We start from the raw sequence: 72,089 nt of genomic DNA, 5'->3' as shown, positions 1-72,089 counted from the left end.
CGCGCGCGCGACATCTGCCTGATGAAGCTTCCGTGGCAGCGACCCGGTGAAGTGGCGCCGGCGCCCGGTGAAGCAGTGGCTACGTGAGCAAAAATTTGCGGCGGGGTGAGGCTATGCGGACTCTGCAGACCTGAAGTTGCTACGTTCCCCAAACGCACTCCGTTTGTATTGCTGCTTGACCCCGGCTGATCTGAGGCTGCGACACTTCCCCAGCCTTCCAGTCAACCCCCGCCACAGCGAAGCAGCGACCAGCAGAACTGTTAATGGCAGTATAACACAGCCTCTCAGGAGTAATCAGACTAGATAGTTTCTCTGGATAATACCACCTTCTTTCTCTCACCTCTCCAACGATATTCCACACATTAGCTCTTTGAAAAAAGCTTCTTATCCCTTCTGCGTGTTCATTCTATCTCTAATTGTGCCTCATCTCTGCCCTATCATCTCTCTCTCTCTCTATGCTCTTCAATCAGCACTGCATACACCCGGCTATTTCACTGTAGCTGGGAAATCTGGTTATATGCTTTAATCCGATCGTTGCATTCGGTTTTCTTCTTTCTTCCTTTTCTTTTCTTCTTTCTGACTTTTTAATGTATTTTTATTTTCTATCATTCGCCTTCCCTCCTCCGTCTTTTCTCTTAACTTTTTCGTTTTCCCTCTCAGTTGGCGGGATTGTTGGATTTGTCTGTGCGTTTGTGTCCCTCTGTTCCCTGTGTGTTTCTCTGTATGTTTTCTTCTCCAGGGCTACCTCAAGAAACAAGCCAAAGTACACATGGCAGAGAGTCCCAAATACCACTACGAGTATGAATATAAAATAACCAAGGTCTCAACAAGAGAGACCAAGAGATACCATTCAAAGATCACATTCTGAAAGGATAGGCCCTGAACAGTCAAAGAGTCTTCTTGGGTACAGCAGCGCTCACAGGTGCACATAGCATAAAAAGTATTTAAAACTAACAAGAGACAGAAAGTTAACCAAAATGACAAAATGAAAGTGCTCTCTGCCAAAGAAATACCAAGAAATTGACAGCTAATGAACTGCTCAAAACAGATTTAAGCAGCATAACTGAACAAGATTTTAGAACAATAATCGTAAAATTAATTGCTGAGCTTGCAAAAAGCATAGAGGACATCAAAGAAACTATGGCTACAAACAACATAGAGAACAAAAATAGTCATGATGAATTTGAAAATGTGATAAATGAAATACATAATAAACTGGAGGTGTCCAATGCACGGATTGAAGAGGCAGAAAAGAGAATAAGTGATTTAGAAGACACCATTATAGAAAAACAAGAAGCTGACAATAAAAAAAGAGAGAAACTGACCCAGGAACATTAAAGAAGAGTTCGAGAACTCAGCGATACAGTCAAACGCAGCAATATTCGAATCATAGGAATCCTAGAAGAGGAAGAGACAAAGAAAGGTGCTAAAACAGTCCTGGAAGAAATTATAACAGAGAACTTCCCCAAGCTAGGTAAGGAAGTAAACGTTGAAATACAAGAGACACAGAGACCTCCCCTTAGATGTAATTTGAATTGATCTTCTGCACGACATATCATAGTGAAACTGGCAAAATATAAGGACAAAAAGAGAATTTTGAAAGCAGCTAGGGAGAAAAGGGTCCTAACATACAAGTGGAAACCTATCAGAGTGGTGACAGACCTATCTACTGAAACTTGGCAGGCCTGAAAGGAATGGCAGGAGATCTTCAATGTGATGAACAAAAAAACATGCAGCCAAGAATTTTCTAAACACCAAGCCTTTGATTCAAAATAGATGGAGAGATGAAAGTCTTTCCAAATAAACAACAATTGAAAGAAGTTATCACCACTAACCCAGCCATACAAGAAATCCTGGAAGAACTCTCTGAGGGAAGTGTTACAAGGAAAGAAGACACCAGAGACACCAACACAAGCATAAACCCCACAAAGAACACAATGAACATAAACGCACAAATTTCAATAATAACACTGAATGTAAATGAGCTGAATGCTCCAATCAAAAACATAGGGTAGCAGAATGGATAAAAAACAAAATCATCTACTTGCTGTCTACAAGAAACGCATTTTAGACTGAAAGATACCTTCAGATTAAAAGTAAGGGGATAGAGAAATATCGATCATGCTACGGGAAGTCAAAAGAAAGCTGGAGTAGCTATACTTATATCAGACAAACTGGACTTTAAATTAAAGACAGTAAAAAGGTATGAAGATGAAGAAGGGCATTATATAATTATTAAAGGGTCCTTCCATCAGGAAGAACTAACGATTATAAGTGTCTATGCACCGAATATGGGAGCACCTAAATATTTAAAACAATTAATCACAAACAGAAACAAGCTTATAGATAAGAATGTGCTAATAGCAGGGTACTGAAATACTCTGCTTACAGCAATGGATAGATCAACCAAACAGAAAATCACTAAAGAAACAATGGACTTGAATGACACAATGGACCAGATGGCTCTGACAGATATATTTAGAACTCTGAATCCTGAGGCCAAGTAAATCAATTTCTTCTCAAGTGCACATGGCACATTCTCCAAGATAGATCACATACTGGGACATAAAGCAGCCCTCAATAAAGATAAAAGGGGGCACCTGGGTGGCTTAGTCGGTTAACCGTCCGACTTTCACTTAGGTCATGATCTCGCGGTTCATGGGTTCGAGACCCGCGTCGGGCTCTGTGCTGACTGCCAGCTCAGAGCCTGGAGCCTGTTTCAGTCTGTGACTCCCTCACTCTCTGACCCTCCCCTGCTCATGCTGTCTCTCTCTCTCTCCTAGAAACAAATAAATAAATAAATAAAAATTTAAAAAAAAAAGATAAAAGAATTCAGATCATACCATGCACGCTTTCAGATCATAATGCTTTGAAAGTTGAAATCAATCACAGGAAGAAGTCTGGAAAACTTCCAAAAACATGGAGGTTAAAGAACACCCTACTAAAGAATAAATGGGGCAATCAGGCAATTAGAGAAGAAATTTAAAAATATATGGAAACAAATGAAAATGAAAACACAACAATCCAAACTCTATGGATGCGGCAAAGGCAGTCCTAAGAGGAAAGTATATTGCACTCCAGGCCTATTTCAAGAAATTAGAGAAAGCGCAAGTGATAATCTAACAGCTCGCTTAAAGGAACTAGATGCAGAGCAACAAAAGGAGCACCCCAAACCCAGTAGAAGATGAGAAATAGTAAAATCCAGAGCAGAAATAAACAACATAGAGATCAAATAAACAATTGAACAGTTCAATGAAACCAAGAGTTGGTTTTCTGAAAAAATAAACAAAATTGACAAACCTCTAGCTAGGCTTCTCAAGAAGAAAAAAGAGCACCCAAATAGACAAATTCATGAATGAAAATGGATTTATTACAACCAACCCCTCAGAAATACAAGCAATTACCAGGGAATACTATGAAAAATTATATACCAACAAATTGGACAACTTAGAAGAAATGGACAAATTCCTAAACACACACTCACTAACAAAATTCACACAGGAAGAAATAGACATTCTGAACAGACCCATAACGAGTGAAGAAATCGAATCAGTTATCAAAAATCTCCCAACAAATAAAAGCCCTGGACCTGATGGCTTCCCAGGGGAGTTCTACCAGACATTTAAAAGGCAATTAATACCAATTCTTCTCAAGCTATTCCAAGAAACAGAAATTGAAGGAAAACTTCTAGACTCGTTTTATGAAGCCAGCATCACTCTGATTCCCAAGCCAGAAAAGATCCAGCAAAAAAAGAGAACTACAGGCCAATATCCTTGACGAATACGGATGCAAAAATCCTCAATAAGATACTTGCAAATCGAATCCAACAGCACATAAAAAGAATGATCCATCATGATCAAGTAGGATACATTCCTGTGTTACAGGCCAGGTTCAATATTCGCAAATCAATGAATGGGATACAGCACATCAACAAAAGAAAAGATAAAAACAATATGATCATGTCGAGAGATGCAGAAAAAGCATTTGACAAAATATAACATCCTTCTTAATAAAGACCCTGGAGAGAATCGGAATACAAGGAACTTACTTTTTTTTTTTAAAAATAGTTTATTCTCAAGTTGTTTTCCATATAACACCGAGTGCTCATCCCCCCAAGTGCCCTATTCCATGCCCATCTCCCCCATTCCCCGCCCCCTTGAGTCCTCAGTTTGTTCTCAGCATTCAAGAGTCTCTCATGGTTTGCCTCTCTCCCTTTCTTCCACCATTTCTCCCCTTCTTCTTCCCCATGGTGCTCCGTTAAGTTCCTCCCAATCCTACTATACGTGCAAACATATGATATTTGTCCTTTTCTCCCTGAATTATTTCGCAGAGCATAACACCCTCAAGGTCCATCCATGATGACACACATGGCCAAATTTCATTCTTTCTCATTTCCATGTAGTACTCCATTGTATAGATAAACCACATCTTCTTGATCCATTCGTCCGTTGATGGACACTTAGGCTCCTTCCACATTTTATCTCTTGTTGAGAATGCTACTATGAACATTGGGGTACATGTGCTCTTATGCATCACCATTTCTGTATCCCTTGAGTAAATTCCTAGCAGTGTTATTGCTGGGTCATAAGGGAGTTCTACTGTTAATTTTTGAGGAACCTCCACACTGTTTTCCAGAGGAACTTTAGCAGTTTACATTCCCATCAACAGTGTAGGAGGTTGCCCGTTTCTCCACATCTTCACCAGCATCTAGAGTTCTCTGATTTGCTCATTTTAGCCACTCTGACTGGCGTGAGGTGGTATCTCAGTGTGGTTTTGATTTATATTTCCCTGATGATGAGGGATTCCGAGCATCATTTCATGTGTCTGTTGGCCATCTGGATGTCCTCTTTGGAGACAGTTCATATCTTTTGCCCATTTCCTCACTGGGTTGTTTGCTTTTAGGTGAGGAGTTTGTTGAGTTAATTATAGAGTTTGGATATTAACCCTTTATCTGATCTGTCATTTACAACTATCTTTTCCCATTCCGTTGGTTGCCTGTTAGTTTTATGGGTTGTTTGCTTTGCCGTACAGATTGTTTTAAACGTGATGAGGTCCCAATAGTTTATTTTTGCTCTTGATTCCCTTGCTTTTGGGGATGTGTCAAGTAAGACATTGCTGCGGTGGAGTTGAAGGAGGTTGTTTCCTGCTTTCTCCTCTAGGGTGTGGATGGTTTGCTGTCTCACGTTCAGGTCCTTTATGCATTTTGTGTTTATTTCTGTGCATGGTGTGAGAAAATGATCTAGTTTCATTCTTCTGCATGTTGCTGTCCAGTTCTCCCAACATCATCTGTTAAAAAGGCTGTCTTTTTCCATTGGATATTCTTTCCTGTTTTGTGAAAGATTAGTTGACTGTATACCTTTGGGTCCAGCTCTAAGTTTTCAATTCTATTCCATTGGTCTATGTTTCTGGTTTTGTGCCAATACCATACTGTCTTGATGATGACAGCTTTGTAGTAGAGGCTAAAGTCTGGGAATGTGATACCTCCCGTTCTGATTTTATTTTTCAGTATTATTTTGGCTATTCTGAGTCTTTTATGGTTCCATACAAATTGTAGGATAGTTTGTTCTAGTTTTGAGAAGTATGCTGGTGCAATTTTGATTGGAATTACATTGAATGTGTAGATTGCTTTGGGTAGTAATGACATCTTAACTTTATTCATTCTTCCTATCCATGAGCATGGAATGTTTTTCCATTTCTTTGTGTCTTCTTCAATTTCCTTCATAAGTTTTCTATAGTTTTCATCATACAGATACCTTGTATCCTTGGTTAGGTTGGTTTATTCCTAGGTATTTTATGGTTTTTTGTGCAGTTGTGAATGGGATCAGCTTCTTGATTTCTCTTTCTGTTGCTTCATTATTGGTGTATAAAAATGCAACTGATTTCTGAACGTTGATTTTGTACCCTGCAACCTGGCTGAATTCTTGGATCATTTCTAATGGGCTTCTATGGAGGCTGTCAGGTTTCCTATGTAGAGTATCATGTCATCTGCTAAGACTGAAAGTTTGACTTCTTCTTTGCGAATTCTGATGCCTTTCATTTCCCTTTGTTGTGTGATGGCTGATGCTAGGACTTCCAGCACTATGTTAAACAACAGTGGTGATAGTGGACATCCCTGCTGTGTTCCTGATCTCAGGGGGAAAGCTCTCAGTTGTTCCCCGTTGAAGACGATGTTAGCTGAGGCTTCTCGTAGATGGCTTTTATGATGTTTAAGTAGGTTCCTTCTATCCCGACTTTCTCTAGAGTCTTTATTAAAAAGAGATGCTGTATTTTTTGTCAAATGCTTTTTCTACATCTAAAGACAGGATCATATGGTTTTTATCTTTTATTTTGTTGATGTGATGTATCCCATTGATTGATTTGTGAATGTTGAACCAGCCCTGTAACCCAGGAATGAATCCCACTTGATCTTGGTGCATGATTCTTTTTATGTGCTGCTGGGTTCGATTTGCAAGTATCTTGTTGAGGATTTCTGCATCCGTATTCACCAAGGATATTGGCCTGTAGTTCTCTCTTTTTGCTGGATCTCTGTCTGGCTTGGGAATCAGCGTGATGCTGACTTCATAAAATGAGGCCGGGAGTTTTCTTTTACTATTTCTTGAAATAGCTTGAGAAGAATTGAGATTAATTCCATTTTAAATGTCTGGTAGAATTCCTCAGGGAAGCCATCAGGTCCAGGGCTCTTACTTGTTGGTAGATTTTTGATAACTGATTCGATTTCTTCACTTGTTATGGGTTTATCGATTTTCTATCTCTTCCCATGGGGATAGTGGTAGTGAGTGTGTGTTTAGGAATTTGTCTATTTCTTCTAAGGTGTCCAGTTTTTTCGCATATATTTTCATAGTATTCCCTGATAATTGCTTGTATTTCTGAGGGGTTGGTTGTAATAAGTCCATTTTCATTCATAATTTTGTCTATTTGGGTGCTCTCTCTTTTCTTCTTGAGAAGCCTCGCTAGAAATTTGTCGATTTTGTTTATTTTTTCAAAAAGCAGAACTCTTGGTTTCATCGATCTGTTCAATTGTTTCTTTGGTCTCTGTGTTGTTTATTTCTGATCTAATTTTTACTATGTCTCTTCTTCTACTGAGTTTAGGGTGCTCTTGTTGCTCTGCCTCTAGTTCCTTTAGGTGAGCTGTTAGATTTTGGACTTGCACTTTTTCTAATCTCTTGAAACAGGCCTGGAGACCAATGGACTTTCCTCTTAGGACTGCCTTTGCCGCATCCATAGAGTTTGGATTGTTGTGTTTTCATTTTCATTTGTTTCCATTATTTTTTAATTTCATCTCTAATTGCCTGATTGGCCCATTCATTCTTTAGTAGGGTGTTCTTTAACCTCCATGTGTTTGGAAGTTTTCCAGACTTCTTCCTGTAATTGATTTCAAGTTTCAAGGCATTATGATCTGACAGTGTGCATGGTAGGATCTCTATTCTTTTATATTTATTGAGGGCTGCTTTATGTCCCAGTATGTGATCTATCCTGGAGAATGTGCCATGCGCACTTGAGAAGAAAGTAAATTCCCTGGCCTTGGGATGTAAAGTTCTAAATATATATGTCACATCCATCTGGTCCAATGTGTCTTTCAAGTACATTATTTTTTTGGTGATTTTCTGTCTGGTTGACCTATCCATTGCTATAAGCAGAGTATTAAAGTCCCCTACTATGAGCACATTCTTATCTATAAGCTTGTTTCTGTTTGTGATTAATTGTTTTAGATATTTAGGTGCTCCCATATTTGGTGCGTAGACGTTTGTGATTGTTAGTTCTTCCTGATGGAGGGACCCTGTAATTATTATGTAGTGCCCTTCTTCATCTCTTGTGATTGTCTTTAATTTAAAGTCCAGTTTGTCTGATATAAGTATCGCTACTCCGGCTTTCTTTTGATTTCCTGTAGCATGATATATATTTCTCCATCCCCTTACTTTTAATCTGAAGGTATCTTCCCGTCTAAAATGAGTTTCTTGTAGACAGCATATTGATGGATTTTGTTTTTTAATCCATTCTGCTACCCTATGTCTTTTGATTGGAGCATTCAGCCCATTTACATTCAGTGTTATTATTGAAATATGTGGGTTTAGAGTCTTTGTATCTTTTGTAGGGTTCATGTTTGTGGTGGTGTCTCTGGTATCTTTGTTCCTTGCAACCTTTCCTTCAGAGCATCCCCCTCAGGATTTCTTGTAGGGCTGGCTTCGTGGTGACAAATTCTTTCAATTTCTGTTTATTTGGAAAGGTTTTTATCTCTCCTTCTATTTTGAATGACAGGCTTGCTGGATAGAGGATTCTTGGCTGCATATTTTTACTGTTCATCACATTGAAGATTTCCTGCCATTCCTTTCTAGCCTGCCAAGTTTCAGTAGATAGGTCTGTCACCACTCTGATAGGTTTCCCTTTGTATGTTAGGGCCCTTTTCTCCCTAGCTGCTTTCAAAATTCTCTCTTTGTCCTTGTATTTGGCCATTTTCACTATGATATGTCGTGCAGAAGATCGATTCAGGTTACGTCTGAGGGGAGTCCTCTGAGCCTCTTGTACTTCCACATTTACTTCCTTCCCCAGGTCGGGGAAGTTCTCTGCTATAATTTGTTCCAGGACTCCTTCAGCACCTTTCCCTCTCTCTTCCTCTTCTGGGATTCCTATGATACGGATATTGTTGCGTTTGACCGTATCGCTGAGCTCTCGAATTCTTCTTTCCTGTTCCTGGATCAGTTTGTCTCTTTTTTTGTCAGCTTCTTGTTTTTCTATAATGGTGTCTTCTAAATCACTTATTCTCCTTTCTGCCTCTTCAATCCGTGCATTGGAGGCCTCTAATTTATTATGGATCTCATTTATCGCATTTTTTAATTCTTCATGCCTATTTTTATTTTCCATTCTGTCTGTAGCCATAGTTTCTTTGATGTCCCCTATGTTTTTTTCAAGCCCAGCTATTAAATTTACCATTATTATTCTAAAATCTTGTTCAGTTATGCTGCTGATATCTGTTTTGAACAGTTCATTAGCTGTCATTTCTTCTTGGAGTTTCTTTGCAGGAGAGCTCTTTCGTTTCATCATTTTAGTTAGCTTTCCAGCTCTTGTTGTTTTTAACGACCTGTTATGCTCTCTGTATCTATGAGTGCTGCTATATCCAAGAAGACTCTTTGACTTTTCAGGGCCTATCCTTTCAGAGAGTGTTTTTTAAATGGTATCTTTTGGTCTCTCTTGTTGGGACCTTGGTTACTTTATTTTCCTAATCGTAATGATATTTGGGACTCTCCACTTTGTGTACTCTGGCTTGTTTCTTGAGGTAGCCCTGGAAAAGAAAACAGACAGACAAACACACAGGGAGCAGGAGCACACAAACGCACAGGCTAATTCAACCAACATGAAAAGCGAGAAGGAAAACGAAAAAGTTAAGAGAAAAGACGGAGGAGGGAGGGCGAATAATGTAGAGTATAAAATACATAAAAGGGTCAAAAAGGGGAAAAGAAAAGGAAAAAAGAAGGAAACCGATGGACAAAAACGGTTTAAAGCATATACCTGGATTTCCCAGCTCCAGTTAAATAGCCGTGTGTATGCAGTGTTGGTTGAAAAGCATAGAGAAAGAGAGAGAAGGCAGGGAGGGATGAGGCAAAACTGGAAATAGAATGAACAGACAGAAGGGATACAAAGCTATTTTCAAAGAGGTAAAGGGTAGAATATGGTTGGATAGGTGAGAGAAGGGTGCTGGAATTATCCAGAGAAACTATATAGTCTCATTACTCCTGAGAGAAAGAGATGAAAATGTCGGTAGGTGTAGAATTTACATTTACAGAATGGACTCGTTGTGATCGTTTAAGCAAGCTGGCGACCAGAGTTAGTCAGGTCAGTGTTCTGGGGAAAAAAGAGAGAAAAGAGAAAGAAGAAGAAAAAAAGAAAGAGAAAAAAATATGGAAAAAAAAAGGGAGGAGGGCACCTCTCAGGCAGGGATGGGCGTGGCGTGATCCAATGCCTCAGGCGGGAGCTCTGCCTTGGCGGTTGTGGGGATGAGAGTGACGGTGCTCCAGTCCCTTCTTGAACCCCGCGCTGCACCTTGCTTTTTTGGGTGTGTAAACTCTCTGTCCCGGGGGCGCAGAGGAAGTTGGTTGCACTCTTCAACCCAGGCCAGTTCCAATCTCCAAATCCCTGTCCACGCGCCCCGCTGAAATTGCCTTAGACACAACTTCCCAGGCAACACCCTTGGGCAATTCTAGGCACCCTGCGGAGCTCTGAGGGTGGTGTCAGAATCGCTGCTTCCTTCTCTGGGTCGGGCTGGCCCGCATGGGCGGGGGCTTGCCTGCGGGTGCGCGGAGCCCGAGCCCACTGAAGTCAGGAAAACCAGGTCCCTCTATGGCTCGTCACCCGAAACATGAACTCACAGGCAAATTTCCCAGTTTTTAGTTCTTTGCCTTCCCTCTCGAGTTCCAGCCAGCCGGGAGCGCGGACGCCCGGTGTCTGTGCGGCTCTTTCAGGGGCCCCAGCCTCCCGAGAGCCTCAATGGCGGCAGGCGCGCCGCTGCTCTGAAGCCCAGCTGGCCAGGAGCCAGCACAAAGAAGCAGTTTGTGTGCTCAGCCCCCCGGGACCAGTTTGTGCGAGGGGACCTGGTGTGCAGGTATTTGGCAAGTACGGTCTTTCTCTGCCCCGAGCAGAGGTTTCCCCCCCCCCCCCGAACGGAGGTTTTTCTGTTTTGGACACTCTCCTTCTCCCCTCTCACTCCCCGTAGAGGGTAGAGGGGGATCGCCTCCCACCCTGGAGTCTCCGATCCTGGCCCGATTTTATCTTCCCCATTTCACACTCAAGTTAGAAGGCTCTCTCAGTGGATTCTGCGTCCTTTTTCTCCCAATCTCTCAGGTTTTGTAAGTTTTCCAATGGCTTCAGATCTTTTCTGTGTGATGTATGGGCGAGAGTGCAAGTACGGAGCTCCTTACTTCTCCGCCATCTTTCCCCCTCTCCCAGAGAGTGTCTTTTGAATGGTATCCCCTGGTCTCTCTTGTTGGGACCTTGGTTATTTTATTTTCCTATTCGTAGTGATATTTGGGACTCTCCACCTTGTGTACTCTGGCTTGTTTCGTAAGTTAGAAGGCTTTCTCAGTGGATTCTGTGTCCTTTCTCTCCCATTCTCTTGGTTTCTGTAAGGTTTCCTATGGCTTAGATCTTTTCCATGTGACATATGGGGGCGAGTGCAATCCACGGAACTCCTTACTTCTCCGCCATCTTTGGATAACCTAGCAGGAACTTACCTAAACATCCTAAAAGCTATCTATGAGAAGCCCTCAGCTAACATCATCCTCAAAGGGGAAAAACTGAAAGCTTTTCCCCTGAGATCAGGCACATGACAGGCATGTTCACTCTCACCAATATTGTTTAACAAAGTGTTGGAAGTCCTACCATCAGCAATCAGAGAACTAAAGGAAATAAAAGGCATCAGAATCGGCAAAGAAGTCAACCTTTTACTTTTTGCTGACGACATGATACTCTACACAGAAAACCCAACAGACTTCACCAGGAGCCTAGTAGAACTGATGCATGAATTCAGAAAAGTTACAGGATACATAATCAACGTACAGAAATCAGTTGCATTTTAAACACCAACAATGAAGCAACAGAAAGAGAAATCAAGAAACTGATCCCATTCACAATTGCACAAAAAACCATAAAGGGCCTAGGAATAAATCCAACCAAGGATACAAGAGATCTGTATGATGAAAACTATAGAAAACTTATGGAGGAATTTGAAGTAGACTCAAGGAAATGGACAAACATTCCATGCTCATGGATTCAAAAAATAAATATTGTTAAAATGTCATTACTACCCAAAGCAATCTAACCTTCAATGAAATCCCAAGCAAAATTCCACCAGCTTTCTTCTCAAAGGTAGGGCAAACTATACTAAAATTTGTAGGGTACCACAAAAGACCCCAAATAGTCAAAGTAATATTGAAGAATAAAACCAAAACAGGAGGTATCACCATCACAGACTTTAGCCTCTAGTACAAAGCTGTCATCATCAATACAGTATGGTATTGGCACAAAAACAGACACATAGACCAATGGAACCATTTTGAGAAATCAGATGTGGACCCAAAAATGTACAGCCAACTAATCTTTGACAAAGCAGGAAAGAGTATCCAATGGAAAAAAGACAGCCTCTTTAACAGATGGTGCTGGGAGAACTGGACAGCAACATGCAGAAGAATGAAACTAGATCATTTTCTCACACCATGCACAAAAATAAACTCAAAATAGATAAAGGACCTGAATGTGAGACAGGAAACCATCTGAACCCTAGAGGAGAAAGCAGGAAACAACCTTCTTGACCTCCACCAAAGCAATGTCTTACTTGACACATCCGCAAAGGCAAGGGAGCAAAAATGAACTATTGGGACCTCATTAAGATTAAAAACTTCTGCACGATAAAGGAAACAATCCATAAAACTGACAGGCAACCGACGGAATGGGAAAAGATAGTTGCAAATGACATATCAGATAAAGGGTTAATATCCAGAATCTATAAGGAACTCACCAAACTCCACACCCAAAAAACAAACAATCCAGTGAAGAAATTGGCAGAAGATATGAACAGACACTTCTCCAAAGAGGACATCCAGATGGCCAACAGACATGAAACGATGCTCAGCATCCCTCCTCATCAGGGAAATACAATCAAAACACACTGAGATACCACCTCTCGCCAGTCAGAGTGGCTAAAATGAGCAAATCAGAGGACTCTAGATGCTGGCGAGGATGTGGAGAAACGGGCACCCTCCTACACTGTTGGTGGTAATCTAAATTGGTGATGTCCGTCTGGTAAACAGTATGAAAGTTCCACAAAAAAATCACAGTAGAATTCCCCTATGACCCAGCAATAGCACTGCTAGGAATTTACCCAAGGGATACAGGAGTGCTGATGCATAGGGACACATGTACCCCCATGTTTATAGCAGCACTCTGAACAGTAGCCAAAACCTGGAAAGAGCCTAAGTGTCCATCAATGGACAAATGGGTCAAGAAGATATGGTTTATCTGGACAACGGAATACTACATGGCAATGAGAAAGAATGAAATCTGGCCATGTGTAGCAACATGGATGGACCTTGAGGTTGTTATGCTGAGCAAAATAAGTCAGGCAGAGAAGGACAGATACCATATGTTTGCACGTATAGGTGGATTAGGAGAAACTTATCGGAGGACCATGGGGGATAAGAAGGGGAAAAATAGTTGGGGAGAGGGAGGGCTGCAAACCACAAGAGAATCTTGAATGCCGAGAACAAACTGAGGGCTGAGGGGGGTGGGTGGGAGGGGAAGGGGGATGATGGGCATGGAGGATGGCACTTGTAGGGATGAGCACTGGGTGTTATGTGGAAACTAACTTGACAATAAACTAATAAAAAAAAGTTTAAAACATGCAAAGTTTAATAAACCAGGCATAGAAAGACAAATATTATTATTTCATTTATATAAGGCATCTAGAATTGGCAAAATCTTAGAGACAGATAGTAAGAACTATGTTTATAAATGGACCAAGATGAGGGAAAAAATTAGTAGTTCTTACAGTTTTCACATGGGATGATGAAAATTTTGGAAATGGTAGTATTGATTTCACAACTGAAATTACCACTGAATTGTGCTTTTTAATATGGCCAAAATGGCAATATTTATGTTACATTTATTTGTATAATTAAAATATTATAACAAATGGCATTGTTTCTTATATCAAATCTCCAGTGGCATTATGTTTACTAGTTCCTGAGGAATTATGAATATAATTGTGAACAAGTTATAAAAATATTAATTCTTTCATTCTATGAGCACTGAACATCTTTCCATTTTGTTGTGTCATCCTCAATTTCTTTTATCAATATTTTATAGTTTTCAGAGCATAGATCTTTCATTTTCTTTGTTAAATTTATTCTCAGGTATTTTATTCTTTTTGGTATAACTACAAATCATATTTTTCGTCATTTTATTTTGTTACTTTTTTATTAGCATATTGAAATGCAATCGATTTTGCATATTTTTTTATCCTACAACATTAGTGAATTTATTTGTCCTATTAGTATTTTGGTGGAGTCTTTAGGATTTTCTGTGTGTAATATCATATCATCTGCAAATAATGACAGTTAACTTCTTTACCATTTTTGATACATTTTATTTCTTTTGCTTGTCTTATTGCTGTGGTTAGGACGTTCAATACTATATTGAATAAAAGTGATGAGAGTGGATATCCTTGTCCTGTTTCTGATCTTAAGGGAATAGTTCTTAGCTTTTCTTCATTGAGTATGTTAGATATGTATTTATTATATATAGCTTTTGTTATGCTGAGATATAGTTCCTCTAAACCCACTTTGTTGAGTGTTTTTATCATGAATGAATGCTGAATTTTTTCAAATGCTTTTTTCTGCATCCTGATGATCATATGTTTTTTTCTTTCCTTTTGTTAAATGATGTATCACATTAATTGCAGTAAATTGCTAAACAAAAGATTTAGTCTAAAAAGGAGTATTCAGAGTGCACTTATCTCGATAAGCACTGAGAAATATACAAAGTTGTGGAATTATTATATATCATTCCTGAAACTAATATAACACAGTATATTAATAATACTTGAATAAAATAAATGGGGTTTTTTTTGAGAGAAAGAAAATAGTAGAGATGAATTCTTTGCCCATGAGGTGCTTATATACTTACAAAGAGAGAAGCTAGAGACCCGGTATGGCTCAGTCAGTTAAGCATCCACCTCTTGATTTTGGCTCAGGTCTTGATCTAACAGTTCGTGGGTTCGAGCTCCGCATCAGGCTCTGTGCTGACAGCTAGCTTAGAGCCTGGAGCCTGTTTCAGATTCTGTGTGTGTGTCTCTCTCTCTGACCCTCTCTGCTCATGCTGTCTCTCTGTCTCAGAATAAAATAAAAACATTAAAAATTTTTAATATATATAACTGTCATATGATCCAGTAATTCCATTACCCCCAAAAGTGAAAACATTAATTCAAAAATATATACTCACCCCTGTGTGTATTGCAGCATTATTTACAATAACCAAAATATAGACCAATTCAAGCGTCCATCAATAGATGATTGGATAAAGATTTGAGATGTACACACACACACACACACACACACACACACACACACACACTGGAGTACTACCCAGGCATAAAAAAAAAGAATGAAATCTTACTATTTGCAACAATATAGTTGGACCTAGCAGGTCCATGGTGTGTATAATGCTAAGTGAAATAAATCTGTCAGAGAAAGACAAACCATGTGACTTCACTTATATGATTTAAGAAACAAAACAATTTAAAAAAAAAGAGAAAAAAGAGACAAAAATAAAACCCTCTTAAATATAGAGAACACATTGTGGTTGCCAGAGGGGAGGAGAGGTGGGATGAAAAAATAAATAAGCATTGAGAAATGCATATAATTGTTGAATCATTATACTGTACATTTAAGACTAATATGACACTGTATGTTAATTGTACATCATTTTAAAAAATAACTTGATTATCCTAATGAAAACATCAATATATATTTAGTTCTCTGATTATACAGATTGCCCAGGAGGGCCTTGGAACTCTGTGTCAAGTCCCTCAGGTCTTCAGTGGTGCTGATTCCCAGGGGCATGCTCTAATAATGCCCTCCACACCATGATCCTCAATGGGAACTGATTATCTTGAATTTATGCTACCTGCCCAGGGAACATTTCTATGGCTCAGAGATACCCTCCAGGTGTGGGCGAACAGCATGGGCTGGGAGGGAGTGCTCTTACATCTTCTCATGACTTCTCCAAAACACACATAGTTCAGAACAGTTGGGCATGTCCATGGGTCTGCATGCATTATGATTCATCTTCCTGCCTTCATTTTATCAAAGACCAGACAGAAGTGACAGATTCTCTCAGTTCTCTGTAGACACAGCCTGGGCCACCATGGAAAATTCACCTTTCTGGGATTTGGTCCTCCCACCACTAATTCAAAGTCTGGAGAGCAATTTTATACAAATTAAAATGATTATCTGAACTCTCTCCAAAAAGACAGTATGAAATTCAGCTTTCAATTATCCTCAATTCCTTAGGGATGAGATAGAGTAAAAACACCTTTTCTGGAAGATTATAACTAGAGTTAGATCCAGCTAAACAGACTGACATTTTAAATATTATTAATGGTTGAATGACTGAAGATAATAAATTTATGTTATTATATTTACTATTTAATAAGTATTATGGTAATAATGGAAATAAAAGGTCAAAGAATAACCCATCACTCTTTATCTCAAGATTCAAATCGATTCTTTTATGTATAAAATATGTAAATTTTTATCATTGCAATTATAGTTTTATATTCTGCTTTATGGTTTCATTATTTTCATAAGATTCCCTTCACATTGCTATATATTTTAAGTAGATGTCATTTTCAAAGGATTAATGATACTCCATGGGGTGAAGCTAACAAAATTTGTTTACCTATTTCCCCTACAGCTAGGCATTTGTTTTTCCCATTTTGTACTAATATAGGCTAAGCTATATGGAATATATTTATGCACACAGCTTTAGTATCCTTATTAATAATTTATTTACCATAAGTTCCCAGAAATGAAACTAATGGATCAAAGTGTTTTCTGAATGCTGTGTTAATTTACACAGCTACAAGAAAAGTTTGAATGTGTATACAAAATTTATGTATGTACAATGTTGGGTTTGGTATTCAAAAAACAGTACTTGGGAGTTGTTCTATCTGCAGGGTTATCTGAAAGATCAGCACAGTTCCAGCTGCCTACTGTTTTGATGGGTTTGATGGACCTGAACACCCCAGCTCCTAAACTAGTCAGCTGAAGTCAGAATGAAATGATTATTCTTGAAAACTCTCAATTCTTCCCTAATCATTTGAGTAAATGACTTTCACTGGTGGTAGCGATGGTAGTGGTAAAATGTGTGTTTTCTGATTTGGTTTTGGAAACGCAAACCCAGTGACAAATCTCCAAGACATTCTAAAGTCACATAATGGAAAACACACCCCTAACCAAATAAGGCTTTGGGGAGTGACATTCTTTGCTTAAAATCCTGACTCTGCCTCCTGCTAATAGAGCAGCCTTGAGAAAGTTGCTTAAACTTTACAGGCCTCCAAGTGACCCACAGATGTAATAATCCATCCTTCTTTATGGCTGGTGTGAGCATGTAAAAATCATGGCTTAATGACTGACACATAGTAAGTGCACAACAAATGATAGCTGTTGATATCCAGAATAATAATAGAAGTGATTAAAAGGCTTATATGTAGATTTTTAAATATCATGGTGACAAAAATATTTCAATGTATATTAAAAAGCATGAGAATCACTGTATTTTATGTTCAATTACTCACCTGTGAAGAAATCCAGTAGTAATTAATGTAAGAGTGTAGACATAGGTTCAGAAACCTGGCAATACCAAAATGGGATAAAGACAATTGGAACAGGTAAAAGTAATAAAGCAAATAATCAGGGACACATATAGGCTATCATAAGTTAAATTAGCCGAATTATGCAATAGGAAGAATTAAAAACAAAAACATAAACAAAACCTTGAAACACAAATGCCTGGAAGTAACCATTGTTTCTCTCAACATCAAAAATGATTCAGGCACTCTGTTTAATTTAGGCAACTACAACATACAGAGATTATAAAGAAATTAAGGTTTATTGAGGTGAGGGGGAATATGTTGAAAGGCAATGGAAAACAGGCTTGTAAAGACAAGATTTAAAATCTGTGGGTTTTCAATGTCAGAAGACAGAAACCGACTTTGTTACTCCCTCCTAAGCTGAACTGTCTTATTAAGAACTAACCAGGGAATATAAAAATAATGGAGAAAGCAAGACTATGGCTGGATAATTTTCCATTGTATATATAGGCCACATTTTATTCTTTTTTGTTTTTTTTGTTTTTTGGTTTTTTAAAAATAGTTTATTGTCAAGTTGATTTCCATATAACACCCAGTGCTCATCCCCACGAATGCCCTCCTCTATGCCCATCACCCCCCTTCCCCTCCACCCACCCCCCTCAGCCCTCAGTTTGTTCTCATCATTCAAGAGTCTCTCGTGGTTTGCCTCCCTCCCACTCCCCAACGATTTTTCCCCTTCTTCTCCCCCATGGTCCTCCATTAAGTTTCTCCTAATCCTCCTATACATGCAAACATGGTATCTGTCCTTCTCTGCCTGACTTAAAGCTGTAATCATCAAGACAGTACAGTATGGGCACAGAAAGAGACACATAGACCAATGCAATAGAACAGAGAACTCAGAATTGGACCCAAAAATATACAGCCAACTAATCTTTGACAAAGCAGGAAAGAATATCCAATGGAAAAAAAAAAAAAGCCTTTTTAACAGATGGTGTTGGGAGAACTGGACAGCAACATGCAGAAGAATGAAACTAGATAATTTTCTCACACCATACACAAAAATTAACTCGAAATGGATAAAGGATCTGAACGTGAGACAGGGAACCATCAACACCCTAGAGGAGAAAGCAGGAAACAACCTCCTTGACGGCAACAGCAGCAATTTCTTACTTGACACATCCCCAAAGGCAAAAGAATCGAGAGCAAAAATGAACTACTGGGATCTCATCAAGATTAAAAACTTCTGCATGACAAAGGAAACAATCCATAAAACCAATAGGCAACTGATGGAATGGGAAAAGATAGGTGCAAATGACATATAAGATAAAGGGCTAGTATCCGAAATCTATAAGGAACTCCCCAAACTCCACACCTGAAAAACAAATAATCCAGTAAAGAAATGGGCAGAAGACATGAACAGACACTTCTCCAAAGAGGACATCCAGATGGCCAACAGACACATGAAACGATGCTCAGCATCCCTCCTCATCAGGGAAATACAAATCAAAAACACACTGAGATACCACCTCATGCTGATCAGAGTGTCTAAAATGGACAAATCAGAGGACTCTAGATGCTGGTGAGGATGTGGAGAAACGGGCACCCTCCTATACTGTTGGTGGGAATGTAAACTGGTGCAGCCCCTCTGGAAAACAGTATGGAGGTTCCTCAAAAAATTAACAGTAGAACTCCCCTATAACCCAGCAATAGCACTGCTAGGAATTTACTCAAGGGATACAGGAGTGCTGATGCATAGGTTCACATGTACCCCAATGTTCATATCAGCTCTCTCTACAATAGCCAAAACATGGAAAGGGCCTAAGTGTCCATCAACGGACGAATGGATCAAGAAGATGTGGTTTATCTGGACAATGGAATACTACATGGTAATGAGAAAGAATGAAATGTGGCCATGTGTAGCAACATGGATGGACCTTGAGGGTGTTATGCTGAGAAGGACATAGAAGTCACATTTTTAAAAATCCTTTTATGATAGGAAAAAATAGTATTCAATAGACAGAAAGGGAAAGGATAGGACCCGAGGAAAAGGGAAAGGATGAGGTCCCTGGGTGGGGAAAACACATATTTGTAACAATTTTGGGAGTGTCCAACCATAGCAAAATCCCTCAGGGTTAAAGTTCTTCTTAAGAAGGTAACAGATATCACTTACTCTTCCTCAGGTTCCCCTCAGGAGTTTGACAGCCAAAATACCATTTAAAAAGTAAACCATAAAACTTGTGTTAAACAAGAGACAGTTTGACCATCTGACTCCTCACACGATGGAGTTGAGCCAATCAGAAATGGGCCACCGAGAACCTAGAACTCTCCAGGTAGAACCTGAGAAGGAACAAGGGGGATGGGGAGCTGACTAGAACCTTATAAAACAAGGACCTTTCCCTACAGTCTGAAGACATTCATTTTTGAATGCCCTTTCTCTGTAAAGAGAGCTTTCCAACCATTCTTCCTTTCTGATCTTATATTCTAATAAACTTTCGCCTGCTGTTCTTTTTGTGTCCACCTCTTCAGTGTTGAAGCCGTGAGACAATGAACCCCAGGGTTTCTAGGTAAAAATTACTGCAACACTTTCATTCAATGGACACTCAGGTTGTTTCCATGTCTTTGATGTTGTGAAGAATACTGCAATGAACATAGAGTGAAGGTATCTTTTCAAGATTCTAACTTCAATCCCTTTAAATAAATACCTAAAAATGAGATTGCTGGGTCATGGAGGTGGGAGTGGGGGATGGAAAGATGTTGATCAAGGGGCACAAGATTTCAATTATTCATGATTAATAAATTCTGGAGTTCTTTTTTTAAAGTTTTATTTATTTCTGAGACAGAGAGAGAGAGACAGCGTGAACAGGAGAGGGTCAGAGAGAGAGGGAGACACAGAATCTGAAACAGGATCCAGGCTCTGAACTAGCTGTCAGCACAGAGCCCGACATGGGGCTCGAACCCACAAACCGTGAGATCATGACCTGAGCCGAAGTCGGATGCTTAACCGACTGAGCCATCCAAGCGCCCCAGTAAATTCTGGAGTTCTAATGTGTTACATGGTGACTACAGGTCACCATTACCATTACCTGGCTAATTAGATTTATTGTGATAATTATTTATAATGTACACATATATCAAATAATCAAGTTGTGTGCCTTAAATATATATAATACATTTTGAAAATATTGTGGCAGGACATAAGCTCCTTTTTATTGCCATCCAAAGGAGACTCTGGAATGCACCAAAACAGCCCTCCTCCCTTTTAGGTAACTTAAGTTTTTGTGTGCAGAGCACTGAGTCATATGATTTTGTGGTATATTGTCTCATGATTCCTCTCCCACTGCAACAGCTCAAAGATATAGTCTATGACTCTCACAATACAAGCCCAGTCTTGGAAATACTTAATAAGCATTGTTGGGTTAAAAAAAAAAGAGCAAGATCACATATGAAAAGCAGAGATACAATGTGCAAAGAACAAACAGACTTCCCTGATTTAGTTGTAGACTAGCCTTACACACAAATCATGTACAAGTGGGTTATTCAGTGGGATTATTCAGAGCAGCATGCATGAAGCCTATTAATCACTGTTATCTCACTGATAGTTCCTTTGATCCTTCATGATGATGGAGACTGAGGATAGCTGAAGCTGAGGATAGAACCACAATAAAGTAGAAAGAAATATGAGGAAATAGAGAAAGCATACCACAGAAAAACTGACTTCATGATCTTAGCTATAAGGGAAATTTGACAATGAGGCTGACAAAAAGGTCATGCGCTTTTGGAAAATAAACTCATATTATTTCATTTCCCACTCAAGATTCATGGTGACATCAGTGTACCTACATAAAACAGTTTCTGGTTGTAGTCTTTCTGTTAGAACAGTAGAGTGATGGTCAGAAAACCACACAGAAAGTAACCTGACAAGGCATATGCTTGGTGAAGAAAAAAGATCATTCTCCATGGCCCTCAGCTTACACACTCTCCAGGACTATATGAGTACCTGAAACCTTGGGACAGGTAATATCTCAATATATAAATGTTAAAAAAAGAAACACAATAGTTGCTATTAGATCTCATAAGATCAAAAGTAGAACGTTCCATAAGTAACTTCCAGCTTTAGGGGTCAGAAGGCCAATATTGTATCAGGACATGATCAGTGGTAAATAAGTATGTTTTGAATGAGTAAAAGCAATAATGAATGAATAAAAATTCATCAGGAACAAAATAGGTTTAGTTCTTGTTAAAACATAAAGTTGGCAGATTTGGGAACATTTACTGACCCCAAACTCAGTGCTCCTGAGCAAGATGCTTTAATTTTGAAGTCTCAATTTCTACCTCTGGAAAATGGGACAACAGTATTCACCTTACTTTGTTGTATTAATTGAAATAATAAATTCTTAGAGCACAACAGTCTCTTTAATCTGTGCATATTCAACTGACAACAGTAAATATTTGATTCTCTGATACCTAAAGAAAAAATGAAGTAATCATGGAATGAGATATTGGATGTGGACCATATTTTATAATATTTTTATATTACTCAGAGATAGGGTTTTATTTATTGCTTAGAACACAGATATCTGATGAATTTTTTGGAGAAATAGACCAATTTTATTGTTTTCACTCAACTGAATCCATAATATCAATTCATTAGGCTTGTGTAGACATAACCACCAAACATTCATGTTGTGGGGGATCTGTGCATGTTAACATGACCTAAATTCCCACATATCTATCTAGCGCTAGCAGAGTGCACATAGTATGTGCTGGACACATGGTAGACCATGGAGGTCATTCCAGATCATGGGGTGATCACCATGGAGGTGATCTGGGATCACAGCCCAAGATGATCTTGAACATTAAACTGGTTAACCTCCTGAACTTCTATTTTTTAATGTGTAAAATAGTGATCTATTATCTCTTTCATTACATTAGTATAGGGATAAAATGAGATAATGTGTTAAGTGTTTAATAAAAAATGGGAGGTAAAGGGAGATTCCGGCAAGATGGCGGAGAAGTAGGAAGCTCCTTACTTGCACTCGCGCCCATACCTCACACGGAAAAGATCTGAAGCCATCGGAAATCTTATGAAACCCGAGAGATTGGGAGAAAAAGGAAGCAGAATCCACTAAGAAAGGCTTCTAATGTGAGTGCGAACTGGGGAAGATAAAATCGGGCCAGGATCAGAGACTCCAGGGTCGGAGGCAATCCCCCTCTTTGGGGAGTGAGAAGGGATAAAGAGAGAGTCCTAAACAGAAAAAACTCCGCTAGGGGAAAAACCTCCGCTCAGGGCATAGAAAGACTGTGCGCACCAAATACCTGCATGCCAGGTACCCTCGCGCCAGCTGGTACCGGAGGGGATGGGCTCACAGGCTGCTTCTTTGTAGCTGGATGGCTGGACTTCTAGAGAGGCGGCGCGCCTGCCGCCATTGTCCTCCCGGCTGACTTGGGCCCCTGGAAGAGCCGCGCATGGGCACCGGGCGTCCACGCTCTTGGGAGGCTGGAACTCTAGACGGAAGGCAAAGAGCTAAAAACTGGGAGATTTGGCCGAGAGTTTGTGTTTCGGGTGACTAGACATAGACGGACCTGGTTTTCCTCACTCCAGCAGGCTCCTCTCACCCGGCAGGCAAGCCCCTGCACATGCTCTCCAGCTGGATGCAGAGAAGGAGGCAGCAATTCTGACTCCACCCCCAGAGCTAGGGAGGAGGCCTGGAATTGCCCCTAGGGGATTGCCTGGGAAGTTGTGTCTAAGGCAATTTCAGCGGGGCGCGCGGACTGCGATTTGGAGACTGGGACTGGTCTGGGTTGAAGAGTGCAACCAACTTTGGCTGCAACCCCGGTACGGGCACTTTACAAGCCCAAAAAAGCAAGGTGCAGCGTTTGGTTCAAGAAGGGACTGGAGCACCTCCACTCTCCTCCCCACAACCCTCAAGGCAGAAATCCCGCCTGACGCATTGGATCACACGTCGCCTATCCCTCCTTGAGAACTGCCCTCCTCCCATTTTTTTTTCTTCTTTTCTTTCTTTTTTCCGAAGAACACTGACCTGATTAACTCTGGTCACTGGCTTGCTTAAACAATCACATTTAGTCCATTCTGTAGATGTAAATTCTACAACTACCGACATTTTCATCTCTTTCTCTCAGGAGTAATTAGACTATATAGTTTCTCTGGATAACACCAGCATCCTTCTCTCACCTAACCAACCATATTCCACCCTTTACCTCTTTGAAAAAACCTTCTTGTCCCTTCTGCCTGTTCATTCTATTTCCAGTTTTGCCTAATCCCCGCCCTGTCTTCTCTCTCTTTCTCTATACTCTTCAACCAGCACTGCATACACATGGCTATTTAACTGTAGCTGGGAAATCCGATTATATGCTTTAAATCATTCTTTGTCCATCGCTTTTCTTCTTTTTCCTTTTCTTTTCTCCTTTTTGACCCTTTTATGTATTTTATACTCTCTATTATTCGCCCTCCCTCCTCCGTCTTTTCTCTTAACTTTTTCGTTTTCCCTCTTGGTTTGCATGTTAGTTGAATTAGTCTGTGTGTTTGTGTGCCCCTGATCCCTGTGCGTTTGTCTGTCTGTTTTCTTTTCCAGGGCTACCTCAAGAAACAAGCCAGAGTACACAAGGTGGAGAGTCCCAAATATCACTATGAGTAGGAAAATAAAATAACCAAGGTCCCAACAAGAGAGACCAAGAGATACCATTCAAAAAACACTCTCTGAAAGGATAGGTCCTGGACAGTTAAAGAGTCTTCTAGGATACACCAGCACTCATAGATGCAGAGAGCATAACAAGTCTTTAAAACTAACAAGAGCCAGAAATGTAACTAAAATGATGAAACAAAAGAGCTCTCCTCCAAAGAAACTTCAAGAAAAAATGACAGCTAATGAACTGCTCAAAACAGATATCAGCAGCATAACTGAACAAGACTCTAGAGAAAGTCGGGATAGAAGGAACCTACTTACACATCATCAAAGCCATCTATGAGAAGCCGTCAGCTAACATCATCCTCAACGGGGAAAAACTGAGAGCTTTCCCCATGAGATCATGAAAACGACAGGGATGTCCACTCTCACCACTGTTGTTTAACATAGTGCTGGAAGTCCTGGCATCAGCCATCAGACAACAAAAGGAAATAAAGGGCATCAGAATTGGCAAAGAGGAAGTCAAACTTTCACTCTTCACAGATGACATGATACTCTACATCGAAAACCCGACAGACTCCACCAGAAGCCTACTAGAACTGATCCAAGAATTCAGCTAAGTTGCAGCGTACAAAATCAACGTACAGAAATCGGTTGCATTTTTATACACCAATAATGCAGCAACAGAAAGAGAAATCAAGAAACTGATCCCATTCACAATTGCACAAAAAACCATAAAATACCTAGGAATAAACCTAACCAAGGATACAAGATATCTGTACGATGAAAACTATAGAAAACTTATGAAGGAAATTGAAGAAGACACAAAGAAATGGAACAACATTCCATGCTCATGGATAGGAAGAATAAATATAGTTAAGATGTCATTTTACTTAAAGCAATCTACATATTTAATACAATTGAAATCAAAATTTCACCAGCATACTTCTCAAAACTAGACCAAACTATCCTAAAATTGTATGGAACCACAAAAGACCCCGAATAGCCAAAGTAATACTGAAAAATTAAACCAAAACGGGAGGTATCACATTCCCAGACTTTAGCCTCTACTACAAAGCTGTCATCATCAAGACAGTATGGTATGGGCACAAAAACAGACACATAGACCAATGGAACAGAAGTGAGAACTCAGAATTGGACCCAAAAGTATACAGCCAACTGATTTTGACAAAGCAGGAAAGAATATCCAATGGAAAAAAAAAAAAGCCTTTTTAACAGATGGTGTTGGGAGAACTGGACAGCAACATGCAGAAGAATGAAACTAGATCATTTTCTCACCCCATACACAAAAATAGACTCAAAATGGATAAAGGACCTGAACGTGAGACAGGGAACCATCATCACCCTAGAGGAGAAAGCAGGAAACAACCTCCTTGACCTCCACCGCAGTTATTTCTTACTTGACACTTCCCCCAAAGCAAGGAAATCAAGAGCAAAAATAAGCGATTGGGACCTCATCAAGATTAAAAGCTTCTGCAAGCGAAGGAAACAACCCACAAAACTAATAGGCAACCAACGGAATGGGAAAAGATAGTTGCAAATGACATATCAGATAAAGGGTTAATATCCAAAGTCTATAAGGAACTCATCAAACTACACGCCCAAAAAACAAACAACCCAGTGAAGAAATGGGCAGAAGACATGAACAGACACTTCTCCAAAGAGGACATCCAGATGGCCAACAGACACATGAAACGATGCTCAGCATCCCTCCTCATCAGGGAAATACAAATCAATACCACACTTAGATACCACCTCACGCCAGTCAGAGTGGTTAACATGAGCAAATCAGAGAACGCTAGATGCTGGCGAGGATGTGGAGAAACTGGCACCCTCCTACACTGTTGGTGGGAATGTAAACTGGTACAGCCCCTCTGGAAAACAGTGTGGAGGTTCCTCAGAAAAACAATTAGAACTCCCCTATGACCCAGCAATAGCACTGCTAGGAATTTACCCAAGGGATACAGGAGTGATGATGCATAGGGGCAATTGTACCCCAATGTTCATATCAGCCCTCTCAACAATAGCAAAAACATGGAAAGAGCCTAAGTGTCCATCCATGGACGAATGGATCAAGAAGATGTGGTTTATCTATACCATGGAATACTACATGGCAATGAGAAACAATGAAATCTGGCCATGTGTAGCAACATGGATGGACCTTGAGGGTGTTATGCTGAGCGAAATAAGTCAGGCAGAGAAGGACAAATATCATATGTTTGCACGTATAGAAGGATTAGGAGGAACTTAACGGAGGACAATGGAGGAGAAGAAGGGGAGAAATGGTGGGGAAAGGGAGAGAGGCAAACTATGAGAGAATCTTGAATGCTGAGAAACAAACTGAGGACTAGTGGATGTGGGGGGAGAGGATGGAGATTGGCATGGAGGAGGACACTTGTGGAGATGAGCACTGGGTGTTATATGGAAACCAAATTGACAATAAACTATTTGTAAAAAAAAATAAAAAGAAAGAACGAAAGAACGGAAGGAAGGAAGGAAGGAAGGAAGGAAGGAAGGAAGGAAGGAAGGAAGGAAGGAAGGAAGGAAGAAGGAAGGAAGGAAGGAAGGAAGAAGGAAGGAAGGAAGGAAGGAAGGAAGGAAGGAAGGAAGGAAGGAAGGAAGGAAAGAAAGAAAGAAAGAAAGAAAGAAAGAAAGAAAGAAAGAAAGAAAGAAAGAAAGAAAGATTAGAAATCAAAGTTCAGAAAAACTGAATAACTTGTCTGAGGTTGTGTGATCAGTCAGAAAGACATAGTTCTGAGGTTTGCACTTTCCTGCACACATCCCAATCCCTATGGATAAAGAAACCATGGGGATTAAAGAAAGGTGCTCTCTGGTCATCAGCGGATTCCATCATAGTGAATTCAACGGATTTCTATTTTCCTACTATCTGGCTGTCTTTAAAGCTTTTGTAGTTTAATCAAATTTTCAGAGACCCACAAAGAAAAAGGGAGATAAAGAAATATTAGTTTGCTTCCCACTCTGATTACTTTTAGAATTGAGGAATAATTGTGGTGATGAACACTGGGTGTTATATGGAAATCAACTGGACAATAAACTATTTTTTAAAAAATAATAAATAAATAAAAAGAATTGAGGAATCAAAACCCATTAACGCAATACTACACAAAAGAAGTATAACTAAAATCAACCTCAGTAGATATTTTGAAGGAAGAGAAGACAGAAGGGAGGGTGGGAGGGAGGGAGGGAGGGAGGAAGGAAGGAAGGAAGGAAGGAAGGAAGGAAGGAAGGAAGGAAGGAAGGAAGGAAGGAAGGAAAGAAAGAAACTTTTCCACATCATTAACTGCTGACTGGGGAGCAGTTTCCCCCAGACACAGAGATGACGCTATGTTGATCTAACCAACGTTATCTAAGCCCTGTCGCAAATAACCTGTGTATATAAGGCTTTGAAATAATAGTGCAGGGGCCCTGGAGCCCCTGCAGACACTGCATTATGGCTGAGGAAGTACTCATGTGTTTTTCCATAGAAGCCGTCACTTGTCCAGAAACCACAAACTTTATTTCAGACCTTGACACTTGTGCTTATTTGGAATTTTTTCCATCTATATCATGTTTTCTTTTTGAAGCCATTTAATTGTCTTCATAATTTTCTCAGAAATACTTAGGAGCCACCAAGGAGACAATTGCTCGCTCTCAGTGTTGGGAAACATCCTTCCAACTTCAAGGCCTCAGGTGTCTACACAGGTAAGGAGCTTGCTCCCCTATTTGTAAAGAATCTAAATGATGAAGAGCCACAATCCTCATCAACCAGCTGTTTTAGAAAACGAACCTCCTCTTCCAGAACATCCTTCCTGTAACCCATCTCATTTTATATCCATTAATCATAGGGACTTTGTTAAAGTGTTAGTGGGGGAGAACTAAGAAGTTTGGTTAACTGCCCTTCACCTTCTTTTTTCTTGATGGTATATCAGAAGCTTTATTAGATGTTTCCCTCTAGGTTTTATTTGAGTAGAGTCTACAAATTACTTGGTTTGTAGTTAAAGTAGGTCTGACTAGCATTTCTGCAGCTAATTAGTTGAGTTACACTGGCGATTGGTGGCCAGTTTCACAGCACCATTGAAAAGGTGAGATTTCAGAGAACTGTAAGAATGTTGTCAAAACAAAATGGCATTGTGCAACCAGTAATGGCTTCTGGTCAGACTGAATTTGAACCCTTCAGTCTTGTATCTGCTATCTCTGAATCTTGGCTTTTTACTCTGTAAAATGAAGATAATAATGCCTAGAACACATGCATTTAACACTGAACACAGTCCTGGCACATGACTAGTAGTTAGAAATATTAAAGCCATTTGTATATCTACATGAGATCCCAATGCTGTGTTAAGCGGTGGAACAAAGAGATTTTTACCTCCCCCCAACACTCCAACCCCCTGGCCTGGTTCAACAGTTGACAAAACTGCTCACAGGTCAGTCACTCTCATTGTCTCCCTGGCACTGAATTCAGATTTTAGCCATGGACATCAAACAGGTCTGCAGAACTTTGGAAGATTCATCAATAAAACAGGTTAATAGCAAGAGAACGCAGAATGGCAGTTTTTCCTTCATAGATTCTGAGCCACATCCAGGAGACTCCACCACCACCGTTGTGTCATAAAATAAAAGAAACCTGCCAGTGCTTCTGTGCATAGCTCACAAATCTAAACATTTATCAGAAGAATTGGCTGTTTGTGTCAGGCTATCCATTGTTTAGGAAACTCGACCATGTCTGTTTGGCTCCTATAAAACCCAGTCTAAAACTGTTTTAGTGCTCTAAATAAATGTAAAATTTCACTATGTCAAAAGCTCCTCCTTTAGTCAACTGTATGAGCTTTGGTCTTTGTCTTCACTTCTTTTTTTTAATTTATTTTTTTTATTTTTTTAAATGTTTTTTTTTTTTTAATTTCTAGGAGAGAGAGAGAGAGAGACAGCTTGAGCAGGGGAGGGTCAGAGAGAGAGGGAGTCACAGACTGAAACAGGCTCCAGGCTCTGAGCCGGCAGTCAGCACAGAGCCCGACGCGGGGCTCGAACCCACGAACCGCGAGATCATGACCTAAGCGAAAGTCGGAAGCTTAACCGACTAAGCCACCCAGGCGCCCCTCTTTGTCTTCACTTCTATCATGACTTTTGTTCATTCACTTAATCATTCAACAACCTCATGCAGCTGCCATAATATGCACTATTGATCTTACTGCTCCACGGGGTATAGAATAAAAATAGCCTCAGGGAACATAAATATAGGCCATAATTGCCTAGGAACCCAATACAGTTAAGAGCAAGCTTTTCCAGTCTTGACACTATGGACATTTAGAGCTGGTTATTTTTCTGTTTGGGGGCTATCCTGTGCACTTGCAGATGTTTAGCAGCATTTCAGGCTTTTCTCCATTATATGCCTCTTCCTACTTCTGCGTTGCGACAACCAAAAATATCTTCAGCCAATGACAAATATCTCAGTGTAGGAGAGGGGAAGTCACTCTGGTTGAGAACCTCTGTGCTACAGAACAGTGACTCTCAAAGTTTATCAAACACTGGACCAATTGGAGGTCTTGTTAAAACAGAGTTCTGAGTCACCACCCAGAGTTTCTGATTTGGTAGGTCTGTGTGAGACCTGAGAATTTGCATTTTGAAGAAGTGGCTGATGTTGATGATCCATTTTGCTCTAAGGAGATCCAGGTGTTAGCCATTGGCATATCTGTTATTCCTCTGTCTGTGAAAACTCTATTCAATGGTTTCCAGATTTGTCTGCAGATTAGAATCATGTGGAAACCTTTTATTTATTTAAAATTCTTTAAATGTTTTATTTCTGAGAGAGAGACAGACACCATGAGCAGGGGAGGGTCAGAGAGAGAAGGAGATACAGAATCTGAAACAGGCTCCAGGCTCTGAGCTGGAGCCAACGTGGGGCTCACACCCATGAACCGTGAGATCATGACCTAAGCCAAAGTCGGAGGTTTAACCAACTAGCCACCCAGGTGTCCCCATGTGGAAACCTTTTAAACCTTTCAAAGACATAGTCATATGCCAGACCAATTAAATCACCAATTCTGAAGATGGGGCACATACATCAATATGTTTTGAAGTTCTTCAGATAATTCTGATGTGCAGATTTGGGGACCAAATCTAAATGCCATTACCTCATCTATGATTTGAAGTTTGAGGGCTAAACAACTTATGTCATTCCAGCACACATATCCTGTACATCTCAAAAACACAGTTACATCATGGGCACTGATTTACAAAGAACTGCAATATTGGTTTTGTGGGTGAGGAAATGAGGAAAATTCAATCACAAAAGCTTTTCAGTCACAGCATTCTGAACTGGAAGGAGTACTGAGAACAGGCAGCAGCTCACTCTAATTACAGTATCTGTGGTTAAGGCATGCTGTGGAAAATGGGACTCTAGGGAAAAATGGGAAGCTTTTAAGGGTGCCTTGTTGAATAGAAATGGATTTATGGCCTCAGATTTCACAGCCTTCTATGTGTACTCCCCAAGGGACTGTTTCGGTTTCTGAGCCACAAGCTGGAGCCCAGGAAGGACATGAAGAAGGAGAAAAGTCAATAAGAGACCAAGCCATCTAATGGAGACTGCACATTGGGACAATGTGAGGTGAGTGAGAGAAAGATGAGATGTCGAGAGCTAGGGAAGTAATGTAAAACCCTCACTCCCATTCATACACCCCACAATTGACAGTGGGCAATTCAACAACTTGTCTTCTATCAAATATTCCAGCATTTAAAAAAATAAATTTTATGTTTATTTATTTTAGGGAAAGAAAGAGAGCGCAAGTGGGGGAGGGGCAGAGAGAGAGGGAGACACATAAACCAAAGCAGGCTCCAGGCTCTGAGCTAGCTGTCAGCACAGAGCCTGACGTGAGGCTCTAACCCATGAACCATGAGATCATGAACTGAACCGAAGTCCGGCATCTAACCAACTGAGTCACCCAGGCGCCCCCAAATTTTCCAGTATTTAAAATCTCTGACAATCTGAAAGTTGTTTGATTTTTTTTGTTTTTCAACATTATTTTTCTCCATAAATGAGATATCTTAAATTATAAAAGCCATTGTGTGCTTTACTTTAAAAGAAAAAAATAAGGTGGGGCTCCTGGGTGGCTCAGTTGGTTAAGCATCTGACTTTGGCTATGGTCATGATCTCAATTTGTGAGTTTGAGCCCCATGTTGGGCCCTGTGCTAACCTCTCAGACCTTGGAGCCTGCTTTGGAGTCTGTGTCTCCTTCTCTTTGCCTCTCCCCAGCTTGTGTGCTTGCGCGCTCTCTCTCTCTTTCTCTCTCTCTCTCTCTCAAAAATAAACATTTTTTAAAAAAGAAAAAAAAAGTTAAACTGTAGGGGAATAGAAAAAATATATATACCAGTAAGAAAAGTCATAGGAGAGAGAAAGAAGACTATGTCTTCAATGTTGTTTATATGGAAGATTCCTTTTTAGTTCATTCTAGTAGTTTTTCAATGCCTACTGGGTACTAGTTCACATCTAAGCAAGCTAGGGGTGGCAGGAATAGAAAAAAACTATCCTCTTCCTCCTGGGAATAGTCTGAAAGAAAAGGAACCACCCTAAATATTTCTTTTGAGACCCACACGTGCACTTCATACACTGCAATGCAAGTGTGTGTGTGTGTGTGTGTGTGTGTGTGTGTGTGTGTGTGTGTGTTAATACTGAAAAACTGCCATGAAAAGAAGAATCAATAGTATCAGGACAAAGAATAATCTCTAGGAATAGTTGCTTATGCACAGCTCTACAAAGAGGGTGTTAAATTCCGTTGGCCATATCAAAAGACAACCATAGAGATAATAGTGTTTACGTGGGCAACCACGCATCTCATAAGCATTCACCCGGGGCCATATGAGCTGCATTCTGGGGAGAAATATATTCTATGGACAGAGTCCTTAGTCACAAATAATACCCAGCCTAGTTGGGAGATCCAGTGTGCATGGGAGAAGCTCTCCCCATCACAACAAACACAACCCCTTACAAGGTTTCTGAGAACACAATCTGTGGAAAGGAAATTTCCAAGCAAGAGGCAGTAGGAGCTCTTTGCAGATGAGTACAATTATTGATTATATGATTATTTTGCAAAATTAATTTGCTTAAGTGAGGAAGAGAAGTATTCTAACATCTACTGAATACCTATCATGCAAAAGGCACAACCTCAACATTTTTCTTATTCAATACTCACAACACTGAGAAGCAAGTATCATGACCCCATTTTATATAGAGAGATGAGCAGAGGCTCAGGACTATAAAAGTGGTAAGAGTTGTGTTGTTAATAGCAGCTGACAAACACATATTCCTCCTGCCTGACTATACTGCAAGCACTCTACCTGTATTAACCACTAATGCTCCCAACAGATCCAATTAAGAAGGTAAGCTACAGTTTGCAAGAGGAAGGGGCATGCCACATCATACAAAGCCACAGGGGGAAGGAAGCATCAGGGTTGGTAAGAGTGAAGGGAAAACATAAGTAAAATGTTTTACTGTAATTTTTGTGGGAAGGATTGGGTCAGGCATGGCTGAACAGGTTAAGGGTTGGATACTTTGAGTAATTTTGGATGGTTTTCAGCTATAGGGGTGTCTCTAGCAATCTAAAATCTGTCCCTGGGGGGATAACAGCATAGGGATAGTGTCCCTCTATCCCACTGATAGAGAGAAGCAGATGGGGGGTATGCACTCAGTATTTGTCAGTTTTCACAACAAAGACATTAACCCTTGTAAGTTGTTCGCTACGTCTATGAATTAGCAAACCTGGGAGAGGCAGATCCTTCCAGGGTCTGCAAGGCCTCAAGATGTTAGAGCACCATAAATATAGGAAACAGATGCAGTATATTATATCTTCACTAAAGGCTCATCTTGAATGTTTAGGTTTAACAGTGTTAACTTCTTGTGCTCAGATCTGGAGACAAGCTTTGGGATGGGCCTTTCTATACTCTGGAAACACTTTGACTCATTTCTAAGGAATCTGTATATGTGGCATGAGCATCCTGGAAACAGTGATATTTAAGGCCATAGATAATATGGGTCCCTATGCATAGTAAGAAATGCTAGAATGAGCACTGAGGAAAACCTTTTCCTCTCATAGCTCACTGAGATCTACCTGTGTGAGACCCGGGAAAAACCCTGGATCCTAAGCTCCTTTATACTTTCAACCAAAAGTTCTGGGCAGTGGATCTCAACTCAGACCACATATCAGACAAGCCTGGGAGTCTTAAGAACCAAAGATGCTCAGGGCTCACTCCCAAGAATTAGATTCAGGGAAAGAGTAAACACAGATGACCCAAAGATTGTATAGCCCTGCTGTTGATTTTGAAGGACATGCAGATTAGGGCCACAGTCTATCACATCTCTGACATTTTGTACCTCCAAAACACTTTGCTGCTCCTCCAGTCCTGTTCCAGTGACCCAATGGTATCAAGCCAGCCCCAACATTCTCTCATATTCTTAACTCATTATAGAATATTGGGAAGTTCATTTTATTTATCTTCACTGTCTCCATTTAAGTCATTTGCTATCAAGCCCAGAAATATAAGCTAGAATTCAAAACATTCCTTAGTATTTTGAACACTGGAACCAAAGAAAGCAGCAGGCCACAAAGTCTTAGGGAGTTTGTCTGGTGGGCAGTTCTCTGCTGGCTGTCTTACTGCGGAATGTGTGGTCTGAGTTTCTCTCTCATCCACACCTTCTAAAACTGCCTTTGGCTGACTTCTTTCTCATCATAGCTTAATATGATATGCACTGAGATTGACTTTACTTGAAGAAAAGTAAGTTGAGAAAGGAGAACTTTAATGACCCCTGATACTTCCAAGGGAAACTATTGAAACTGGTTTACCTACTTCTATTATGAAGTTCATATATTTATACTTATAATGAGTCCCGTTCTCTATCAAACAAGTTTATAAACTTCTTCAAATGAGGTAACAGTATTAGGGATGAGGACAACGTACTGCCGGAAATTTACTTAGGAGCAATTCCTGCATCTGAGCACAAAGGACATGTTTAGGACTCCTTCGGGTCAAGGTGACAATGGAAAGGTGGCACGGCACAACTTCACTAGCTGATAAAATGCACCTGTCAGCCATAGCAAAAGCTCTCACCTATTTCTAAGAAAAATTCATCACATGGATCCTCATGTAAATAAAAATTTTGAAGCATATAATTCACATATTTGTAGATCTAGTTCTTAGATTAGGTATGAAAGTAAATGTTTTATTTTTAATTTTTCTCCTGTGTGCATACTTACTCATGTGTGTATTATTAGAAATATTGCTAAGTATGTATATTACACAAAACATGGGGTGTTCTAAATTTTTTTCATGTTTACTTTTTATACAGAGCAGGGGATGGGGCATACAGATAGGGGGAGACACACACACACACACACACACACACAGAGAGAGAGAGAGAGAGAGAATCCCAAGCAGGCTCTGCACTGTCAACACAGAGCCCAATTCCGGGCTCTAAACCACCAATCGTGAGATCGTGACCTGAGCTGAGTTGAAGAGTTAGATGCTTAACCAATTGAGCCGCCCAAGTGCCCCAAAACATGGAGGGTTCTAATATCTTGTGGTTCTTTTTCTAGCTTTTTAAGATGGGAACTTTGATCTTTCATTTTTATTTGTTTTAGATGTTTTATTTATTTCTGAGAGACAGAGAAAGACAGCGTGAGCAGGGGAGGTTCAAAGAGAGAGGGAGACACAGAATCTGAAGACGCCCCGGGCTCTGAGCTAGCTGTCAGCACAGAGCCGGACGCGAGGTTCGAACCCACAAATGGTGAGATCATGACCTGAACCAAAGTCGGAGGCTTAACCGACTGTGCCACCCACGCCCCCCTGATCTTTCATTTTTAGCCTTTCCTCTTGTTTAACTCATGCATTTTTCATTGTAAGTTCTTTTTGTGGGGTGCCTGGGTGGATCAGTTCGTTAAGCATCTGACTTTCACTCAGATCATGACCTCACGGTTCATGGGTTCAAGCCCTGCTCAGGCTCTGTGCTGACAGCTCAGAACCTGCAGTGTACTTCTGATTCTGTGTCTCCCCCTCTCTTCCCCTCCCCTGCTTGCACTCTGTCTCCTTCTCAAAAATAAACATTAAAATTTTTGGGAAAAAGTTCTCCTCTGAGCACTGCTTTGGCTTCATGCCATGTCTTTTATAGTACTTTTTCATCACGAAATAATTCTGAACCTACAAAAACTTTGCCCTCTGCTGTTGTCATCCATCACCCACTCTCTGACTCAGACTGGATACTTCAGAGCCCTTGATGAGTTGGTTTACTTCCTCCCCACAGTGAAGCTTGGCAAGAGGCAGGCAGAGGGCCCTGGAACCAGTCCTCCACCAACGGCTTTGTCCTCACAAATCTTTTTAATGAAACCCCAGTGCATCTGTTCCTCTTCAGCATGGTTGTGGTAGTCTACACACTTGCCATGGCTGGCAACACTGCCATGGTCTTCCTGATCTGGGGAGATGCCCGGCTCCACACACCCATGTATTTCTTTCTCAGCCAACTGTCTTTCCTGGACATCTTCTTCACCTCAGTCACTGTCCCCAAGATGATAGGAGGCTTCCTCTTTAGCTGGACTAGCATCTCGTTTGTGGGCTGTGGGGCACAAATGTTTTTCTTCATGTTCCTTGGGGCCACAGAGTGCCTCCTGCTGGCCCTCATGGCCTATGACCGCTATGTGGCCATCTGCAACCCTCTGCGCTACCCATCACTCATGAACCACCAGACCTGTCTGCTCATGGTGGCTTCCTCCTGGCTGGGAGGGTCTCTCAATGCCTCCATCCAGACTACATTGACCCTGCAGTTCCCCTATTGTGGGTCGAGGAAGATTGCACACTTTTTCTGCGAGGTACCTTCACTGCTGAGGCTGGCCTGTGCTGACACAGCCTCCTATGAGCAAGTGCTCTTTGTGACAGGTGTGGTAGTCCTTCTGGTGCCCATTGCTTTTATCACCATGTCCTATGCCTTCATCTTGGCAGCAGTACTTGGGATGCACTCTGTGGAAGGGCGTCGGAAGGCCCTAGCCACCTGTTCCTCCCACTTAACAGTTGTCAACCTCTTCTATGGACCCCTCATCTATACCTATATGTTACCTGCATCCTACCACTCTCCTGGCCAGGATGATGTAGTATCCATCTTCTATACAGTCCTCACACCCATGCTGAACCCTGTCATCTACAGCCTCAGGAACAAGGAAGTGACAGGAGCAATGAAGAATGTCATAGGGAAGTGTGGGGTGGGCAAGACTGCTTAACACTTAGAAGAGTGAGCCTTCTACCCTAGGATGTCCCTGTGGCTCCAGGAGCCTATTTAGGATTTCCTCCTGAGAAGAGAAGTGAAGATTCCCAAATCCACATAAAGGGAAGTGAAAAGGCAACCCTGTATTCCCCTCCATCTGCTGCCCTTCTCTTCAAAGAGTTATCCAGATTGTCAGTGTCCACTTTTCACTCCCTTCCCTCACCTCAAAAAACTCGTCTGTTTTCTGATCCAGCCATCGCTTGTTCAAAGGGCAATCTTTCATCATCTCTGTCACTAAATGTCCAAGAGCATCTCTTCTCCCCAAAGGGCCTCCAAAGCCCTTCTTCTCTGGCAATTTCCCCAAACTTCTCCTTCATCCTTGTTCTCCAGCCACACTGGCTCCCTTATTGATCAGAATTCCAAGCACAATCCCAGCTTGTGTTTCTTCAACACACAGTTTCCTGATGCCTAGGTGCTTTCCTCCACATTTTTGCATATGACTTTTTCCTGCACTACATTTAGGAACTGCTCAAATGTAATTATACCAGAGATGCCTGCATTGGCCACCCTGTTCAAAATAGTATCCCCATCCCAGCCCACCATCTCTTCCTACCTTAATTTGTGTACTCAATGTTTCCTTTTCCCTTTAGAATGTACAGTTCAGGGGAGTTGAGGTTTTAATTTTTAGTGTTGTACCCTCATCTCCCTTAAGAGTGCCTGGCACACAAATTCCATCAATAAATGCTTGTTGAATAAATGGATGAACCCAATGAACATTTCTTACCTAATCCCAAAAGTGTTGGCACTATTGCTAGTTCCTCCTTGAAAATCTTTCTTCCTTTGGTAGCAACACCACATTTCTATTTTGTTTTGTTTTGTTTTGTTTTGTTTTTCCTACTCTGGCCCATGTCTTCCCATTAAGTGATGGGGGACTTAAAACATGGTGGTAGACTTTTCTCTTCTCAGTCCAGAGTCTCTCAAGTCACTCTCATTCATAGCAATGGTTTCAGTTACCAACTAACACCAAAGTCTCTCATATATATTATGGGCCAGCCATATGTCTCCTGCAAGCTCAAAACCCACACTGGATGTTCCAGAAGCATCTCAAATTCATCATACCAACAACAAAAATAATGATATCTCCTCTAGGGCTGATAACTGAGTGAGTGCTCCATAAGGTCAGCAGGACTCTGTCACTGCCCATGCCTAATCCCTCGCCAAATCCTGTCCATTTGACCATCACTGCTTATCTTTTGATGAGATGCAATCCTTGCAGCAACTAACACCACCAGAGTCAAAAGATACAGTAATTCTTTACTTGGATGATGCAGGAATTTCCAAACAGGTCTCCCTGTTCTCTTTCTCACCTCACCCCACATATACAACCACATCTTATTTTCCAAGAGAGCCAAAAGAGTCTCTAAACACAAATCTAATCACATGCTACCAGCTCCACTCCTTAACTTCCCTTTAAATTACTTTAGAAATTATTATTCCTCTTAGATGTATCATCATCTAACATAGAGGGCAGCAGGGAAGCATGGAAAGAGGGAAGAACCATCCTGGATTGCAGTCTTGCACATTCAAGCTAGGCCATACTTTACCATCCCAAGTCTTTATTATATAAAGCAATCATCATAAGAGATGCCAAAATTACTTCTTGCTTTAAGACACTCTTAAAAGTCTTCAGAGACCAAAAGTTATCCTTAAAGTTTAATTTACATCCCTTTTACTGCAGCTGGATTAATGTTTTCTCAATTGACTCTTTATAAAAATCAAGAATAGCACAGAGAATTGGAGTCTCACTTGAACACTTCTGCCACATTTTCTCTCCAAGGAAGAAATTTACTCAGGGGAGAATTATCTCTATCTTAAGGGGTTGTGTTGGCCAAAACTGTATAAATACATACCCACCATCTGATTCCAGAATAAGATTCCTTCACCACCACAGTCCCCCACGTCATGCTCCATACACATGACCTTACACATCCTCTGACTCCTTAGCACTTACCCAAAAAAAGGAGAAAGCCATAATTTGCAATTAGTAATGCATCTGACCTCATGCCCAATAAACAGATGGGAAAATTTTGAAAAATGACATGTAAGAGATAACCTGTCTGCTTATCCCTTCCTGTGATACAGGGAGAAAGTTGTTTTCTAATATCTAGTTTTACTTTCTTTAAAAATAACCCCAATTTTAACTAAGCATGTACTGCCTGAAATAAATATATTTTCCAGTCACCAATGCAGCTAGATATGGCTATGTACAACAATCTGTGGCCAGTAGACTGTAAGTATAAGCGTATGTGCCTTCCAGTAGTGTCCTTAGATATCAGGGTAGGATCACACTCTTCACTTCACCACTCTTTCTTACTGGCTGACATGTCTCATGACAACCAGAGCTTCAGCAGACATATTGTACAAGAGGCAGAAGCAAGCAAATGAGAATGGCAAATTAACAATATAGAGGGAAATTGAGTTAATGAAATCATAGAGTTAATCGACTATTCTGTTTTTTTTTTTTTTTTTTTTTTTGGCACTTGCAGTGAACCTAATCCTAACATCCTTTCACACCACAAAAGTGACAGGGAGAGAGCAGGCTATTTTTGTAGCACAGGAGAAATTAGTGTGTTGGCCTCAGACTGGAATACCAAGAAAAAGCTTGCTGAAAAGTAAGTTCAAGTACACTAGGAAGCATACATCAGAATGCAACATGGGGATATCAGATCAGTAGCTGTGAGAATTTGATCTACACATGGAAAAAACTGGCAAACTTCAGTTAGACCTTTAGCTACTTCAGAATATACACATCTCAGGGGCGCCTGGGTGGCTTAGTCGGTTAAGCGTCCGACTTTCGCTTAGGTCATGATCTTGCGGTTCGTGGGTTCGAGCCCCGCGTCGGGCTCTGTGCTGACTGCCAGCTCAGAGCCTGGAGCCTATTTCAGAGTCTGTATCTCCCTCTCTCTCTGACCCTCCCCTGCTCACGCTGTCTCTCTCTCTCTCTTCTAGAAATAAATAAAAATATTAGAAAAAAATAGTATTTAAGAATACACACATCTCTGAATTTCCTATTTATGATGTAGGCCACTTTTCCTTTATTTTATTAGAACATGAAAATATGAAAATGGAAAGACTTGAAAGCTGAGTTATCAAGGGATATTTTCCAAGTGACATGGTGAAGCTCCCAAAATGAAGGTGGAAAAGCTTGGAGGTAAATTTATGAAACAATAAGGGTAGACCTTGGGCAAATATTTTTGCCTGAGAAGAAAATGGAGGAAGGATAGTGACAACTCAGGAGAAAGTGACAAAAGTACCTAACAATTACCAAATCCTTTCCAAGACAAAGGACATAAAATTTAATATATTACAAACTTGCCCATCATTTAACTCTCTCCTTAGCAAAAGCTTCCATTTGAGCTTCCTGTGTGAGTTCCCTGCCCCTCCCTTGGGAATATACTTCTGAATTTGTGAGTGCCGTTGATGAGACAATGAGACAAATACAAGTTGTCTGCACACATTCTCCTTAAGGCCAAGTTTTCTAAATGCACTTAATAAGGCAACACCTACTTAGGACTGAACTTTTGTCTGTTTTTTCATTGATTAGCCTCAATATTTAGATCATCTTGACTCATAGGAGGTAACAAATAAATAGTTATTGAATAAGTTTAAATTATCTGTGTGACCAGTTTTTGTTATATTTTTAAAGACTAGATTGGAGGAAATACTTTTTTTTTTTTTACAAATAGTTTATTGTCAAGTTGGTTTCCATATAACACCCAGTGCTCATCCCCACAAGTGCCCTCCTCCATGCTCATCTCCCCCCTCACCCCCCCACACTCATCAGTCCTCAGTTTGTTCTCAGTTATCAAGAGTCTTTCATGGTTTGCCTCTCTCCCTCTCCCCCACTATTTCCCCACCTTCTTCTCCCCCTTGAACCTCCGTTAAGTTTAGATTGGAGGAAATTCTTAATTATAAACTCCAAGATACATTTTTTATAAATAAACAGTTTGAAAGCACTTTGCTGTTATTGAAACCAATTTGGTGGTTCCTTAAAAAGGTATACATTCTCAGGTATACATCCAAAGTAACTGAAAAAAACGTGTTCAAACAAACAATTGTATATGAATGCTCAAAGCAATATTATACACAATAGCCAAAAGGTGGAAGCAACCCAAGTGTCTATCAATTGATGAATGGGTAAACAAAATATGATATATTGACACATTGAAATAATCATAAAAAAAGAATGAAGTATTGATACATGCTACAACAGCTTTTAAGGATGAAACTTGAAAACATTATGCTAAATGAGAGAAGCCAGGCACAAAAGATCACATATTGTAGAACACCATTTTATTAAATATCCACAATAAAGATAGATAGGGAAAACTCATAGAGACATAGATCAGTGTTAGAGGTTAGAAAAACAGGAGAATGAAGTGTGACTGCTTAATCAATACAGAGTTTCCTTTTGGGGTGATGAAAAAGTTCTGGAACTAGGTAGTGGTATTGGTTGCACAACAAGGTGTATTCACTAATGCCACCGTGTGTACTTTAAAATGGTTGAAATGGTGAATTTTATGTTATGTGTATTTTACCAAATACAAGTAAAGCACTGCTTCATTTAACCCTCATAAACATGGCTGAAGTCCAGACCTTTAACTCCAAAACCTATAAAACTTCCACCTTGTCCAAATGATGACTTCAACATGGAGCACTAATCACTGGACTAAAACAGAGGGCCACCAAAACCAGGCCACCATTTATCACCTCATTCCTTCTCAGGATCTCATGCAGACTCTGCCACCTAGAGATGACATCTTAGTCTGGTGTTTATAGCCCTCCTCATCTGGCTAGCTTCTCAGCAATGCTCTGGAGCATTTGCCTTCCACTCCAGGTAGAGAGGTCACTGTACCACCTCAAATATCTTTATTATTTCCTGACTATACATTTGTCCCAGTCCCTTTTCTATCTTTGAGAGCCTGTCACTCAATCTATAAGTATCACATAAAAGGGAATGTTCTACCTCCTAGAATACTTCATCAGAATGCCTATACTGTGATATACATACTGTGTGAAAGTATAGATATGCGTATAATCTCATTTTCCTAGTATATTCTTTAATCTCTCCCCTAGGCACATCCAAGTAAATTGTAAAATGGTTAAATCTTATAGCCTGTGCATCTGTCTATATCCATATCAATATCTATGTTTATATCCATATTTATATCTCTATTCCATCACCCCCCTGGAGTGACAGAATAATACAATTTTGAAAAACATGGGGCGCCAGGGTGACTCAGTCAGTTAAACATCTAAATTTGGCTCAGCTTATGACCTCACCATTTGTGGATTCAAGCCCCGTGTAGGGCTCTGTGCTGACAGCTAGCTCGGAGCCTGGAGCCTTCTTGGAATTCTGTAACTCCCTCTCTCTGGCCCTCCCCTGCTCACGCTGTCTCTCTGTCTCTCAGAAATAAATAAAACATTTAAAGAAAAAGAAAATCATACATAATTATATTATTTACGTATTTAAAGCCTACAGTAGTTCAAAGCAAAGAAACTTATCAAAGATAAATAGGGGCATTACATAATGATACAATGGTCAATTTTCCAAGAAGAAATAATTCCTTTTTTTTCTTCAATAGTTTATTGTCAAGCTGGTTTCCATTAACACCCAGTTAACACCCAGTGCTCATCCCCACAAGTGTCCTCCCCCATGCCCATCACTCCCCTTCCCCTCTCTCCCATCCCCATCACCCCTCAGTTTGATCTCAGCATTCAAGAGTCTCTCATGATCTGACTCTCTCCCTCTCCCCCACTATTTCCCCCCTTCTTCTCCCCCACAGTCCTCTGTTAAGTTCCTCCTAATCCACCTATATATACAAACATAAAGTATCTGTCCTTCTCTCCCTGTATTCCGCTCAGCATAACACCCTCTAGTTCCATCCATGTTGCTACACATGGCCAGATTTCATTCCTTCTCATTGCCATGTAGTATTCCATTGTATAAATATACCACATCTTCTTGATCCATTCATCAGTGGATGGACGCTTGGTCTCTTTCCATGTTTTGGCTATTGTTGAGAGTGCTCCTATGAACATTGGGATACATGTACCTGTATGCATCAGCACTCCTGTAACCCTTGGGTAAATTCCTAGCAGTGCTATTCTGGGTCATAAGGGAGTTCTATTGTTAATTTTTTAAAGAACCTCCACACTGTTTTCCAGAGGGGCTGCACCAGTTTACATTCCCACCAACAGTGTAGGAGGATGCCCATTTCTCCACATCCTCGCCAGCATCTAGAGTCTCCTCTCACCGGCGAGAGGTGATATCTCAATGTGGTTTTGATTTGTATTTCCCTGATGAGGAGGGACGCTGAGCATCGTTTCATGTGTCCATTGGTCATCTGGATGTCCTCTTTAGAGAAGTGTCTGTTTATATCTTCTGCCCATTTCTTCACTGGATTGTTTTTCAGGTGTGAGTTCCTTATAGGTTTTGTATACTAGCCCTTTATCTGATATGTCATTTGCAATGATCTTTTCCCATTCCATCAGTTGCTTACTAGTTTTATGGATTGTTTCCTTTGCCGTGCAGAAGCTTTTTATCTTGATGAGTGCCCAGTAGTTCATTTTTGCTCTTGATTCCCTTGCCTTTGAGGATGTGTCAAGTATGTAATTGCTGCGGTTGAGGTCTAGGAGGTTTTTTCCTTCTTTCTCTTCTAGGGTTTTGATGGTTTCCTGTCTCACATTCAGGTCCTTTTTACATTTTGAGTTTAGTTTTGTGTGTGGTGTATCCTAAAATTTGTATGGAACCACAAAAGACCCCAAATAGCCAAAGTAATAGTGAAGAAGAAAACCAAAACGGGAAGCATCACCATCCCAGACTTTAGCCTCTACTACAAAGCTGTAATCATCAAGACAGTATAGTATTGGCAAAAAACAGACACATAGACCAATGGAATAGAATAGAGAACTCAGATTGGACCCACAAACGTACGGCCAACTAATCTTTGACAAAGCAGGAAAGATTATCCAATGGAAAAAAGACAGCCTCTTTAACAGATGGTGCTGGGAGACAGGACCACAACATGCAGAAGAATGAAACTAGATCATTTTCTCACAAGAAGAAATAATTCTTAACATGTATTTGCCAAAGAACAACATTAAACCATATGAAACAATAGTAACTGATAATTTTCCTAAACTATTGTTAGACCCCAAACCGCAGAAACAAGGAGGATCTGAAAACATCAAGTAAGGTAAATGCCATAAACATTATACGTAGATATTTTATTTTTCAAAGTATAGAAAATGACAGGTAAAGAAAAAAATATTAAAAGAAGACAGAGAAGAATGAAGCTGGACTACTTTCTTGAATCAAACACAGAAATAAATTTAAAACGGATGAAAGACCCAAACAAGAGACATCAAACTATCAAAATCCTAAAGGAGAACACAGCAGCAACCTCTTTGACACTGGCCAGAGCAACTTCTTTTTTTTTTTTTTAAACTGACTTTTTTAAAATATTTTTTATTTATTTCTAGGAGAGAGAGAGAGAGAGAGAGAGCATGAGCAGAGGAGGGTCAGAGAGAGAGGGAGTCACTGACTGAAACAGGCTCCAGGCTCTGAGCTGGCAGTCAGCACAGAGCCCGATGCGGGGCTCGAACCCACGAACCACGAGATCATGACCTAAGCGAAAGTCGGACGCTTAACCGACTAAGCCACCCAGGCGCCCCTAGAGCAACTTCTTACTACATACATCACTGAAGGCTAGGGAAACAAAAGCAAACATGAACTACTAGGACTTAATCAAGATAAAAATCTTCTGCACAGTGAAGGAAACAGGGGCAGCCTTGAAGTGGAAGAAGATATTTGCAAATGACATATCGGATAAAGGGTTAGTATCCAAAATCTATAAAGAACTTGTCAAACTCAACATCCCCCCCAAAAAATAATAATAACCCAGTTAAGATATTGGAAAAGAGATATGAATAGGCACTTTTCCAAAGAAGATATCCAGATGGCTAACAGACACATAAAAAGATGCTCAACATCATTCACTACAGGGAAATACAAATCCAAACCATGATGAAATACTACCTCATGCCTGTCATAATGGCTAAAATTTACAACACAAGAAACAGCAGGTCTTGGTGAGGATGCAGAGAAGGAGGAACCCTCTTGCACTGCTGGTAAGAATGCAAACTAGTGCAGCCACTTTGGAGAAAAGTGCAGAGTCCTCAAGAAATTAAAAATAAAACTCTCCTATGATTCACCAATTGCACTATTAAGTATTTACCCACAGGATACAAAAATACAGATTTAAAGGGTATATAAATTTAAAGGGTGTATAAACACTCCCAGTGTTTATAGCGGCATAATCAACAATAACCAAATTATGGAGAGAGCCCAAATGTCCATCAACTGATGATGGATATAGAAGATGTGATATTTCCATTATATATCCATTATATATATAAATCACTCAGCCTTCATAAAGAATGTAATCATGGGGCGCCTGGGTGGCTTAGTCGGTTAAGCGGCCGACTTTTGCTTAGGTCATGATCTCGCGGTTCGTGGGTTCGAGCCCCGCGTCAGGCTCTGTGCTGACTGCCAGCTCAGAGTCTGGAGCCTATTTCAGTCTGTGACTCCCTCTCTCTCTGACCCTCCCCTGCTCACGCTGTCTCTCTCTCTCTCTCCTAGAATTAAATAAAATTAAAAAAAAAAGAATGTAATCTTATCATTTGCATTGATGTAAATGGAGCAAGGACATATTATGCTAAGTGAAATAAGTCAGAGAAAGACAAATACCATATGACTTCACTCATACATGGAATTTAAGAAACAAAATAGATGAACACCTGTCTTGGGTTCATACACAAAAATAAACTCAAAATGGATGAAAGACCTAAATGTGAGACAGGAAACCACCAAAATACTACAAGAGAACACAGGCAGTAACCTCTTTGACAACAGCCAGAGCAACTTCTTTCTCCCCTGAGGCAAGGGAAACAAAAGCAAAAATAAAATATTGGAGCTTTAAAAAATATAAAGTTTCTGCACAGTGAAGGAAACAATCAACAAAACTAAACAGCAGGCTATGGAATGGAAGAAGATATTTGCAAACAACATATCTGACAAAGGGTTAGCATTTAAAATCTTTAAAATCTTATCAAACTCAACACCCAAAAATCAAAATCCAGTGAAGAAATGAGCAGAAGACATTTATAGACATTTTCCCAACGACATACAAATGGCCAACAGACACGTAAAAAGACTCTCAACAACAACAACAACAAAAAAGACTCTCAACATCACTCATTATCAGGGAAGTACAAATCAAAAGTGCATTGAACTATCACCTCACACCAGTCAGGAACGGCTAAAGTTAGCAACACAGGAAACGACAGATGTTGGCAACGATGTGGACAAAGGGGAACCCTCTTACACTATTAGGAGATATGCAAATTGGTGTAGCCACTGTAGAAAACAGTATTGAGTTTCCTCAAGTAATGAAAAATAGAACTACCCTACAATCTAGCAATTGCACTACTAGGTATTTACCCAAAGGACACAAAAATACTGATACAAAGAGATATATGCACCCTGATGTTTATTTCTCTATCCATCACTTGATGAACATTTAGGCTCTTTCTATAATTTGGCTATTGTAAATAACTACAATATTACTCAGCCATAAAAAGAATTAAATCTTGCCATTTGCAACAACATGGATAGAGCTACAGAGTGTCATACTAAGTGAAATAAATCAGAGAAAAACAAATACCATATGATTTCACTCACATGTAGAATTTAAGAAAGAAAAAAATGATCATAGGAACTAATAGAGAAGCAATATAAAAAACAGACCCCTAACTATAGAGAACAAGTTGATGGTTACCAGAGGGAAGGTGGGTAGGGGAGGATGGGTTAAATAGTTGGTGGAGATTACGGAGTGCCCTTGTGATGAATACCAGGTGTGGTATGAAAGTGTTGAATCACTAAATTGAACACCTGAAACTAAAAAATGTCAGAGTGGGTCAAATATAATACCCAATTATGTGTTGTTTGCAAGAAAGTTACTTTCAACATGGAAACATATATAAATTAAAAGGACATATATGTACAAGAAATATACATGTATATATAGTATATATGTGTGTGTATGTATGTATATATATATATCATATATATATATCATACTAAAACTAATCAAAGAAAATGGAAGTAGCATATAGTATGTGATACATATATATCATATATATATATATATATCATACTAAAACTAATCAAAGAAAATGGAAGTAGCTAAATTAACTTCAGACAAAGCAGACTTCATAGCAAGGAAACTTGTCAGGAATTAAAAGAGCATTATATAATGATAAAGGAGCCAATTCTCCAAGCAGACATGACCATCCTTAACATGTATGCATCTAACAACACAGCATCAAAATACATGAGCAAAACTAATAAGAACAGGGGCACCTGGGTGGCTGTCAGCTAAGTGTCCAATTTCAGCTCAGGTCATGATATCGCAGTTCTGTGGGTTCGAGCCCCGCATCGGGCTCTGTGTTGACAGCTAGCTCAGAGCCTGGAGACTGTCTTTGGATTCTGTGTCTCCCTCTCTCTCTGACCCTCCCCTGCTCACACTGTCTCTATCTCGCTCTCAAAAATAAAACATTTAAAAAAACTAATAAGAATAGCGTGGATAAATAGATGAATACACATTATAATTGAAGACTTTAACACTAGTATATCAGAAATAGATTGAGGCATAAATCAGTAAGGGCATAGCTGAACTCGACAACACCATCAGCCAACTGGATATAACTGACATTTATAGATGACTTTTTCCAACAACAGCAGAATACACATCCTTCTTAAGCTCACACAGAACACTCACCAAGATAGACCACATTCTTGACTATAAAACACATCTTAAATTTAAAGGAAAAGAAATCATACACTGTCTGCTTTCAGACTACAATAAAGTAAGACTAGAAATCAATAACAGAAAGATAACTCAAAAATCTCAAAATACATGGAGATTAAAAAACACACTTCTATAGATAAAGCATGGATGAACCTTGAGGGTGTTATGCTGAGCGAAATAAGACAGGCAGAGAAGGACAAATATCATATGTTTGCATGTATAGGAGGATTAGGGGGAACTTAACAGAAGACCATGGGGGAAAAGAAGGGGAAAAATAGTGGGGGAGAGGGAGAGAGGCAAACCATGAGAGACTTTTGAATGCTGAGAACAAACTGAGGACTGATGGGTGTGGGGGGGAGGGGGAAGATGGGCGTGGAGGAGGGCACTTGTGGGGATGAGCACTGGGTGTTATATGCAAACCAACTTGACAATAAATTATTTGTAAAAAAAAATCCACACTTCTAATTGTCAAAGATGGAATTTCAAGAGAAATAAAAAAAATAAATGAAAATGTGACAATTTGTCAAAACTTTTGGGCTGAAGAAAAAGCAAGTCTTTTTTATTTTTTTAATTTTTTGTAAAGTTTATTTATTTTTGAGAGATAGAGACAGAGACAGAGAAAAAGACAGAGACAGAATGTGAAGGGGGGAGGAGCAGAGAGGGAGACACAGCATCTGAAGCAAGCTTCAGACTCCAAGCTATCAGCACAGAGTCCAATGTGGGGTTCAAACTCATGAACTGCAAGATCATGACCTGAGCAGAAGACAGATGCATAACTGACTGAGCCACTAGACACCCCTTAAATTTTTTAAGTTCATTTATTTACTTTGAGAGAGAGCACACCCAGGCAGGGAAAGAGAATCCCAAGCAGGCTCCGGACTGCCAGCGTGGCTCATACCCTCAAACCATGAGATCATGACCTGAGCTGAAGTCAAGAGTTGGGTTCTTAACTGACTTAGCCACCCAGGCACCCCATGAAAAAGCAGATCTTAAAGGAAAAATTTATATCACTAAATGCATATATTAGACAATAAGAAAGATCTAAAGTCAGTAATATAAGCATGCATCTTAGTAAAATGTAAAAAGAAAAACAAATTAAATCTAAAATAAGGAGAAAAGGAATAATGAGATAGATACAGATATCTAGATAGATATAGATCCCTTGATATATAGAATATATATTTATATATATTCTTACATATAATCTTACATATAATCTTACATATCAAGATCTGGATAGACAGATAATAGATGATAGATTAGATTATGATAGATGATAGAGAGAACATACATACATACACAGTAGAGATGGAGATAGATGTCTAGACAGATATAGATATGCATCTAAATATAGCTATAAATGTATCATATAAATATATTACATATATATTGATAAATGATAGATGATACATATATACATAATAGAGATAAAGATATTTAGGTAGATATCTATCTTTACTTAGATACACATAAGTATATCATACAGATATATCATATGTATATATTGATAGCTAAAAGATAGATACATAGATAGATAGATAGATAGATAGATAATATCACATTTTCTTTATCCATTCATCCATTGATGGACACTTAGGTGATTTTCATATCTTGGCTAATCTGAATAATGTTGCAATGAACATGAGGGTGTATGTATCTCTTTGATATATTAATTACATTTCCTTTGAGTATATACCCAGAATTGAGATTGCTGCATCATATGGTTGTTCTATTTTTAGTTTTATGATGATGTTTGTTTACACAGGTGCAAATGGTCTTTCCCTTCTTCATCTTCTGTGATATTCCTCTGGAAAAAGAATTTATGATGGTTTACTCTCAGTCATCTTCATGGGAGTAGTTCCTTTCCAAAGAGGGAAGTGTTGGCAAACAGATTTCCCAGAAGTTGCTGCTTTTAGTCTGACAAAGGAAGCTCTGAAAAGGCTTCTTTCTGTTGACTTTGTGAATATCAAATGTCTTCAACTTAAAAAAATCCTCATACCAATTTTGGGGTTCTAATGGGTCTGATACTTCCTTGCAAAAAGTTCAGACATAAAGATCTCTCAGTTCCTTACCAGCTGACATTTTCTCATCCTCAGAGGTCAATGTGAGGATCCTGCTCCCAGCAGCTGTCCTCACTATTCTGCCCAGCAGCCGCAGCAGCCCTGAAGTTTGAGCTGAAAGCCTGTATACCATTGAAGTTCTGTTAACTTCACTTGAGGCATTTCCTCCAAAAATCCTCTCCCCCTATTATTTCCCCTTTATTTCTGACATTCCCACCTATCTTCATACCTTGAAAGGAACCAGGAGGATTGCACCCAGGATGCAGGTGGATTGGTGGCCTTTATATACTTTTGGATACTTCATCCCTAACCTACCTAGTCCTGCAGACAAAGTCCATGCCCCCTTGCAGGGCTTTTTTTTTTTTTTTTTTTTTCAACTGTCTTCTCACAGAGACTTTCACACTTCTTGATCACTTAAGTAGTGTGTCTATAGATAACCACCAAGACTTGTGGTAGAGGAGAGCAGATGCCTGGGACTGGGAGACAGAGTGCTGATGGAGTTGTATGTCTCTCCCTTTCTTGCTGTCTAGTTGGGGATACAGGCAAAGCAGTGTTTTCTCAGGGACTCTTGGCCTGTTCCCTCTATAACCTTCACCACATCTTTCCACCTTTGGTATCATTTCCTCATCTATGATTTTAGAAAAATAAATTCTCTCCTCCTATTCCCCAGAATTCTTCACAAATCAGAAGAAATTATAAATGTGAAATCAATATGATAAGTAAAAATAGTTGGTGCAAATGGTGAGAAAAGTAGGTCCTAGGTCAGTGGTTCTCAACCAGGGTGCAGTTTTTCACCCAGGGACGCTTTGCACTGCCAGAGACATTTTTCACTGTTATAACTTCGAGTGGATACTGCTGACATTTAGTGGATAGATGCCAGAGAAGCTGCTAAACATCTAGTACAGGAAAACCTCCCACAACAAAGATCTTGTCTGAAACATCAACAATGAAAGACAGAGAGACCCTGCTGTAGACCCAGATTTCTTGGGCTAGATCCTGACTAGCTGTGTGACAACGGGAAAGTTATTTAACCTCTCTGTGCCTCATATTCCTCAGTCGTAAAATATGGATAATTATCCTCATATATACAATAGGGATATCATTGTGTTAATAAATGAAGACCACCGAAATGAGAACAGACCAAAGTTATTTATTTAGAGCTTATCATAGCAAGGGAGTTTTCCAGCATCACTTGTATTTTGGCAGAGTCTCAAGGGCAGGCAGAAAAGTGGAAGAGATTTACAATAGAAGAAAGGGAAGGCTTTGAATGCATTTTGTTGACATGATGGAAGCTTCAGGCAGGATAACTAGACATGGATCCTATGTGATTTGGCCTTCTCTGGTTGGTCCTAAGTTGAAAACGAGAACAAAAATTAGGGAAGCTCTCAGCTATTGACCAAGTCCTTTTTGGGATTTTAATTCTACAGAGGTTGTGATTTGGCTTCCTGGACTGATATTCTGCAGACTTTTATTTTATATATAGTCTAACCATTGTTTACATATTCGATGACTTGTTATTATAAGTCCTTGAGAAATTTGTAAGGAAGGTTTTAAAAATAAGTCACATGCAAAGATGGTATATCTAAGGGCTAAGGAGAGAATTTAAGAAAGAACAGACTTAGAAGGATACCCCTTTTCAAGACTGGAGTTCAGGCCTCATTGGGGAAGATACAGTTGCCCACTGGATAGCAAAAAAAGTTCACTGTTTTGCCCAGGCTTGAGGTAGTCTGCGGTCACTGGAAAAGTAGGCAGCAACTGGGGCACAGGTGAGCTGCTGCCTGTTGACAGAGCATGGGCCTGCAGGGGGTGTTGAGGCCTGGAGCATGCAGTGTCTGTATTGGGAGGACTTCCAGAAGGTGATCACAAGACTTGGGTTGTAAACTGATGAGGGGACCATCAGATGTTCTCCCACACACACCATTGAAACCTTCTTTCTGGAGGACCCTCCAGCATCCTCTGCTAAAAAAAGGCTAACATCACACTCAGTTTCAAAAGAGTAATACTTAAAAGGATACATCCATTGTCACAAAGCATATATTAAAGAATAGAGAGCTGACGCATTTGAGAACCAGTAAAGGGGATAAATATAGATTTGTGCATATCCCTTAGGGTTATCATAAGAATAAAGTTTAAAAATAAAAAAGAATAAAGCTTGCCAACTAACCAAGTTCAAGCCCCTTATCCCAGCATTTAGTGAAACCCAACACATCCCCTCCCTTTAAGGTCATAGCATTTAGGATCAGTCTGGAGCACAGTGGGCAGTCACCATCATCAGGAATGGTCCCTCCCCAAACATCCATCACCCCTAACAAGACTTAACACCCTGGTTACTTCTTATTTGAAAATCACTCATGCCACCTGTTGCTCATGATTCAGGTAGGAAGCTGTTTTCAATCTCATTAAGGCAGGACAACTTCTTTACCTCTGTATCTTTCAAAGATACCCAGCACAGCATATCTGAACAAAGTAGTCCCATAACCAAGAATTTCTGGCCAAGAAAAATAGTGAGTGACTCCTAAATTCAGTGCAAGTAACACTTTTTCATAGGCTACATGAAGTGTGTTTCTGAAAGTTCATTCAACATAGGAAATTATCACGAATATGGTGGAAGAGGTTGGAGTATAAGGGATTCTAATGAATGGAAACACTTTGTGAAGTAAATAATTATTTCTGCTTAAAAAATTGCAAATCATCATTTTTGGTGTGAAAACCAATTTATATATTCCTACGTTATATAATGTTAAGTGAAGCATACAGGTCCATGTGATGATCTTGTTTTTTAATGAGGAGGTGAGAGAAGAGATTTATGGGCAGCTGTTTTATAGAAATGTACATTTTGTTACCTTATTTTTCTCAGAATCCTTGAGCAGCTTCCTACATTCTTCAGAGTACCAGCCAAAGTCTTCCCAATGGCCCAAGAGCCCTTCCACACCTGGTTGGCCATGTTACCCATTCTCTTCAAATTATGTCTCCACCATCTAACTTTACACTACTGGCACTTCTGCAGCCATGCCAGGCATGGTCTGGACTTGGGGTGTTGGCTTTAATTGGTCCCTCTACCTAGAAGGCTTCTCCCTAAATACTGCCATGGAGTCCTCCTGTCCTTGCTTCCCACTCAGTGAGGCTTCTTTGATATGACACATTATGGGGCAGAATTCTCCCTGATTGGAACTCTAAACACCTTGCCCTGATTTCTTTCTTTTCTTCCCTAGCACAAATCATCTCCACATGTACCATATATCTCCTTGGTCTTTTGTTCGTTGTCTCAGTCCTATCAGAAAATAAGCTCTATATTGGGAATAGTTTCATTAATTACTATATCTCCAGAGCTTAGAATAAGCACTTCAAACATAATAGTTTTGCTTAAAATTGTAACGTATAATATTACAATACATAATATATATACCATATTTATTACAGTATATGCCATATATATCCATGTGTGTGTGTGTGTTCACTCTCTTTTCTGGTGTTAGAGTATGTCTTACATAAGAGAGAGGCAAGATCTTCAGTGCCTGCTACAACTCAGATTCCTACTTAGGTTCTTAGGTTCTTATGGTTCCTGATAGGAGACCAGTAGAACTCTAGAGAACATTGTCTGCCTGTCCCCTCTGGCTCTTCATCGAAGCTTCTCCTAGTTAAGCACAATGGCAACACAGTCACCCCAGCCCCCCTGACCACAGCTTTCTTTGAGTCTTAGACAGTAATATTCATCTTATTTTACAAATGAAGAGACTAAGGGGCAGAAAACCTAGAGATCTGCCCAGGGCCATGTGGGTGGTAGATGGCAAAGACAAGGCCTGAGGCTGTGGCCTTTACTTCTAATGGAAGCTTTTCAACCAGAGCAAGGAGCTCAGGACCAATCCTGATAATACTGGTAAGTTTCATCTTGTGGATCACTTAACTCCATACTAACATCTGAAGAAAGGAGGTCGAGTGTTATAAGCGCAGGTCTAGGAAAATCATGGTCAGTTTGTCTTCCTCACTCTGCATAAAGTTTTTTCATTGTACCTACACCCTAGACTGGGGTCATTACGGTCCTAGGTTGCCCTTCAACATGTCTTGTGGAAATGTTGCAACCTACTATCCCTTCCCCACATCTAGATCTTAGCCCTGGATCAGGATAGAAATAGTGTTTGGAGAGTGAAGACCTGCTTGAAGCAGAAACAAAAAGGCAAAAGAAGAATCATCTGAATACCCATTCCCACCTTACCCTTGAACAAGTTGCAAAATATTCTTTCCATACATTGTCACAATGGAACCATTGACTGATTTTTTTACCCTTTTTTCTAATTTGAATGTCTATAGCACAAAAACTGTGTGGCTTACTCAATTCAAGGCAAAGCTAGGTAAGCTGCTTTTAGTTTTATTCTCTTATCATCTTTCATCTCCCTTCCTTTTTTCTCCATCCATATTCATCTACCTTAACGTATTTAATATATATCCTTACAATCAACCTTCTACACAGTAACTTAAATTTTCCCTGAAAGATATTTAGTGTTGTGTGCATTTTTAATTTTCAAAATATCATTTTTTTTAGTTTCTTATTCAGTGCTACATCTGAGATTTCTATATGTTCCTATGTGTAAATCTAGTTCACCATTTCTTACTGTGGTAACAATTATCACCCTTGACTTCTCCTTCCCCTGAATGATGGACATCAAGGCCCCTCCAGGAAAATTGGCATACTTGTCTCCTGATGGATTTGTGGGAGGCATTCTAGGCTACATGTTCCAGAGTGAGGTTTCATGATTAACATTCCCATCACCAGATTGTACCTGTCTGGTTCTGCCATATCCCTGCAAGCACTAAAGTCAGAATTTTAAATTATACTAAATGATTATGTGGTTGTATGCATTTGCTTTTGTCCACTGATAAATGAGGTTTGCAGAGGTTTCCTGGCCTCCAATAGATTGGTCAGTTCAATCTTAGAAGCTTATTTTACTTTCCTTTTTGCAAACAGTGACTATTAGTTTCCTCTTGGTTTAGTTGAGAAAGCTGGTGTGTTATCTTCTTCTATATTATTTTGGTGAATGGCAGTGAGGAAAGATTCAGGCTTTTTTCTCTCTCAATTCTGTGTGGATGGAAATCAAACATCATCAGGAATGACAAATAAATGATACAGTCTGAGTTCTATGTCACGGTGAGATACATAGGAGGCTTTTGGCCACTATTATCTCAGGAACTGGTGGCATCTCTTTTTGCAGTAGGGTTGAGAACTTTTCAACATAGAAGGTCTACATTGCTCCAATATTTAGACCACAATTCTTTATGTGAGAATTTTAAATATCTGTATATTTCAGATATATAGATTACATATCTGTCTCTACCAAATTATGACAAAACTCCTCTGTCAGGCCTTTAAGGTTTTTTAAATTGTGATATAAATTTACCTTTTAGCCATTTTTAATCATTCCCCTATACAAATTTAATGGTATTAAGTACATTCACAATGTTGTGAAACTATCACTACTATCCATTTACATTATTTTTTCATCATCTCAAACAGAAACTGTACCATAAAGCAATAACTTCTGATTCTTCACTTCTCTAGCCCCTGACAATCGCCATTCTACTGTCTGTTTCTATGAATTCGACCACTTTAGATAGCTCACACAAGTGGAATCATAGAATATTTGTCCTTTGTGCTTAGTTTATTTGACTTAGTGTAATGTTTTCAGGGTTCATCCATGTTGTAACATGTATCAGAGTTTCATTTCTTTTTAAAGATAATATCCCATTGTATGTATTTACCACATTTTGTTTATCCTTTCATCTTTTGATGGGGCATTTAAGTTGTTTCCACCTTTGGGCTACTGTGAATAACAATGCTATAAGCATTTACATACACATATCTGTTTGAGCCCTTGCTTTCAATTCTTTCAGTTACATACCCAAAAGTGGAATTTCTGAATTGTATGGTAATCCTGTGTTAACTTTTTAGGAAACTGTCAAACTGTTTTCCACAGGGGCTGCACCATTTTACATTTCCACCAGCAAGGCACAAAGGGTTCCAATTTTTTCATGTTCTTTTTTTTAAAACATTTCTTTTTTTTTATTTTTTTAAAATTTTTTTAACGTTTTATTTATTTCTAGGAGAGAGAGAGAGAGACAGCGTGAGCAGGGGAGGGTCAGAGAGAGAGGGAGTCACAGACTCTGAAACAGGCTCCAGGCTCCGAGCTGGCAGTCAGCACAGAGCCCGACGCGGGGCTCGAACCCACTAACTGCAAGATCATGACCTAAGCGAAAGTCGGACACCTAACCAACTAAGCCACCCAGGTGCCCCTTCATTTTATATTTTTTAAGAGACAGAGAGTGGGTGAAAGGAAAGAGAGAGAGAGAGAGAGAGAGAGAGAATCCCAAGCAGACTCCATGCTCAGTGCAGAGCCTAACATAGGACTTGATTCCATGACCCTGGGATCATGACTTGGGCCAAAATCAAGAGTCAGACATTCAACCAACTGAGCCACCCAGAAGCCTCCAACTTTTTCATGTTCTTACCAACACTTGCTATTTTCCCTTCATAATAGTCATCTTAATGGATACAGAGTGGTATCTTATTGTGACTTTGACTTACACTTCCCTAATGACTGGTGATGTTGAGTATCCTTTCACATCCTTAATGGCCATATGTACATCTTTAGAGAATTCTCCATTCAGACTCTTTGCCCATTTTTAAATCAGGTTGCTTTCTGTTTTAGTTTCTATGTTAATTTTATTGAATAATAAAAATTCTTTATATATTCTGGATATTAATCCCTTATCACATATATTATTGACAAACACTTTCTCCTTTTCCGTGAGTTGCCTTTTCACTCTGTTGATAGAGTGCTTTTAATGCACTAAGTGTGCTTAGTTTTAATAAAGTCCAACATATCTATTTTTTCTCTTGTTGCCTATGGTTTTAATATCATAACCAAGAAATCATTACTAAGTCCAATATCATTAAGATTTCCTTCTATGTTTTCTTCTAAGAGATTTATAGTTTTAGCATGGTCCTTGATCCAAGTTGAGATAATTTTTGCATATAGTATAAGGAAAGAGTTCAAGGGCACCTGGGTGGCTCAGTCGGTTAAGCGTCCAACTTCAGCTCAGGTCATAATCTCACGGTTTGTGAGTTCGAGCCCGGTGATAGGATCTGTGTTGACAGCTCAAAGCATGGAGCCTCCTTCAGATTTTGTGTCTCCCTCTCTCTCTGCCTCCTCCACTCGTGCTGTCTCTAGTGCTCATAAATAAATTAACTTTAAAAATTAAAACAAAAACAAATTTAAAAAAAAGGAAAGAGACCAACTTCATTTTGTTGCATGTGGATATCTAGTTTTTCCAATATTTGTAGAAAAAAAACTCTTTCTTGACACCACCCTTGTTAAAAATCAATTGATAATGTACTAGAGAATATATTTCTCAGCTCTCTATTCTATTCCAATATTCTATATGTCTGTCTTTATGCCAGTACCAAAGTATTTTGGTTATTATAGCTTTCTAGTAAGCTTCAAAATAAAAAGTGTGAAAAAAATAAAAAATAAAAAGTGTGAGAGTTTCACCTTTGTTCTTTATCAAGATTGTTTACAGGATACTTTGGGTTTCATATGGATTTGGGGATGAGTTTTTCTATTTCTACAAAAAATACCATTGTGATTTTTATAGGGATTTCATTGATTTATTTTTTAACATTTATTTACTTTTGAGTGAAAAAGAGATCTGGGGAGAGAGAGAGAGAGAGACAGATAATTTAATTATCTGTCCCCATCCTCCCAGTATGAGGCTAAAACTCACAAACTGTGGGATCATGACCTGAGCTTGATTTCATCAAGAGTCAGACAATTAACTGACTGAGCCACCCAGGTGTTCTGGGATTTCACTGATTTAAAAGGCTTTTATTTGCAGGAAAAAATGCTCCAGAAATTATTCTTAGGCAACTCAGTTCTTTGTTTCATTCTCCCTGCTTGTGCCAAACTTGCTGAAAATTGTGCTTAGAGAAAATTTAAAATAGCAAGGGATTTCACATGCGGAAGCTAGCTTTCCTTTTGTTTACAATTAGGAAACTGCAGCTCAAAGAAGTCACTGACTTTCCAGTCCTATCCACTGAGTAAGTGGATTAAAATCCTTACATATCTCTTAATGTTCAGTACTGAGATGTTTCATCATGTTAGGACGTTTCTTCAAATATTGTTGCCTTATATTCTTAGATGTATTCTTCATTTTCAAAGCATTGAAATGTAGTATTTTTTTTTCTCCACTGAAGAAAGCTCTCCACTTCTGCACCACAGGTTGAGTGTAACAGAAGAATTGTAGATTGGGATTTGATATTGTTAGATTTGACTTGTATTTCCCATGAGGTAAGGATAGGGATGATGTGCATACAGAATTGTGGTTATCATGCGGAAGGAACCAGACAGAGGCACAGCATGAGGAATACTGAGAAAACACTTGGTGAGTGTAGGGCAGCTGCTCCACCATGGCGACCTGGCAACCTTTCATGTATCCAGTCCATATAGTGTACCTGAGCTGAGTCTTAACAGAACATCTCATGACCCTCCTAGAACAAGAGAATGTGGGAGTCCTATGAGAAGCTGCTTTGAGGTGATCTCTAAGCCACCTCCCCACTTTCCTTGGGAGGCTATCATGAGATGATTTCTTATTTCTTTTCCAATTCCTGGTGCAAGGTTTCCAGTTCCACCGTCTTTAGGGGTACAACTGTAGATTGGCCTGGGCCCCTCAGCAGCAGAGTGCCTTGTTATTCAAATTACAGTCATTAGGCTTCTATTGTTTCCTTGTCATACTTGGAAGGGCCACAGGGAGCTGACACCTTTGGCTGATCTTTTTGCTGACTATGTAAGTCATAAATTGAATATAAAAAGAGCTGTTTCTTTGCTAGCTAAACCTGCCAGGCCTGGTCCTTCCTTGTCCTTGACAGTTAGGAATCATGACCTATAAGCATTCACCCATTATTTAGCAAATCCCAGAACTCTTAACCTGGGAGTTCACCTTACCTATTAGAAGAGGTAGTTTTAGGGGCGCCTGGGTGGCTTAGTCGGTTAAACGTCCGACTTTCGCTTAGGTCATGATCTCGCGGTTCGTGGTTCGAGCCCCGCGTCGGGCTCTGTGCTGACTGCCAGCTCAGAGCCTGGAGCCTGTTTCAGTCTGTGACTCCCTCTCTCTCTGACCCTCCCCTGCTCACGCTGTCTCTCTCTCTCGTCTAGNTCAGTCTGTGACTCCCTCTCTCTCTGACCCTCCCCTGCTCACGCTGTCTCTCTCTCTCGTCTAGAAATAATAAAAAAAAAAAAATATTAGAAGAGGTAGTTTTAAACCTAAACAATGAATATTCCTCTAGTAGGCCCAAGAGGTATTGAGATAGATTTCAGCAGGGGTTCTAGAGCCACTTGGAGTTTTTAAGGGACTCCAAATATTTTACACATAAGAATTCCAACTGACAAAAAAACATTACCTGCTTTGTGCCTGGGAGGTTCTAGGTATACTTTCATAGAGATTATACATTAGAGAAGAGGACTACTTAGGTAGGAAAACCCTCAGAAATATTTTTGTTTTTCTCTGTCTCTGAAAGCAGGAATATGTTGAATATTACAATGATGTGATGCTAAAAATGACAGTGAAGAACTTTTCTAAGACATAGCGGTTATCCTTTACAGTGGTGATGAAGGTGTGCAGGCCATCCTTACATTCAGAGTGCATCACAGAACCATCCATCCCAGCCCCGAAGACACTATTGTTGTTGTTTTTCTTAAGTAGGTTTCATACCCAACGCAGAGCCCAGTATGGGGCTTGAACTCATAACCCTTAAGAGTCCCACGTTTAGCTTACTGAGCCACTCAAGTTCCCATGTTGTTGTTTTTTAATCATTTCCTTATAGTGTGTGTGTGTGTGTGTGTGTGTGTCATTCTTTGGTTCATATGTTCTGAAAGTTATCCAATTTTATTTTCCACTCATCTTATACATTCAGCTAGCCTATGGTGAGTATCTATGTACCATCTCAAAGATTAGTGTTTTTCAAAAATGTTTGAACTGATCCACAGTATACCTTACAACACAGGACAGTCATATGAATAGGTTTATGTTTTGGTTGTATATGTTATATGTATGTTTCTATCTTGCTTCCCAGGGCTACTCTTTGACCATAACCCCTATCCCTTGTGGAAAACTCTTTTCTTTTTGAAGACCCAACCATTGGCTAATCCACCCTCTGCATGCCCTTGTCAATATCAGCGATTGAGCTGATTTAGTGAGGATTTAGTACCTGCTTACAATCTTTCTTCCCATGCAAGGTCCTACAGTGATTCTGGATATCTGATTTAGGATCCTTATGAGTTCTCCACCAAATATCCCAATCTCAAGTGATCTTTATAATTCACTTCAGCCATGGCCTTCTGCAGTCATACTAAAGATTATGCCATGACCAAGGATTGTTTCCCTCTGAAATCTTTCCTTCAGACATCTCAAATAAAATCAGTGACAGCATTCATTTTCTTAACTAGCCTTGTGCACAACATGGTCACATAAAACCACCTGTCTTTCCAAATACATGGTGTTTTCAGGACTGTCTCTCCTCCTCACTACCATAATAAGTTCCTGCTTATCTCATTTCTCTACTTACTGAAGTTAGACTCATAAGTCATTTTTTCCACAAGGTATCTAAGTACTACCATATACAACTTTGTTATGTGCTATTTAAGCTATACTAATCTAAAACAAAAACAAAAACAAAAAATACCAAAAAACAAAACTCCAACCCTGCACTAAACAGTGTGCTAACTTTCTCCCAACTATACCTAGCTGCCAAACTCCACTAGAGAAAAGGCATGCAGCCTTCTAACCAAAACTGGAACATTTAAATAGCCATCACATAAAGCCTCAAGTGGGAGGCTAACATTCTTTCTTCATAGGCCTTCTAGATTTTCCTAGTTAGCTTTCTCTCCCATTCTAAAAAGCACTACCCAGCTCAGATTTCCAATCCTACCATTTCCCAGTTCCCATTAGATTGTAGAATTCTAAGTTGAACCCAAGATTCTTGCTTATTCATATATGCACCCTGCATAACACCCTCCATATGAGGATCATTAGAGCCTGTGAGTGTGATGAGATAGATTCTCAACACTCTAGGTATTGAGCAAGGTGATTATATAGTCACTCCCAGGATTCTGTGATGTTGTACATGACTTCATCATAGCAGACTAGAGAGATTAGCCTGAGACTCTGAAGAAGTTGTTGGCGTATTTGAGAGTGCCATATGTCCAGGATATAAGGGTGACTACCAAGAACTAAGAGTAACTCCGAGCTAACAGGTGACAAGAAAACCGAGACCTTAGTCTTAGCAAGAAACCAAATTCTGCCAACAACCCGAATTATCTTGAAAAAGGACCCCAAACTTCAGATGAGACTGCAACCTGATCGGTACTTTGATTTCACCCCTGTGAGGACCCAGCTAACTGGTGCTGTACTTTTGCTTACAGAAACTGTGAGATAATAAGCGTATGTTGTTTTAGGACACTAAACTTGTAATGATTTCTAAACAGCAATAGAAAACTAATTCTACTTTGTAGGAACACAAACCAGCAAAAGGAATCTTTTTTTAAAATTTATTTCCACTTACTTTCAACTTTCACTTTTCCTCCTCTGTCTTTTTTTTTTTTTTTCTAGGAGAGAGAGAGAGAGAGAGACAGTGTGAGCAGGGGAGGCTCAGAGAGAGAGGGAGTCACAGACTGAAACAGGCTCCAGGTTCTGAGCTGGCAGTCAGCACAGAGTCCGACGCGGGGCTCGAACCCACAAACCTAAGCGAAAGTCGGACGCTCAACCGACTAAGCCACCCAGGCACCCCTCCTCCTCTGTCTTGTATCCTATTATTTTAATTTTTTTTCATAGTTTACTGTCAAGTTGGTTTTCATATAACACCCAGTGTTCATCCCAACAAGGCGCTCCTCCATGCGCATCACCCCACCTTCCCCTCTCCCCCACCCCCACCAACCCTCAGTTTGTTCTCAGTATTCAAGAGTCTCTCATGGTTTGCCTCCTTCCCTCTCTCCAACTATTTTCTCCCTTTCTCCTCCCCCATTCTCCTGATCCACATGGGAGTGAAAACATAAGGTATCTGTCTTTCTCTGCCTGACTTATTTCACTCAGCATAACACCCTCAAGTTCCATCTATGTGGCTACACATGGCCAGATTTCATTCTTTCTCGTTTCCATGTAGTATTCCACTGTATAGATAAACCACATCTTCTTGATTTATTTGTCCATTGATGGACACTTAGGCTCTTTCCATGATTTGGCTATTGTTGAAAGTGCTCCTATGAACATTGGGGTACATATGCCCCTGTGCATCAGCACTCCTGAATCCCTTGGGTAAATTCCTAGCAGTGCTATTGCTGGTTCATAGGGGAGTTCTATTGTGAATTTTTTGAGGAACCTCCACACTGTTTTCCAGAGGGGCTGCACCAGTTTACATTCCCACCAACAGTGTAGGAGGGTGGCCATTTCTCCACATCCCTACCGGCATCTAGAGTCTCCTGATTTGTTCATCTTAGCCACTCTGACCGGCGTGAGGTGATATCTCAGTGTGGTTTTGATTTGTATTTCCCTGATGATGACTGACGCTGAGCATCGTTTCATGCGTCTGTTAGCTATCTGGATGCCCTCTTTGGAGAAGTGTCTGTTCGTGTCTTCTGCCCATTTCTTCACTGGATTATTTGTTTCTTGGGTGTTGTCTCATATCTTATTTTTTAAAAAAAGTACGCTTCTCATACTCCTTAGAGGCTTTCTTAGGCAAATATTTCAACATGGCTCCATCTCTCTTAATTTGTACTCCTTTAATTCCAATTTTCTATCCAGTTTCCTCCCTTTCTTTAAGACACAGTCAAGATTTTTAAATTTGGGGCTCCTGGGTGGCTCAGTCAGTTAAGAGTCCAACTTCGGCTCAGATCATGATCTCACGGTCATGAGTTCAAGCCCCACATCAGGCTCTGTGCTGACAGCTCAGACCCTGGAGCCTGCTTCAGATTCTGTGTCTCCCTCTCTCTCTGCCCCTCCCCGACTCAAGCTCTGTCTCTCAAAAATAAACATTAAAAATGTTTTTAAAATATTTCTAAATTTGTGACAGTCTAAAATCAACATCTTCCCATTATGGAATATATGTACGTAAAATTGTAGCACATGTTTGCCATACTGAGGTAAACTTATGAGGCTGCTTATAGGTGGAGATGACTTATTTAAGTGCACCACACATCCCAAGACAGTAGTCTACCATGTGTGTTTCCTTAATAAGAAGCATCAGCATCACCTGGAAACTTGTTAAAAATGCAAAATCTGGGGTCCCATTCTAGAACTGTTTAGTCAAACTCTGGAAGCAGGGCCCAACAGTCTGTATTTAACAAGCCCTTTAATGAGTCTGATATACTCAAGTTTGATTCTGAGTAAACACAGATATGGGGCAGTGGGGGTGGAAGAGGATTGGTATCTCTCCTTACCTGTAACCCATTTTTAGTTCACTGTTTGAGAAGCACCAGACCACTGAAATTATTAGTGCTGTAATTACCAATAAGTATCAGATCTAAGGGACACAAATTAGTTCCAAATTGGGTATATTTAGGTACTCCATGTTTTTCAAATAAGAGATTAACCCAGTTCAGTTTAGCTTCTAAGATTTTTGGGATGGGTGAAAACAAAAAAAGAAGGACTAGAGATTTGAACTCATGATAGATTTCTAGCTAGGAAGGAAACATCTCCCTTTTCCTTATTTGCTATGTTCCCTGAGTCACCAATAGAGATGCTCACTAATCCTTCTTGGTCATCTTTTAAAAGAAATAAACAGTCTTGGATGTGCATATAGTACATGTTACCTATAATAGGAGTCGTTATGTTGTAGTTCTTGGATTGAATGTAGATAAGGATATTTAAACATCAAATGACAGCTGTGATTAGAAAGGGACCAGAAAAAGTGTGCTGAGAAGAGGACTTCAGGGGGAACATAACAAATGTTGAAAATGTTGGAAATCTTCTTTGATGCCAATCAAACATCACCAGGAACACATTTGTAGCCAACAGGATAGGTTTATTTTTTACTTTCTGTAACAAGGAACACAGTTACCATAAGGAACATGAGACTTTGAACCAAGTCTCAAAAAGGATGTATTAAGGATAGAGTATTAATAGAATTATCCATAGAAGTTAGTCATAGGACAGTAGATTGAGCAGAGTTTGGAAACCAGAGAATTGCTGACACAGTAAACAATCATATCTTTAGAACACCTGTGTAAGGTTACTATTAGATTCGTTTGTGTTATACTGAAATACATGGATCTGCACTAAGTGGTGTTTAAAAGACCTTGAGCTTGGGGGGCGCCTGGGTGGCTTAGTCGGTTAAGCGCCCGACTTTCGCTTAGGTCATGATCTCGCGGTTCGTGGGTTCGAGCCCCGCGTCGGGCTCTGTGCTGACTGCCAGCTCAGAGCCTGGACCCTGCTTCAGATTCTGTGTCTCCCTCTCTCTCTGACCCTCCCCTGCTCGCGCTGTCTCTCTCTCTCCTAGAAATAAATAAAACATTAAAAAAAATAAAAATAAAAGACCTTGAGCTTGGATACTCACTGATAGTCATGATGCTTTGGGATAGAGGATCTGTTTTGCAAGTCATAGTGCAGTCCATTTTCAAAAGCTGTGTTTTTTGCTTCAAGTGGTTTTCCTCATAATCTGACAGATGGGCAATTTTCCACTGTATTACTTGTGTATTGGACAACTGTGCCCAGAGTACCAACCATCACCTGGTGATTTATCTGAGTAAAGCCAGAGCTATAAAAATTGTGAAGTATGGAGATCATAGACACTAAAATCCAATTTAGAGTTAATCACAGGTTTCTTGGGAGATTGGGAATGGAAAGAAGTTAAGACATTAACAGAGTCAAGTGAAGATATTACCAATGGGACAAGTGGAGCCAACTATCATACTCCTCAATTATAGTCAATATAATGGTCTGATACCAAGTTGGGATGAAGCAGTGCCTAGTCTCTTGATATGAGGATGAATCCAGCAGCCCTCTACTGGAGTTGGAGTCTGGACTGGCAGTGACCCTCCTGTGTTTCCATTACCCTAATTTTGATAAATCATTTCATTTCAGTCTTACTATGTAAGATCACCTGAAATTTTGTATTTCCTCTCTTCATTCATTATACATAGAGTTTCTACTCATAAAATGCTAATCTAGAGAGGCTCTTTATAGTAGTTATTAACCATATGTGACAAGTGCTTCTAAGGACCTAATTTTTAAATTTTATTTTAATTACTTTAAATTTAAAAACGAACACTTTCACTGACTGGGAAACTTTTTAGTATGTTTGAAGCATCTTCAAATATGAATCTCCCTTTCAACTATAAATTTTATGAGATCAAAATACAGATTAAGGATTTCCCCTGAAAATTAAATGTTACCATGACAATTGAAATGTTTTCTAAGTGTAAAATACTGAACTTTGAAGACTTAGCACAAAAAGAAAGACGTTTAAACTATTTCATTAATATTTTGTATTTGATCACATTTTGAAATGGTAATATTTGGATATATAGGGTTAAAATATATTATTAAAGTTAACTTCACTTGTTTCTTTTTACTTTTCTTAGTGAAGATACTGGAAAATTTTAAAATACAAATGTGGATCACATTGCATTTCTATCAGACAGTGCTGGTCTATATTACCAAAGTCCAGTGAGATATTTATCTTAGACATTTTATATTTCTCTCTTCTAAGGTGATATCTACCTCTTCACTTAAAATTTTATGTAGTGTCACGCTAAAAAGTTGTTTTTAAATAAAGTTAAAAGCTCTTTCTTACCAAAGAGAAGAAACCAGAGGGGTCCAAAGGCCCAAACCTAGTCTGGTGAGAACAGGAGTGACAATGTTGGAGAGATCTGGAGTCGGAGTTAGAGCATTAGTAATGGCATATCCTATCCAGGGACAACTGTTGCTGGAAGTTAGGAATTTTATTGTGTGATTGTGTGAAAGTAGAGAGCAAGCAAAGGACACAGTAGAGAAACAATATGATAGCTCCAACGTTTGGGCTATTTAAGTTTTAATTAATTAAAATTAAAACTTCAGTTTCCCATTCTAACTAGCCACGTTCCAAGTATGCAATTACCTCAAGAACCAAGTGGGTTGCTTGTATTATTTTTCTAAGGCTACTGTAACAAAGGACTAGAGATTGATTACTTAAAACAATAGAAATGTATTCTCTCACAATTCTGGGGGTCAGAAGTGTGAAATTAGGTTTTGGCAGGCTTTAAGGGAGGATCTGTTTCTTGCCTCTTCCAGCTTCTAGTTGCTGTGACACAACTAGATTGGTTGTGGAGATATTACTTGGTTTGTAGGGATATTACTACAACATATGTTTCCATGGTCTCATAGCCTCCAGTTTTCTGTGTCTTCTCCTCTGTCCTTGCCTCAAAACTCTCTTTGCTTCTCTCCTATAAAGACACATGTGATTGCATTTAGGGCCCAGCCAGATAATCTAGGACATATTCCTCTTCAAGGTCTTTAACTTAATTAGATCTTTTTTTTTTTTTTTTACAAATAGTTTATTGCCAAGTTGGTTTCTATATAACACACAGTGCTCATCCCCACAAGTGCCCTCCTCTATGTCCAACTCCCCCCTCCCCGCCCACACCCATCAGTTCTCAGTTTGTTCTCATCATTCAAGAGTCTCTCATGGTTTGCTTCTCTTCCTATCCCCCTCAATTTCCCCCCTTCTTCTTCCCATGTTCCTCCATTAAGTTCCTCCTAATCCTCCTATACATGCAAACATATGGTATTTGTCCTCTGCCTGACTTATTTGCTCAGCATAACACCCTCAAGTTCCAACATTGTTGATACACATGGTCAGATTTCATTCTTTCTCATTGCCATGTAGTATACCATCATATAGATAAACCACATCTTTTTGATCTATTCGTCTGTTGACGGATATTTAGGCTCTTTCGATGTTTTGGCTTTTGTTGAGAGAGCTGGTATGAACATTGGGGTCCATGTGCTCCTATGCATCAGCATTCCTATATCCCTTGGGTAAATTCCTAGCAGTGCTATTGCTGGGTCATAGGGGAGTTCTACTGTGAACTTTTTGAGGAAACTCCACACTGTTTTCCAGAGGGGCTACACCAGTTTACATTCCCACCAATAGTGCAGGAGGGGACCCGTATCTCCACATCCTCGCCAGCGTCTAGAGTTCTCTGATTTCCTCATTTTAGCCACTCTGACTGGCACTAGGTGGTATCTCAGTGTGGTTTTGATTTGTTTTTCTCTGATGAGGAGGGATGCTATCATCGTTTCACATGTCTGTTGGCAATCTGGATGTCCTCCTTGGAAAAGTGTCTGTTCATATCTTCTCCCCATTTCTTTACTGGGTTGTTTGTTTTTCAGGTGTAGAGTTTGGTGAGTTCCTTATAGATTTCGATATTAACCCTTTATCTGATATGTCATTTGCAACTATCTTTTCTCATTCCTTTGGTTGTCTATTACTTTTCTGGATTGGCTTCCTTTACCGTGCAGAAGCTTTTAATCTTGATGAGGTCCCAATCATTTATTTTTGCTCTCGATTCCCTTGCTTTTGGGGATGTGTCAAGTAAGAAGTTGCTGCGGTGAAGGTCAAGGAAGTTGTTTCCTGCTTTCTCCTCTACGGTTTTGATGGCTTCCTGTCTCACATTGAGGTCCTTTATCCATTTTGAGTTTCTTTTTGTGTATGGTGTGAAAAAATGATCTAGTTTCATTCTTCTGCATGTTGCTGTCCAGTTCTCCCAACACCATCTGTTAAAGACGCTGTCTTTTTTCCAATGGATATTTTTTCCTACTTAGTCAAAGATTAGTTGGCTATATACCTTTGGGTCCAGCTCTGAGTTCTCAATTCTATTCCAGTGGTCTATGTGTCTATTTTTGTGCTAATACCAAACTGTCCTGATGATGACAGCTTTGTAGTAGAGGCTAAAGTCTGGGATAATGATATCTCCCGTTTTGGTTTTATACTTCAGTATTACTTTGGCTATTCGGGGTCTTTTGTGGTTCCATACAAATTTTAGAATAGTTTCTTCTAGTTTTGAGAAGTATGCTGGTGAAATTTTGATTGGAATTGCATTGAATGTGTAGATTGCTTTGGGTACTAATGACATATTACTATATTTATTATTCCAATCCATGAGCATGGAATGTTGTTCTATTTCTTTGTGTCTTCTTCAATTTCCTTCATAAGTTTTCTGTAGTTTTCATCATACAGACCTCTTGTATCCTTGGTTAGGTTTATTCCTAGGTACTTTATGGTTTTTTGTGCAATTGTGAATGGGATCAGTTTCTTGATTTCTCTTTCTGTTGCATTTTTGGTGTATAAGAATGCAACTGATTTCTCCACGTTGATTTTGTACCCTGCAACTTGGCTGAATTCTTGGATCAGTACAAGTAGGCTTCTGATGGGGTCTGTTTGGTTTTCTATGTAGAGTATCACGTCGTCTGTGAAAAGTGAAAGGTTGACTTCTTCCTTGCCAATTCTGATGCCTTTTATTTCCCTTTGTTTTCTGATGGCTGATGCTAGGACTTCCAGCACTATGTTAAACAACAGTGGTGAGAGTGGACATCCCTGTCGTGCTCCTGATCTCAGGGGAAAGCTCTCAGTTTTTCCCCGTTGAGGATGATGTTCGCTGAAGGCTTCTCATAGATGGTTTTTATGATGTTTAAGTAGGTTTCTTCTATCCCGACTTTCTGGAGGGTCTTTATTAAGAAGGGATGCTGTATTTTGTCAAATGCTTTTTCTGCATCTATCAACAGGGTCATATGGTTTTTATCTTTTCTTTTGTTGATGTGATGTATCCCATTGATTGATTGCGAATATTGAACCAGCCCTATAACCCAGGAATGAATCCCATTTGATCTTGGTGGATCATTCTTTTTATGTGCTGTTGGATTCGATTTGCAAGGATCTTGTTAAGGAGTTTTGCATCCGTATTCATCAAGGATATTGGCCTGTAGTTCTCCTTTTTTGCTGGATCTCTGTCTGGCTTGGGAATCAGAGTGATGCTGGCTTCATAAAATGAGTCCGGGAGTTTTCTTTCGATTTCTATTTTTTGGAATAGCTTGAGAAGAATTGGGATTAATTCTGTTTTAAATGTCTGGTAGAATTCCCCAGGGAAGCCATCAGGTCCAGGGCTCTTATTTTTGGGAGATTTTTGATCACTGATTCGATTTCTTCACTCGTTATGGGTCTGTTCAGATTTTCTATGTCTTCCCGTGTGAATTTTGGTAGTGACTGTGTGTTTAGGAATTTGTCCATTTCTTCTAGGTTGGCCAATTTGTTAGCATATAATTTTTCATAGTATTCCCTAAATTGCTTGTATTTCTGAGGGGTTGGTTGTAATAAGTTCATTTGCATTCATGATTTTGTTTATGTGCGTGCTCTCTCTTTTCTTTTTGAGAAGCCTGGCTAGAGGTTTGTCGATTTTGTTTATTTTTTCAAAAAACCATCTCTTGGTTTCATGGATCTGTTCAATTGTTTCTTTGGTCTCTATGTTGTTTATTTCTGCTCTGATTTTTACTATGTCTCTTCTTCTACTGGGTTTAGGGCATTCTTGTTGCTCTGCTTTGTAGTTCCTTTAGATGATTTAGTTAGATTTTGGACTCTTGCTTTTCTAATTTCTTGAAATAGGCATGGACTGCAATATACTTTCCTCTTAGGACTGCCATTGCCGTATCCCATAGATTTTGAATTGTTATGTTTTCATTGTCATTTGTTTCCATATATTTTTAAATTTCTTCTTTAATTCCTGATTGACCCATTCATTCTTTAGTACGGTTTTCTTTAACTTCCATGTTTTTGGAGGCTTTCCAGACTTCTTCCTATGGTTGATTTCAAGTTTCAAAGCATTATGATCTGAAAGGTGCATGGTATGATCTCAATTCTTTTATATTTATTGAGGCTGCTTTATGTCCAGGTATATGATCTATCGTGGAGAATGTGCCATGTGCACCTGAGACAAAAGTAAATTCCCTGGCTTCAGGATGTAGAGTTCTAAATATATCTGTTAGATCCATCTGGTCCAATGTTTCTTTCACGTCCACTGTTTCTCTGTCTTCTTGACCTATCCATTGCTGTAACAGGAGTATTAAAGTCCTCTGCTATTAGCACATTCTTATCTATAAGCTTGTTTCTGTTTGTGATTAATTGATTTAATTATTAGGTGTTCCTGTATTCGGTGCATAGACATTTATGATTGTTAGTTCTTCCTGATGGATAGACCCTGTAATTATTATGTAATGCCCTACTTCATCTCTTGTTACTTTTTATTGTCTTTGATTTAAAGTCCAGTTAGTCTGATATAAGTATAGCTACTTCGGCTCTCTTTTGATTTCCAGTAGCATGATATATCTTTCTCCATCCCCTTACATTTATTCTGAAGGTATCTTCCAGTCTAAAATGAGTTTCTTGTAGACAGCATATAGATGGATTTTGTTTTTTTATCCATTCTGCTACCCTATGTCTTTGATTGGAGCATTCAGCCCATTTACATTCAGTGTTATTATTGAAATAATGTGGGTTTAGAGTATTGGTGTCGTTTGTGGAGTTCATGCTTCTGGTGGTGTCTCTGGTGTCTTTGTTCCTTGCAACACTTCCCTCAGAGAGTCCACTGAGGATTTCTTGTCAGGCTGGCATATTGGTGATGAATTCTTTCAATTTCTGTTTATTGGAAAGAATTTTATCTCTCCTTCTACTTTGAATGACAGGCTTGCTGTTTAGAGAATTCTTGGCTGCATATTTTTTCTGTTCATCAATTGAAGATCTCCTGTCATTCCTTTCTGGCCTGCCAAGTTTCAGTAGATAGGCCTGTCACCAATCTGATAGGTTTCCCTTTGTATGTGAGGGCCCTTTTCTACCTAGCTGCTTTCAAAATTCTCTCTTTGTCCTTATATTTTGCCATTTTTACTGTGATATGCCATGCAGAAGGTCGATTCAAATTCCGTCTGAGGGGAATTCGCTGTGCCACTGGATTTCAACGTTTACTTACTTCCTCATGTTGTGGACGTTCTCTGCTATAATTTGTTCCAGGACTCTTTCAGCACCATTCCCTCTCTCTTCGTCTTCTGGGATTCCTACGATATGGATATGGTTGCGTTTGACCGTATAGCTGAGCTCCCGAACTCTTCTTTCATGCTTCTGGATCAGTTTGTCTCTTTTTTTATCAGTTTCTTCTTTTTCTATAATGGTGTCTTCTTAAATCAATTATTCTCCTTTTGCCTCTTCAATCCGTGCATTAGAGGCCTCCAATTTATTATGTATCTCATTTATCGGATTTTTAAATTCATCATGCCTATTTTTATGCTCCATGTTGTTTGTAGCCATTCTTTCTTTGATGTTCTTTATGCTTTTTTCAAGCCCAAATATTAATGTTAGGATTATTGTTTTAAAATCTTGTTCAGTTATGCTGCTTATATATCTTTTGATCAGTTCTTTAGCTGTCAATTCTTCTTGGAATTTTTTGGAGGAGAGCTATTTTGTTTCATCATTTTGGTAAGTTTTCTGTCTCTTGTTAGTTTTAAAGATTTGTTATGCTGACTGCACCTGTGAGCGCTGCTGTACCCAAGAAGACTTCTTGACTGTCCAGGGCCTATCCTTTCAGAGAGTGTTTTTTGAATGGTATCTCTTGATCTTTTTTGTTGAGACCTTGGTTATTTTATTTTCCTACTCGAGGTGATAATTGGAACTCTCCACCATGTATACTTTGGCTTCTTTCTTGAGGTAGCCCTGGAGAAGAAAGCAAACTGACAAACACACAGGAAGCAGAGGCACACAAACGTACAAACAAATCCAACAGACATGCAAAGCGAGAGGGAAAACGAAAAAGTTAAGAGAAGAAACAGAAGAGGGAAGGCGAATAATAGAAAATAAAACATACATTAAGAAGTCAGAAAGAAGGGGGAGAGGGCAAGATGGAGGAGAAGTAAGGAGCTCCGTACTTGCACTCGCGCCCATACATCACACAGAAAAGATCTGAAGCCATTGGAAACCTTACAAAACCTGAGAGATTGGGAGAAAAAGGACGCAGAATCCATTGAGAGAGACTTCTAACGTGAGTGCAAACCAGGGAAGATAAAATCGGGCCAGGATCGGAGACTCCAGGGTGGGAGGCGATCCCCTTCACCCTCTATGGGGAGTGAGAGGGGAAAAGGAGAGAGTACAAAACAGAAAAACCTCCGCTCAGGGCATAGAAAGACCGTACTCGCCAAATACCTGCACACCAGGTCCCCTCACGCCAACTGGTCCCGGGGGGGCTGAGCACACAAACTGCTTCTTTGTGCTGGCTCCTGGAGGCTAGACTTCAGAGTGGTGGCGCGCCTGTCGCCATTGTAGCTCCCGGGCGGCTGGGGCCCCTGAAAGAGCCGCACGGACACCGGGCGTCCGCGCTCCTGGCTGGCTGGAACTCGAGAGGGAAGGCAAAGAACTAAAAACTGGGAAATTTGCCTGTGAGTTCGTGTTTCGGGTGACGAGCCATAAAGGGACCCAGTTTTCCTCACTCCAGCGGGCTCGGTGCACCCGGCAGGCAAGCCCCCGCCCTGCTAGCCAGCCCAATCCAGAGAAGGAAGCAGGAATTCTGACTCCACCCCGAGAGCTCGGCAGGGGGCCTGGAATTGCCCCGAGTGTGTTGCCTGGGAAGCTGTGTCTAAGGCAATTTTAGCGGGGCACACGGACTGGGATTTGGAGATTGGAACTGGCCTGGGTTGAAGAGTGCAACCAACTTCAGCTGCGCCCCCGGTACGGGGAGTTTACACGCCCAAAAAAGCGAGGTGCGGCGCTTGGCTCAAGAAGGTACTGGA

At 39.9% G+C, this 72,089-nt stretch overlaps 1 protein-coding gene across 1 annotated transcript; it reads left to right on the top strand.

Annotated features, from left to right (window-relative positions):
• Positions 1–22,359: 22,359 nt before the first annotated feature.
• On the top strand, positions 22,360–36,272 carry LOC120222835 (olfactory receptor 2Z1-like). The gene is made up of 2 exons (XM_039220839.1): positions 22,360–22,370; positions 35,306–36,272. Exons 1-2 carry the CDS (start codon positions 22,360–22,362, stop codon positions 36,270–36,272), a joined length of 978 nt encoding a protein of 325 aa, XP_039076770.1.
• The last annotated feature ends 35,817 nt before the right edge of the window (positions 36,273–72,089 follow it).

The sequence above is a fragment of the Hyaena hyaena genome, unplaced genomic scaffold, assembly GCF_003009895.1.
Source record: "Hyaena hyaena isolate Hyena2069 unplaced genomic scaffold, ASM300989v1 scaffold_916, whole genome shotgun sequence".
NCBI lineage: Eukaryota > Metazoa > Chordata > Mammalia > Carnivora > Hyaenidae > Hyaena > Hyaena hyaena.
This window is presented reverse-complemented; position numbering and strand designations above follow the sequence as displayed.